Source organism: Pempheris klunzingeri, chromosome 15 (genome assembly GCF_042242105.1).
Source record: "Pempheris klunzingeri isolate RE-2024b chromosome 15, fPemKlu1.hap1, whole genome shotgun sequence".
Lineage (NCBI taxonomy): Eukaryota > Metazoa > Chordata > Actinopteri > Acropomatiformes > Pempheridae > Pempheris > Pempheris klunzingeri.
The window spans coordinates 12,226,711-12,294,857 of NC_092026.1; the positions used below are offsets into that span (position 1 = coordinate 12,226,711).

Below are 68,147 nucleotides of genomic sequence, written 5' to 3' on the forward strand. Positions count from 1 at the left end.
GAGGAGATCGAGAGTGTCTTTGGCCTTTATTTTGGCACTCTTGGCATCCAGCCTATACTCCAACCAACTGTTGACCACAGCGGGTTCAAAAGCATATGTGATCATTCGGTACGGTACAGACTGACAAGTTGATCGAGCAGGTCAACACCACCCATTGCTTCATTGTACAACTTGACCACCCCTGGACGGGTCACATTCAAAAATTTGGCCTGCTTTTTGTCCCACCGTTGGACTTCAATATATATAAATATATAAACTATAAATAAACTGTCAAAGTTTAGCTATGAAATGCTCACAGATATTCCATGACTTTGCATAGTGACACTAAATAATGTGACACTGACACTGTTGGCTAACATCACCCAACTCCTGATGTCCATTGGAATGGACACTGAACTTTAAAAAAATCCTGTACTTTGCAGTTATGAAATATATTCAGAATAACATAAGATATCATCACTTTGAATTGTTTGGATTATGCTGAGTGCAAATTGATTAGGCTACAATCATCATAAATGCATATTTATAAGCAAAAAAAGGTGCTTACTCCTCATCCTGTCAAGCTTCAGAGCCATGCTTGTCTTGTCTGATGTCTGCAGCTCTCTCAGATCAAATTACCAGTCATAACTTCATTGTGACTGGATAATCAGGAACCAATCAGCAAGAAAGCACTATTCAAATGACGAAATCTCAGATATTTATGGTCTAGACCCATAAATATGTCATGTCCATTCCAGTGGACGCAGGGTCTGAAGTAAAGGAATTCTGATTCTGATTCTGATTCTGATAATATTGACTGTGATGCTCGCTGATTAACACACTTTATTTTGTTTAATTTGTCCAAAAACCGAATCATGACGACGACGACTCACCACTTTAGGGCAGAGTTAAGTGCCAGACAACTTCTGGGACTGGGACTATTTCCAGCAATATATCTGGAACCGATAACTTCCTGGATTATCTGCTAGTTGCCGGGAAACTGAGGGCCAAGAAATAGTCTAGCAAATAACCCCCTAAAATGTGTTGTTGAATATTCATATTTGTATAGGTTTAAAAAATAGATATAACATTAGAAATAGATATAACGTTAATTTGTGAGCTTTACAGGTGCTGGTGGGCAGATTGTATTACCTTTGGACAGAACCAGACAAGCTGCCTGTTTCCAGTATTTATGCTAAGCTAAGCTAAGCTAAATGGCCTCTGGTGGTTTAGCCCTTTATTAATGACATCAGTCGTTTCATTTAACAAAATCTATGAAACGCACATAAGATTGCTGCTTTAAAATTCTGCCGGTGGATGTTTCTCTTAAGCAATTTGACAATACTACCAATTGTCTGGCTCCCATTTCCTCTTCACCTAATGTTGTTTTGAGTTTATGCTTCTTTCCTTTCAAACAGGAAAGACTCCAGCTGATGTGATAAGGAAATTTCTTATATGAAAATCAAGCTCACATTCAGAAACAACAAATGACACATGACAAAGGAAGCCAAAGACTCTTCCTTTGCTCAGACCTGCAATTACACAACAACTAACTACAAATCATTGTCACCACCTGTTGTACCTTCAAAAAAAAACAATGCAGCTGTTGATTGGAGATGCTGATGCTGATTTGGTTGCAGTGTAATTTTAACATGCAGGACACAGACAGAAACAGACCTGGACAATTTTGCATTTCTGAATACTTTTTTGTAGACATCCTTGTTGCTAAATTGGAGATGGTGGTCTCACAGAACAATACCTGCAAGTGCTTAATGATTTAGAAAATCACAGAAATATCTAGCCCGACATCACTCTGTATACATCCTATTGACATGACAAACGCTCTAATGCATTCAAGCAACAAAAAAACAACAACACAAAAACAACAAACCAAACAAAAAAACGCAATTACGTCAAGAAAAAACTATTTCCTTAGGCTTCTAGATTCAGAAGTGGACCCCCCACATATTAACTAGCTAGCTTTCAAAGTAAAAAGAACCTCCAGCTGTGTGGCTGATCGAAGAGGTTTACCTTCTGCATTAGCCATTCAGAATTGAATTGGGTTTTAGCAACCAAAAATAGTTCCACATGGTGAATGTTTTAATTTAAGGCGATTTAATTATGTTTAGTCTCAGTATGTTAAAACGTCATTACTTTTTTTCATATGTAGGCCAGATGACTAGAGGATATGTGTTTGTGAATGGGGAATGCTTGTTGTGTTGAATCGGTTTTACTGTCTGCAATTTTACTGTTTTGGTTCAGTCTCATGGTTCTCTCCAGTGTAATTCCCTGACATGGCAGGCTGCTGCTTTCAGTAAAAAAAAAAAAAAAAAAGTTCTAAAATCCAACCTTCACAGAGCAGACATATATTAACATCTCACTGTGTGAGCGAGTGGAGCCTTTAGCTGCTAAAGAGCCAGATATTTCCCTTCAGACTGAGACCAAAACATACCTTCATCAGGTGGCCATGAAACATGATTCCAAGTGAATGATAACTTTAGAGCTGACAAAGTTGTTGTGCTGCTCTCAAGTGGCCAAAAGAAGAAAAAAACTTTTTGGTGCTGGTCAGAAATCTTTTAGGGCAACCGTTACACACAATTACTGCTCACTATGTTCATCATATAAGTTAAAATCTCAGTTTTTGTATCAATTAATCCTCATACATATAATACTTGAATATCAAATTGAATGTAGTTATCCTTTTTAATGAAAGTGAAAAGCACTTATTAAAAGCTAACACATCAAATACCTGTGGCGCGAGTCTTTTGTGACATTTCCTGTGAAATCACCTTTCATTTCCATGCTAAATGTCACCCGAGGTTAAGGCTCGCACCAGCTGAAAGACTCATATGGTCATCACTCTCCAAACATGCAGAGTAATGAACACAACATGCATGTCAGTTTACAAGCAGTAAGCTGTAAACTCTGTATGCAGTTCCGGTCAATCATATGAATCACCTCATATCAGACTGTACACAGTGAGTAAAGGCCGGTCATTGTCATAAACAGGACAGCCACATGACAGCGCCGCTGTCTGATGCACGACTGTCCCTCAGCCGCCCTACATCCTCACCCGAACTAATGATGACCTTTGATTCCCAAAAGATGTCAGGAGATGAGAGAAGAAACGCAAACGCACCCAATTACTTCAGGGTGAAGAGGACTGGAACGTGTGAGCACGTCATGCTGCTGGAGTGAATGGTGAGGAGCTCCAGGAAAGACAGAGCTCAGTATAATTAGGATTCAAGAGCCCATTGTCAAAGATAATTAAAGCTGACAGCCACTGTGGAGTGGAGAGGAAGAGAGCAAAAAAACACCTTCAAACTACATGCTTCACTTTAACACACTTTCTAGGTAGTCTTCCAACCTCTACACCTCACTCACACACACACACACACACACACACACGCACACACGCGTAACCTGCAGTAGCATCCATCATCCCAGCTTGATCGGAAACTGCATACTAGGCAATAAAATAGTTGACAGATTAATAGCGACAATGAAGGCAGTGGTGTAGTCTTTTGAGCCTGAAATCAAGCTGAACAACATCATTATTTGAGGTGACAGTTTCAGCAGTGTGCAGACAGCTGGCCATCCCACAGATGGGTGTGAAGTCTGAGGAGCAGCATCACTCCTCTTTAATGAGAATTAAACCTTGAATTGGTTAAAGCACCTTTGACTGCCGGATCCCTCTTTTGCAAACAGGCTTGTAAAAATATCCATATTTTCATCTGTAAACTGGTTTAATTGCACCGTGCCTACCAGTGGCTACGTTTTACTGATCAGCATCCACTCACATCACAAGTGGCATTACATGATAATGGGGCATTCAATTTCCCTTAAGTTTCCATTATTTTTTATTCAGTCAGTTGGTGTAAAGCTGCACTGATCAATATTAAGATATCAACAGTGGATCAAATGACTCCGAGCAGTGTGAAAGATGCTGCGTTCACTGACAAACCCACAGAGAATCATCACGGTTTCCCCTCAGCTCTACAGAACTTTATGCTGCTACTTGTTGTTTTGTTTTAGAGCTTGCAGCTGTTAAGTTTTGGTTCACTCTTGCCACTCTCATCGATCTCAACACACGTGACAGCTCTTTCCGAAATAAGGAGAGACAATAAAGACAGTTGCATTTATTTTGATTCTACAAAATCACCACTGAATCATCACGCAAACTTTTTCTGCATATTCTCCCTGTCACGTACTGCCTGCAGGAATGGAATATTATAAACAGTCGTAAATATACTCACAATTTAAACAGCATCACTTTGTCTTCAATTGTACCTTTTCTTCAGCTTGGTGTTACTACAATCTCTCATATTCACAAATACAGAGACTTACAGTAAATACTGTACATACTTCAAAGTTGAAACCACACACAAGGCGAAATCATATTTTTTCTACCAAGCTGATGTAAATCTATGAATTAATTCCTCCAAAATCACCCTTTTTGATTGACTTATATACGTTCTGTAAAAGTCCAAATGAAATAACTGTGCTGTAGAGGCTGAAGTGCATCATCATAGAGACCACCAGAGCCGACGTAAGAAAGGCACTTATTAAGATAAAATCTGATTGGCTGAGTTCTTTCTTATTGTGGTTGTTGGCTCCTTCCGTTGTAGGAAGGGAGAGTTGTGGGAATTTAAGAATACTGTTGTATGAATTTCTGGTGGAACTCCTTGACTTTGTTCAGCAGGATCTTCAGCTTCTCAATCGGCGGCAAGATGGTCATTCTGGAGGGGCGGGGGGGGGCAAGAAAAGATTAACTGTGATGTAGCAACAGCAGACATCTTGGTAAATGGTTAGTATGGATTTCACAAGAAGAATCATGATAGAAAGTAAGTAAATAACCAGAGAGCAAACAAAATGTACACTGAGAAAAGACAATCATTTTCTTCCTTTAACTTGGGAACAAACTTGCGATACAAAACATTGTTGGCTTCATTCAACTGTTATCAGATCAGACATTTGGCTCTCTACGTCAGTGTTCCTCATGCCGTCATTCAGACAAGACAGTTTTGGAAAGAGACAACATTCACACGATATTTGTGAGGAGCAGAAGGAGCAGAGAGAGAGAGAGAGGAATGAGATTGTTAATTAATGACAGTCGTGAGCACGAGGGACACTTCCTTCACTCCTTCCAATGAATCCATGGATATCGTCTCCCCATCAATTTAATCATTTAACGTTGCAAGAGATCAAACTCTGCTGCCTGTATTACAATATCCGACATGAACAGGCTTTAGTGTTTCGCTGGTATTCATTTATTCATCCATGCAGTTGACATAAATGAAAATTTAAAATATACACAGAGACTGTTGGGTAGGTTATTATTGTAAGGGTGATGTCTGAAAAGGGGTTTTAATGTCAAACTAACACTTTATTTTACAAAAAAGCAATGAGCAATGACTAGTACATTAATTAATTAGCCAGTTGTTGGAAAATTAATTAGCGTTAACGTATTTAATGTAATTAATTAACGTTTTATGTAATTTTTTTAAAGCAAAAATGCCACCAGTTCAACTGAATATCTGAATACCTTTGGGTTTTGTACCATTTTTTCTACTTTCTGACGTTTTAAAAATCTAAAATAATAACTCGTTTGATTGACCAGTAACCTGCAGATTAAGCAATAATGAAAATAATTGTTAGTTGCAGCTCTAATAGAAAGATTAGATAGAGATTTATTTTACAAAGTAATCTGTACCTGAAGTGGTAGGTTCCATCCTTCTGGCCAAAGCCGCTTCCAGGTACGAGGCAGATCCCCGTCTCTTCCAGCATCTTCATGCAATAAAACATGTCTGGCTGCTGACCTTTGTCCTAATGGAGAGGAAAAGAAACATTACAGCACCATTTAAGGCTTAATACTGTGGTGGAATGGGACTATTTCAAGTAGTAAGTATTGGATCAGGGATTTAGTGCTGTAGGCTTTATTGTAACACAACATAGTGATTCAGAATACTCTTCTATTCTATATAGTATATAGTATTGTCTTCTATTAAAAGTCCACCCTATTCTGCCTTTGATTCATGACTTGAATAAACTAAAACATATTTTCAATTTGTATACATTCAAAAATGTCCCCCCTTAGTTCATGTGTTTATGCCATTTCAGCTTCCGATGCCCTTCAGAGTTGTACATGGCTTTGAGTAAGGACAAGAAGTATAAATATAACTGAAGGTCGATGTACAGAAAACAAAAAGAGGTGAGCACAAACATGAGGTAAACTAAATCTGCAGTATGTCCACTTCTGGCTGGATTAACAGCCTTTGTAAAACCTTTTAAAATCCTTTTGAAGTGTCGCAGCCTTAGAAGTAGCCGAGCACGGAGATCAAAAACAAGCTCAATGGACAGCACAGCGGCTCTGTTTAAACCGCCAATAGCTAAAGAAGCTCTGTCTGTACATGTTGTTTTCGGGGGAAAGCACAGCGAGAGAGAAAAAAAAAAAAAAAGCAATGCTACAACTGTGTGGCATCGGTGAGATGGTGAGTGGAGTCACAGGGATTGATCAGGTGTCAGTAGGTCAGCTTTACTCTGACCTTATCCTCTGTAAGGCTAATCAGATCGGCTCATCAACCCTCCCTGAAATTCCTAGTGAGCAGTCAACCTCGGGACAGAATTGAAAACACAAGCTATTGGAAATCATTTGTTCTCTTTAGCAAACAGGGAGGTGGAGGCACAGTGTACTGAACCTGGTTTAAGAGTTATTCAATCCGCCACAGTGTAGAGTATGAGATGCTGCTCTTATGTTTTCTGCAAGCATATTTAATGCTAGCTAGTGAACTAGAGCACAGGTGGACTGAGAGCTGTTGAGGCCTTGCAAGAAAATAAGTAAAATAATAAAAGCAAACCAAAGTAATAGATTTGCGATTAAGTAAAAAATCTTATATAACTGTATGAGCTATTTTATTCTTTTATGCTGCTCCTGGTCAATGACATTCCCTTGAAACGACAACACAACTTGAATCACTGAAACATTTATGAAAGACAGTTAAGGACTGACCGTGGCCTCCTTGATGGCCTTTTCAGGAATAGTTATGCAAGGGAAAGAGTACATAGCACCCTGCACAGGGTTGCAGCTGATGCCTTCCACAGTATTGAGAACCTGCTCTGTCAGCTCGGCCTTCTCTGCTAAGGCACTTAAGGTGGCTGTGCGCTCCTGAGTTTGGGAGAGAGAGCAGAAAATGCAGAATAGAGAGGACAGAGAGACAAGAAAGTAAACCAAAGAGAAGAAACATCCGCAACAATATTTGTGATGGCTGGGTTTGACTGTACTAGAATCATTCATATAATGTAGCAATATCCTGTATTATCAAGCTAAATGAGATCTGGAGAGGGTTATGTTGCTGTGCCATCAGATCATCCCGTGCCTTTTTCTGTTAGCTGGAGACGATGTGAGTTTTCTGCTTGAATTTCTCCAGACTTCTGTGAGCTCCACGAGACAGACGAATGGTCATGCCAGATATTGTACAGTAAGCGTAAATAGAGATTATATGAATGCCACGAGGTGAGTTTTAAATGGGCTTTCATAAGTACCTTATGCAACTATATAAAAAACGTTCCAAAGCACCTCTGCACTTGGTGTAACTCACGATAGAACATGACAAGTATCTACGATACATCACAATTTCATGAAAAAACAAACCCCAGCAACGACAACCTTCTTTTCCATAAAACAGGAATATAATGGGAGATAACAGGATATACTGCATGTTCACTGTCTCACAAAATCTTCGGTTTCACAGATATTTGAGGTAAAACAGTGTGCAACAAAGTGCATATAGCTGAGGCCATTTTAACACAGCTCAAGTACAAGCGATAGAAAGCGAAGCAGCCATAAAAAGCCTGAACTCTCTGAAGGCAGCAGAGTTCCACAGTTTATATCTCACCTGAAATATCATCTAACTTCAGATGTTGTCATTGTGTTAAAATTAGTTTATGAGTAATATCACAACAGCCAAAGAAAAAAAAAAATGAGGGTAAAATCCATGATCAAATGCAGGACACTGATAGCATATTTTAAAGATTATGTATAATGATCTGGTGTCAATAAGGGATAGAGATAATATTCAACAAGAGAGCATGTTGCAGTGTATTGGTGTATTGATTTATTTGTCCCTTCATTACTGCAAATAAATGGGGGTTGTGGAACGTAGACTCAGTACCTTGATAAAGTTTTCAAATGACGGCTCCCCAGGCTGCGGAGGGTTGACCACCAGGTCCATTAGGGCCTGTCCGGGGACAGGAGGACACAGACGGACAGAGACCAGCTTGGTCAGCTGGGCCTTTACCTCATTATCCATGTTGATGATCTCCATGTAGCCTCCACGGAAGCCACATCTAAGAGGGAGAGCAAACTTTAGGGTGCACAGGAATTGTGTGATAAAAGAAAATAAGGACAGAGAGAGAACAAACACAAAAAACTAGTTGGAAACAATATTTTTACAAGTAAAATGACTTACTCTCCCATGTAACATTTGGAAGTGGAGTGGAAAGACGCCAGCTCCACTGTATTTGAATACTCTGGCCCCATGTCAAACAGAACCTTCTTAAAAGAGTGGAACTGGCAACCATCAGCATACACGTTATCCTGGTACACCTGGGAGATGAAGGCAGACTGACAGATGTCAGAGGGCACAGAAACAAATGAAGCGGGTAGATGTTCAGAGATGCAGAGACCGTACCTCATCAGCCATGAGGAAGAGACGTTCCTTTGCTGCAAATCGGATTACATCCTCAATGCACTGTCTGCTCTGAACCTGACCTGTGAACGAGAGGGATGCTCATTATGGAGGAAGGGCTGAAATAGTCAATAGGTAGGCAGTTATATCCATTTGCTGCCATCTGGTGGCTCTTCTTTGAGCAGTGTATCAAACGTGTGGCTCTAGAACTACAAAGGTGGAGACTAAATGATTTGTGCGCCTCAGGCAGAAATGATAATGCTACTCTTATGGACCTAGTGGTTTAGGATGCCTATCATATAACCGCTTCAGTTTGATTGCAGCCAATATTGTTTTCATACCCTCCTTCCTGTCTGTATCTCTGTAAACTGTCTAAAGATGGCTCCCAAGTATTCTAGTAAAATATGTATGTTAAAAAAAATCCTGACTCAAGGTTCACTTACTGGAATTTTATAGGCAATCGATCACAACTTGCTGTCTTCTTCAGCAGATGGAGTTTGGCACTCTAACGACAATAACTGAGTTATCTCCATGTCAACTGTGCAAACTCCATCCACTGAGGAAGGAAGCAAGATAAGCTGAAAGCCAGAAAAAAATCCAGTAAGAGGACCTCTTTCTTACTTATGATTTTTTTGTCACACAATTGTTTTCCAGTTAAATTAGACTTTAACTCTCAGCTGCTAAATAATTAAAAATGAAGAGAATGTTCTGTACAGTTAACACTGCAAATAGGCCTGAAGCCTAATTCGTTACTTTCTTTGTTAAATCAAAGTTAAAGTCCTTTTTTATGTTCTTCAGACTATGCCCTAAAGCTGATACAACTTGATTATCTAGAGTGCTGAACGACCACTTTGACCAAAACAAAATGAAGGCAGCTTTACCGGTAGGGTTTCCAGGGTTGATGATGCACAGAGCTCGAGGGTTGCAGTGCCGCCGGGCCTCATCCAGGGAGCGCTGCAGCTCACTGATGTCCAGACTCCAGCACTTTTCTTCATTAAGGTAATAGTTGATCTGCACGGCGCCCAGTTCGGCCAGTGCAGCCGAGTACAGGGGATACTGAGGTATGGAGATCATGACGCCTGTACGGGTCTCACCCTCGCCGCACACCAGCAGCTTCAGCATGGTCTAAAAGTGCAGGACAGGGAGGAGGAGAAAGATATGTCAGCTCAACAGTTTTACCTTCATCAAGTAATCACATTTTAAATGTGTATATACACAGTAACTTTGTCTGCATGACACTTTATAGGCATACAAATTTAAGTAAGAGGTCGGAAAAGGAAACTTGTGAAATTCTCCTGCTCTGAATTTCAAATTTGCTGCTCTGCATCTGTATTTTAGCATGAAACCGTCATCACAGCATACAGTAGATTTTCTTTTAACATGATGCTATCAGTATGATGAGGCCATATGATCCAATTCAGTAGGTTGCCCCTCAAGGGTATCTTCCAGGAAATGTTAGCTTTCTAGCTTTAAGCAGTCTTTTCTCAAATCTTTGCTTTTCTTCTTGGACAGCTGCATCTCGTTGAAATGAAACGAAAGGAAAAATCACTCTTAAAGTCACAGACAGATAGCTCACAGACAGCCCATGGCAAGTACCTGTGAGAGGGTAACACCGTCTCACAGTCAGCTTCTAAAAAGGGTGATGAGCCAAAATGTTTGGGCATCAGTGATCTTAGAGACTCATCTGAGCGTGCTGATCTTTAATAGATGCTAACTGTTTATTTTCCTGCTTTTTGCAGACTATGTGATGTGTCCTTGAAAAGAAATGTAGTGATGAGGAGTTCACTCCAAAATGCATCTGTTTTGTCAGTTCTATGTTTTTAATAAATTCATAGCAAAATGATCAAGACATCAGGGAACTATGAGTTCATTAGTATAGGTGCACTACAATTTATTCTTCATTTCTTTAGGAGAAAACAAACATACATGACTAATACTGCAACAGAGTCAAAGTCATTGTAACAGATGTGAGGTGATTTGTACCACAATGCCGTCGCTGGCCCCTGTGGTGAGGTAAATGTTGTCTGGGTCGCAGGGCACGCCACCATCCCTTCGCTCAATGTAGCGGGCCACATCCTGACGCACAGAGTCTATGCCCTGACTGGCACTGTAGGAACCTGAAGGAGATTCATGTGGAGACAAATACAAATTGCTATTACAAATTAAAGCTTTAGCTCAACAAAGCACCACCAGAAAGAATACTTTAACACACAAGGCAGTTAATAATGAAGAGGCTGAAGGTGATAATTAGCAACTGGGGTTTTTCAAAGCTTATTGTGTTTGAGCTAAAAACCAACACACTCATACACACCCATACTGTTCCCTCCACAGGACTGCAGAATGCGGCGTGCTCTATTTTTTGCATCCTCTGGGAATGTGCTGTCATTCAGCAGTTCAGGGTAGGAGCAGAGTGCCAAGACCTTGGAACAAAGGTAGAAAAGGGAGATACGGCCATTATGAAATTATAGGGATTACCGCAAAAATCAGGAATTACAATTTAGTTAAAGAGGAAGAAATCAGTTTCAGACACTGAGTCAGGATGAGGATGTGCTAAATTTAGAAGAGAGGTTGGGGGAGGTGCTTACGAACAGACCTGTCGGAAGAAAGTGATTGGCTGCTGGCCCATTGCATGTGCATCACCAATGTTGGCCTTAATGACCTCAGCGAAAGGCTTCTTCATTCCCTGCAGAGCATAAACACAACATGCAGACATGATGAAGACTGGAAAAAGGCAGAGCAGAGCATTTTCTCACCTTGTAGACAAGAAGTAATGTCATTATCCTCTGTGAAATTTACATTGACTGCCCTTTAACAAACCTGACTCAACTGTCAAAGAGAAAGGGGTTGATGGAGAACTCCCACTGCGCTAAAACGCTTGTGACAAACACACATACATAACTTCTCCATAAACATTTGAGCCAAAAGAGGCTGAGAGACTAGCAGCTGCTGGTTTGGTGATTTATCCAAAAAAACTTAATGGGATGGATTTTATTGGCTGTTGGTTGAACTGAACCAGTAAATTTCCAACAGTGATGTGAAATCAAAATATCTATATAGTCATATAATATGCTGCTACATGCAGGACTAAAGTAAAGTACCTCCAAACAGGAAGATTAGATTTTGCTGATGAGAATTTAGACTTCATAACTACATGAACCGATACAGGTACAGGTACATCACATCTAATTTTAACTTCAATCTTCTCCAATTTAGGTCAATTCTGATCTAATTTATTCAGTGAGTAACAGTTTGTGACAGGATAGTGCCATTTAAAATGTGCCCTGTGGTGTTTTTGATCACTAGAAGCGCTGTGGAGCAACATCTTAAAGCATGAGTCCCCGTTTGGTTAGTATTTCATGAAGGATGCAGATGACCACGCATGTGTAGCAAGGCGCCAGTAAAGGCAAGCGACAAAAAGACTGCTGGCAGCAAACATGGCTGTAAACAAAGGAGATTTCAAACTTGACAGACAATGCATTTTAAGCAAAAGTACATTGATTCTACATTGAGAATTTAATTAATAAGCGAGCTGACACTGCAGCACTGTAGCAGGGACAGAGAACATTAAGCAAAAACTGTTTAGTGTATTTGCCACTGCCTTGTTGTAGATAGTATGTGCAAACATCGGAACAAAGTCCCAGTCTGTGCAAACTACCTTATCGTGCAGACACCATTAACCTTTTGACACAGAGACACATATTGCACAAGGACGTTTAACCTCACAAAAATAATTACAGGAATATATTGCAAAAGCAAAAGCATTACTTTGCTGTCTTCCAAGGCTATTGATATAATGTCTCTGAAAGATGATCTCTTGAGCAGCTGAGATCACTGACACAGGGCAAGCAGCAATGCACACACACGCACACAGTTAACACCAGATGTTAGGATCAGCATGACGCTGCAGAGAAACCACCAGTGGAACCTCCCACTGACACACTGCGGAAATCAAAACAGGCCGTTTGTTTGATTTGCCTGATCCAGTTCAGATTTTAGGAGGCTCTCTCTGGCTGTCTCATTGGTCACATATTAGAGGCGTCTCTCTGTCTGGACCAATAACATTACAGCGGGGGAATAACTCCCCTAGGTCAAAGGTACCGCCTATTCATGATGAGGCTCTTTTGGAAATTCACTGACCTCTGCTCCTGAGAACCAACTCAAATGTCCCGTGCTTTTTGTCCTCTGTTGTTGGAAGGTCCAACAAAAGTTGAATCTATGCTCTGGACGTAAATTTTACTCAGGCAGTATTTCTTTACTTCCGAGGCTTCATAAAGGAAACGTTTCTTTAATGCCGCAAAATATTGCGACTTAACAGCATACCGCAAAGTTCAGATAATAAACAATGTTAAAAAGAGTTCACTTTGCATAATGTATTCAGATCACTGCGTTAGAAATGCAAACTCACCATGGATTCTACAATTGAAAACATCTTTAGAGGTTTACATGTTGCTTATCGTCGTGTTGCAGGACGACTAAAGAATTTGTTTGTGGCCTATCGCCACAGCAACTCTCTCAAAAAGTCCGCATTCTTAGTCAAACAGTAAGCTGCTCATTAGGACAAACAAAGACCACAATGTAATAACTGTATGTAAAGCCTTTATCTGTGCACTTGTTTGCTGGAACAGGAAGTTGGATCAAAGTTTGACTGGTTTCTATTCTCTGTCTGGAAAAAGCTGTGAACAGGTAGCACAGGCTTAGTGTTAGGGGAAATGACCAGAACAAGGCCGTACTTGTGCTGTGAACGAAGATTTAAGTTACAGAAAAAACAGGCGTGTCGGATATTTGAGAAGGGCTATCAGAGTTTGTGTTCGTTTGTGTGTATTTAATTCAGGGCCACTGCGACCTTTTTCCCAAAGTAATCCAACCCCATCCGAACCGCAGTTTTAAAGGGAGGTGTTCGTAAAATGAGGGGGAAATGTGTTTTAATGAAAGCGCAGCAGTTAAAAGCTTCTAAAAACTGCAGAATAAGATAAGGATAATGTAGATGAAGTAGATGATAATTTGGGGTACATTCTTGTCGTCTGGCCGGGTGCTGTGCTATTGAAAAGACTGGCAGTGGGACAATCTGTGCTCCTCCTGTCCTACTTGAAATTAATTGAATAAAAAGTTCATTAGCAGCTGTGAGAGGTACAATGATTATTTTGTTTCTCCCTTGAAAATGCTCCAATCCCTCAATATCCCGACTGGGTTTTAGCAGCTGAATGCACCTGCCATTTCTTCTGCTTTTTGAACATCTACATATCAATTCGATAACGCCTGATCAAACTCTTGTACAGCCAAGAAGAAAATAAATATACAATAAAGAGAGGGGATAAGCTGCGGATAAGCATCGGTCAAAGCAAACAGAACATTAAATCTATGGTCGCAGTAAGACATCTGGTTAAAAGGTTACCGCTGTCATTACAGTCCCTGCCGGCCAATGCTGCAGTGCCGTTCACCTGTGCAAGAGCCTGTTCACTTACTCATCCTTTCCTGAGCAAAGCACTCAAGAGAGGACAGTTTTCACACCAGACTGCACTTGGTACACTAACAGCTGGTTGCCACATCACCATAAACTGTGTAAAAGGAAGAGATCTGACGGAGCTTTTTTTTTTTTCTTTAAAAAACCCCCCCCAAAAAAACAGATATGCAGAAATGGAAAATTAAGCCAATAAGCTGTAAAAGACCTTTAATGTCTTGGGAGAAATACAGAATCAATTAATACTATGGAAATGCTGAATGTTCCAACTAATTTCTAGAATTGTGAGAGTACTGTTCAGTCTTTGCTTAAAATGAATGATACAATAGAGGGCAGCCCAGCCAATGTGGAAACTCTGGACATTATGGCTTGCAGGTCACGTTAGGCAACATATATGTGCATCACTAGTAGGTCAGGCAGTGAGACACAGATATAAATAGGACATAAACAGTCTAAAGAGGAGTCTGTTCTTCTTTAGACTGTGGACTTACACCTCTAACTGCAGATCTCTCCATAAGTAACTGGGGTTTAGAAACAACAAGACCGGGCTTCAAGACAGGAAATATCTGGATCGTGCCAATCAGCCCATTTTCTAACATGCTGAACTCAGAAATTAGTGACCATCTGTTGGACTTTGATTGGAGGGACGTGTAAGCAGAACAGCAAGTGATAATGTTCGACAATGTTCAGATGAGCACATAAACAGGAATGGAAACCTGCTTATCTGCAATTTACACACTCCGTCTTCGGCAGCATGCAGAGTCTGCTTTCAACTGAATCAAATCTAACACATGATGTGTTTTAAAGATTAATTAACATCAAAGTTTCATGAGATTCAAATGAGTATTTGCCAGATATGAACACTAAATTTCCCAGTCTTGTTTCAAACACAGTGACAGTAAAATCCCTCTAAAACATTTCAAACCTCTTAGAGTGCTAAATTTCTTCTAATACAAAATATGCTGGGCAAACTGTCTGCAAAAAGCTGCACAGCTGTTTGCCACAGTCTGACCTACACAATATGGCTGTAAACACACTGGTGAGATGCACAAATGAGAGGAAAGAAGAAATGAGAACTGTTTGTACTAAAGTATGATCCACAGAGGACCAGGTTTGCAGTACAGACCTCAGAGAGCTCCCTCTCCAGCTCCACAGCCCGCTGCACGATGGGGCCCCGCACGGCGTACTCCACCTTCTTCACCGTGGGGTTCATGGTGTCGATGGTGAGCACTTTGGCCCGGGACGACTCTCCATTCTCGGACATTTTCTCTTTGGGGAGCCCGCGTCGCGTCGCACTCATAGTCGATAAAGCTCTGCCGGGAGAGAGGGAGGACAGAGGGGGAGAGGTCAGTGAGCGCACCCTGGGACCACCGCCGCTGCGACCCGCTGACAGCTCGTTTCGCCCCCGGCTTAGAAGCCGCAGGTTTTTGGGTGACAGCAGCTTCATCCGTGTGGCCGACATGTTACACGGCCTTCTTTTAACAAGCTGGCTGGATTTTAAACGCGTCTGCGGTGCACAGAGACGCGCAGCACACCGGTTGCTTCACTCGAGGGAAGTGAAATAAAAAAAAGTTGTGCAAGTGGAGCCGCCGCGATCCTAAAAATGACTAAGCGCTCAGACCTTTGGACCTTCGGGAGGTGAAAGCTGGGGCTTCGATTAAAGTGTGGCTAAACCCCCAGGATGTCTCTAAGGGCCCACGGCACTGGCTGAGCTTTTCACTGTGACATTTTTTTTAAGGGGTTTGTTTTCTGCACACATGGCTACACCACAGCCAAAGAGTCCCGTCCCTCCCCTTCCCCCCACCGTGTGCACCGTTATCCCACCCCCTCTGCTCCCTGATCCACACACCGTGAGGCTGTCACTCAGGTTCGGTTCTGACTGCAGACGTGGCTCGGACTGATATGAGCCAAAGGATCGGCTGCAGCTTCCAATAGTGTGCCGACCACCCTGCGCCGAACTGCGCTGTATCAGCGCTCCTTTCGGTTTGGGAGGAGACTTTGCATTTTACTTGGTGATTAAAATAATTTTGAATGCTCCTCCTATCTCGGCTGGATCCCGAGCTAAATCTCCTGGGGTGGTTTAGTGCAAATTCCTCTATAGCAACCTGAGCAATCAGAGTAATCTGGAAAAAAAAAATGCTAGAATCACATTAAAAAATCCGCACATACTGAAAAGTGGTCTGCAATTTTCTAATGATCAGTGCAGTTATAGACGGCACAAAACATTGCAATTATCATGACACAAAGAATTCGTTCAAAAACAGTGCGTGTTTTGTCAGTACTATTATTATAGCACCGTGAGGAGAAGAATATAAACAGCCCTTACACAAAGCTTTTTTTTTGTTTTTGCATAATAAGCATGAGTTATAGAGCAGAATTAATGAGTTTTTCCTTAAAGTTGACTTCACTTGTATACTTCGTGATTTCCACTGTCAGTGCCTCATGGCTGTCAAGAAAATACCTGAGATATGAAAAGTTTTCCTTTGGGAGAAAATCCAAAAACTGATGTTAAATCCAAGTGGTTTATAGGTCTCATTTGCAAGTGTTCAACCAGTAGACTGCAAACATTAGTGGAAGGAAAAATGTGAATAAATCACTCAATGATACAAAGACCCAAAGAAAATATTCAACTATATTTAGGATTAAAACCAACACAGACAAACAATTAATTTCATAATTTTTGAAGCAAAATGATTTGTGTCAAAACAAACAGCAGGCACTTATTTATCCCAGTGTAACATTTTCACATTATTCTCTAATACATGTTGGAATACAGTGCAATCCAAGTGATATTAGTTTTCTGTGAGTCCAACCAGCTTTCATTACTGTCGGAGACTGCCTTAAGCTAGTGAAGTTGTGCAACATTGAGATATCTTTTGAATTCAAAACAAAGCCCAAAGCAGGTTACTTTTGTGTAACTTTTTCAATTGTTTTCATCAGTATTACATTATGGACCAGTAGTTTTTAGCAAAAATACCCAGTGAAACCATTAACAATCAGTTATCTTTTACTGCACATCTTTTACTAGTGGTTTGTTAATCATTGTCTTTACAATAAATGGACAGATGGAAGCTTATTGCTATGCCTCTAGTCTAGACCTTTAGTCAACCTGTAATTCTACATATTTGCAGTCATCAATAATAGGCGACCTGTAAATTAATATATTACTATGTAGGTCAAAGGTGGTGGGTTTACTAAAAATGAAGATGTAACTAAAATGTTCAGTTAAAACCCAGTTGCTGCAACTAAATCAGACAGCGTTTGTGTGGCCACCGTACGCAGTGCAAAAGTAGGCACTGACAGTGGGATGAGCAGGAAGAGCTGGTGCTGTGGTGTCTGAAGTCCATAGCTTTTGCACTCCTCTGTAACTAAATAGCACTGTAGTGGCTGGTGGGAGAATCCGAGAATGAAGTCTTCAGTGTTGCCTCTCTGAGCCCTCTCCTCTGGGGAGACACACAAAGGCTCCTCCTGGGTGAAGTAGCGTGTCGTGCTGAAGATGTAGAAGAGCTTCAGCAGCTCCCAGCAGCGGGCCTTGGAGGGTAAAGGAGGGTCACCGAGCGGATGATTAGCAGAAGTCCGCACACAGGAGACTGAGCGACGTGTTTCACGGTTGATGAGAAGAAGTGCCAGCACATCAGGGCGAAGGGATACAGATCCTGGTAAGCAGCGCTCTCCAACAGCCAGGCAATCTCTCAGGGTCTCCACCAGGGGTGTCCAGAAACGTCCCACCAGTCCACTCTCTGCTCTGTGCAGGGAAGGGGTTGGGCCGCATAGCACGCACACATCTGCCCCAGGGAGCAGCTGGAAGCGGAGCAGGCGGTGGGCCACAGTGGGGCTGCCCTGTGGAAGGAAAACTGGGTAGTCACAAGAGGCTGATCCAGAGGCTGAGAGGGACCGCATCAAAGCAGAGAGAAGCACAACTTCCTGCGGTGCTAGGCGCCACCACTTCTCAGTTGCTGCAGCTATCCGCCCATGGACGATGAGGCAGCCAAATTCACTGTCTGCAGCCTGAGCGAAGCCATCCACAGCCTGCTGAAGGATAGTGGGGTTTGGGGGCAGCAGCGAATCAGCACAGTGTGTCAGGTTACCCAGGATGCCCTCTTGCCTCTCCTCCAACAGCTGATCGATAAGGCTGAAGCAGGACCGCAAGTCCCTCTTCAGCCTCTCAACATTCCTGACATTGGCCAGCTCATCCTGCCCCAACACCAGCACCATGCAGTTCCACACATTCTCCAGGAGGCGTTGTAAACGGACCTCCTCGTCCTCTTTGCTGCTGCCTGCACCGCCATGACCACCTCCACTCACAGCGATGAGCATCACACTGTCCTGGAAAACTCTCCACACCACCTTTCCCCCGCCTTCAGTCTCACAGCAGGACAACACCACTCCCTGACCACCCCCGAACATGTGAACACCGTTCAGGGAGCCGATAATGGAGAAGGGCAGCTGTTTCGACGCCCCTCTTGTGAAAAGAGGAACCCCACTGCTGGCTGTGAGGCAGAGGAGCTGTGTTGACCCATCCTGGAGCATCATCATGGGCTTAAGCTAGCTGTGGTTCACTCAACAGGGTCAGTTTTTTTGCAGCAGGTTACTGAGCTAGCCACCTAACATTAATCTGACTGTATAATGGCAATCACAAAGTCAAACACCCATCATCTAAGTTAACGGTTAAAGCTAGTGTTAACATTAGCGTTACATCAGCCATTAGCACCATGTAGCGTTAAACCGTTTTCCTGTAGCTGGCTGGTAAAGACAACGACAAGACAAGAGACATCAAGCAGCAACCCCATCTATCATGGCTAGACTTTACACATATCCACTCCGCTTTGGTTAGCTAACAGTATTTAACATGCTAGGTTAACAAAAGTAGTTACCGTCGTTTCCACAGTAACGCCGTCCCATAATTCATTCTTCAACCCGGTGAGGGCGGTCTCATTGGACTGGTCGAGCTGCAGTTGTTATTTACGAGCTCCTATGTAGCCGCTTTAGGAGCGGGACAGAAACACTGACCTGGGTTCAGCCCTGGGAGTTCATAGAAGCGCTGTTCACACGGAGCTGAGCCGCCATTAACTTCTCGCGAGAGCAGAGCACATCTCGTCTATATTCTATTGAATAAGTTCATCATACATAGAAAATGTATGCAAAAGAACCATCATTTATACATAGGATAAGATAAAATAAGATATTTCTTTATTAGTCCCACGAAAATCCCAAGGGACATCCACAATGTCACAGCAGACATGAGGAGATATAAAAAAATATAATAAGCTATAGTAGAGGAAGTATAAACAAATAGAAACAATATAGTATACACATAGGAGATATTACAAAGTATTGCACATGATATGATTCCTAAATTCAAGAAGTGTAATTACTGAACTTACAGATAAAATGCTCTCACAGCACCATACAGATGCATGGAGCAAAATTTTTTACTGACTTATTTGTGCAACATTGAGATATCTTTTGAATTCAAAACAAAGCCCAAAGCAGGTTACTTTTGTGTAACTTTTTCAATTGTTTTCATCAGTATTACATAATTGACCAGTAGTTTTTTAGCAAAAATACCCAGTGAAACCATTAATAATCAGTTATTTTTTACTGCACATCTTTTACTAGTGGTTTGTTAATCATTGTCTTTACAATAAATGGACAGATGGAAGCTTATTGCTATGCCTCTAGTCTAGACCTTTAGTCAACCTGTAATTCTACATATTTGCAGTCATCAATAATAGGCGACCTGTAAATTAATATATTACTATGTAGGTCAAAGGTGGTGGGTTTACTAAAAATTAAGATGTAACTAAAATGTTCAGTTAAAACCCAGTTACTGCAACTAAATCAGACAGCGTTTGTGTGGCCACCGTACGCAGTGCAAAAGTAGGCACTGACAGTGGGATGAGCAGGAAGAGCTGGTGCTGTGGTGTCTGAAGTCCATAGCTTTTGCACTCCTCTGTAACTAAATAGCACTGTAGTGGCTGGTGGGAGAATCCGAGGATGAAGTCTTCAGTGTTGCCTCTCTGAGCCCTCTCCTCTGGGGAGACACACAAAGGCTCCTCCTGGGTGAAGTAGCGCGTCGTGCTGAAGATGTAGATATTTGTAATATGGAAATGTATGTGTATATCTATCCTTCAACCTTTTGATGTAAGCCTTGGAGATCAGTTTGTATTACTCGTTTTTATGCTATATAAATAGTCTTTAATAATAACGATTACTATTATTATTTTTTTTAGCAGTTTCAATGGTCAATCAGAATAGAGAACTACGAGGTATTTCTGCTTTTTCTTATTAAAAAGTAGAAATACTTGTTTCCCCACCGGCAACAACCTAATTTGCGGAATAAAGCTGGACCCAAAAATGTTCTTGCTGGTGGTTAGTTTTGTTCTGAAATATAAAGCGTGCAACACTGTCAGAGCTAACTTCTTTTTATTCTGTTTAGTGATCTAAATATCAGCTGCTTCTATTATTTTCTCTAGACTGCATTAAAATAAAAATATTTGCAAAATGAGAAAACCATAGACAATGGCAAAGAAAACAACAGAAAATGGCAATCAAAACACATTGGAGTAGTAAAGATTTTTTTATTCATTAAATACAAAAAAGTCCAGAACAGTGATGACTAAAATAGAATAGAAAAGGCACAATAATTTACTCGAAAATCATACTGTGCCATGAAAAATAAAACTGTCTCCTTTCTTATATTGTGGCTGAAAATAGATGGTCATTTTCCTGACATGTTTCCAATGTGTTCTACACTCAAGAGATCCCGTGGCAGTATAATGGCTTGGCATGAGGAGCAGTGTTGAGGTCAACTTTTCCCTGTAGCATCAATATGAAGGCCTGCAGAACAAGAAAAATACACACACAGGACATGGATTAAGCCGAGGACTTGAAAAGTCAAGCATTTCTGAAGCATTGTCATTGTGTATTTTCAAGCTTCTCCAGCACCTTAGAGCTGAGGTACATTATACTCAAATCAATTAGGTTCTCACCAAACCTATATGATTTCTTTATCTAAAACGCAAACTATTTATTCACATAGTGATTTATTATATCAATACGATTCGAATTTCAAGCCGTTTCAAGCATTTATTATTTATTATTCAAATTCCAGGCACTTTTCAAACCTTTAGATTAGATTAGATTAGATTCAACTTTATTGTCATTACATCTGTACAGTACAAGGCAATGAAATGCAGTTTGGCATCTAACCAGAAGTGCAATTTGTAGAAAAAGTGCAGAAATATATATAAGGTATGTACAGAATATGCAGAATTACAGAATTACAGGTGCTATATACAGAGTAGTGCTATGAACATGTGTGCTAGTAACTACGATATAAATATAAATATAATATACGGATTAGACTGAGAGTGGAATGTACATATAATACAGGTGTATACAGATTGAGGTGATATACATATTACCTAGATTTAAATACTACTTTTCAAACCTTTAAATGACGACATTAAAATCCAAGCATTTACAAGGCAAATGCTGTACTCACTACATATGGACAGCAGAGAAGTACATTATGCTGGAGTGGTCTGAGACGTTTCTATGGATTTTTACATGTTTTTTGCCCACTGTGATGTGACTGGACAGCGACCTTTAGTTTACCAAAGTAAAGGTTTACATTACAGTAAATTTTGTTTCATTTCACTGGAAACACTTAATCTGAAGAGGCACTAAAGGGAATACATCTCACTCAAAAAATACTAAACTAAATAACCAGTACTTCATTCCATTCCTGTCTAAAGTGTAAATATCCTATGGTGTAAATATTTATTTCATTTCATCACAACCATATATTTATATTTATATTTATATTTATTTTTGCTATTTTTGTCTTTTCTATTGCTTTGTTTTTTTCACTCTCCCTGTTTATATTGTTGCTGCTGTAACAAGAAAATTTCCCCCTATGGGGGATCAAATAAAGGAAGTCTCAAAGTCTCAAAGTCTTCACCTCCTCTTCAGACCTTTGCTTTAAGCCTCTGAGAGATCACACATAGTGCTTGTGCTGTCTGTACAGTATGTACGAGGGTGTGTGCCTGTATGTTTCAACAGGGTGGGGGACTGACCAATGAATTCAGTGGTTTCACAAGAAGGAGCAGACCTTCTGCGGCCTGAAAGGATTGGTGCTGGAGGACACACCGGTGAGCAGAGGGTCCTGCAGGGCGTTCTGCATGCAAAACTGCTGGAGGTCTGCCGCTGCCTGGGAGACCTGGTGACAACAGAGGAACCAAGATGTTTAATGTTTTTGTTTTTTTTTTCAAACAAAAGGGGGGAAAAAGGTGTTAAACGGGGACTTCAACCATTTTAGACTGTTCACTCCGGCCTGATAACATCATCAAGAAAAGTGGTGCTGAACTGCATTGTGGTAATTGTAGTACTAATACAAATAGAAAGCAAAGACATCTCGGCCTCTGCTGCTTTCATATTGACCACTTTTAAAATACTTCATTTGTGAGTCACCTTAGTTTATGGAAATACTAAAGTACTGCTGAAATCTAGTTATGATCAAATATTTAAATAATCTCGACAAACGTAACACCCACATTATTTTTCAAATCTAATAACTTGGTTTAACTGGTACCGAAAGCTGTCTTGTTAGTTTGCCTCGTAACTTTACTGTAAAAAGTCAAATTGTTAGTTAAGTCTCAAGCAAGTTTGACTTTATGGTAAATTAAGCTAGGTTACAACCCGGGTCTTGATCGTTAATCTATAGTTAATAGATAGTTGCTAGCTGCTACTAGCTAGTTAAACCTCGACATTATCTCTTTTTTGTCCAATGTTGAGCGATTAATCCCACCAGTTTATCGCACTAAACCTTACTTAACTTAATACTTCCCCTTCGGTCCAAACAACGCCCTGTTGAGCCTGCGGACTAGCGGCTAACTTCGTGTAGCGCTGCTAGCCTCTGGCACCAGCTAGCTTCGTTAGCGGATCTGGGTTAACGGTGGAGGGTTCTGCCCCACAGTCATTTAGCAGAAAAAAAAGAAAACACAATAAGCACATCAAATACCTTCACTCTGTTTATGCTCGCCTCGAAGCGGAGCTGCTGTACGACTTTTTTCATGGCTACAAGATTGGAGGATCCCGACATTGTCGATGTGTTTTATTGAGAAAAAATAAACGCCGACTGGGTGGTGGGTGGGAGTCCGGGCTGGATGCTGAGACAAAAGCAAAGATGATCACATCCGGATTCCGGTTGTTCACACTTGTGACTGTGACTCCCATTCAAACACACTAGTGGGCGCCAAATTAAAGGCAGAATCAAACCTCTCATTAAAAATAATCTTTATTGTGCCGGCAGAGCGGGTGATCATCAGTTTCATGTCAATATAACATACGCTCCATTAAAATCATACTCATAATTTAATACATGTAGAATATGTAAACAATCAACTAAAACTTAAGTGTTCAATATATATCAACAAAGAGAAAACGAGATTTGACTTAAATATGTTCAAATCACCACTTGGTCGATACCCCTCCTTTGAATATAGCTTAAAATGTGATTTGTCAGTGTTGACTTGTTTGTAAAGAAATGAAATGAACAATGGCAGAATCATTAAAGTGCTTTCTTGTTTGACCAGCTTTGGTGAATAGTCTGTGCATGTCCATAACATTGTTTGTCCACTGCGAATTCACCGAAAAAAAAAAAAAAAGGCACTGGAGATTCAAGTGAGGCTGTTGTCATCTTCACCCAAAGAGAAGATACTCAAGTCTCCACACCGAAGTCTGTTTTTTGACTTGAAGCGAGGGTCGCCATCTTCCATGGTGCTGGAGTCTTGCCAGCACCCCCGATTTGAATGTTTGGAAGAACTGAAAAGAAAAGCCAAACAAACAAAATAGGTGTAAATAGGTGTGACATGGGACCAACACAGCCAGCACAAACACAGAAGAACTGCACAAATTAAGTCACAGCACTGCAAACATGCCTTGGAAACACCTTCAGCAGATACAGGCAATAGTAACTGAGTGACTTAATAATACCTGCTGTCTGGTATCAGGCGGAGTGTGCGGTACAGTTCGGTTGTGGATGGCACAGTAGAACTTTGTGTAGGTTTGGGAGTGGAAAACGTGGTGTACGTTGAGGATTTGGCCAGTGGAGCGTTAATGGAAGATATTCTCATCTCTGGCTCACTTCCTGAAATGGAGGGGATAATAATAAAAAAAAAAAAGTCCAGCATTAATAGAAAACTGCCATTATTAGTCTGTATGGATCCAGGGTTAAATGACACCGACTCACTGATTGATAAGGCACTTTGACCGTCAGACGAGGAACATCTCCTACGGTCTGTAAAGGGAGTCATGTTCAAAAACTGATTCTTGAGCCAAGCAGCACGGTCCTCCTGAAAGGCCTTTTTCTGTGGAATACAAAAAGATGAAAAAATAATGTAATGCATTTACAATATCCACAATATGATTGAATAGCACTGTGGTACTACATTGGAAAACTGGAGTACCTCTCGCCCCAGGCGAATGGCAGCCTCTGTGAAGTTCTTTCTCTCCCTCTCAAAGTTTCTTTTCTGCTCCTCAAAGAGCCTCCATTCCTCTTTGAGGCGCTCCTTCTCCTCAAGTGTGTAGCAGTCATTAAGGAGAGCTGCTGTCTCGTCATCAAATGATGTGTTGAGTTGTTGCTGCACGGGCAGAAACGGACACACCCTTTTATCACTTTAGACCAAATTATTCTGTAGATTGTCCACATGTGGACATTGTGACATTTAATAATGTGCAACAGACAAGGGCTTATTTATCTGAACTGCAATTTCATCCCTTAATTTGCATTGGTTATGAGAAGCCTTTTCTATTGGTATTTAACCACACAGGCCTACTGACCATCTTTACTCTGACAAAACAGGCAGAGGCTTACCTGGAGGAGCTGCTGCTGTGCATGAATGAACTCTTTGCACTGCTGCACTTCACGCCTCATTCTCTCCATCTCATCCTCATGGGTTTCCCTTGGTATCACCTCCTTATTGGACTCCAGCTGATTCTGCACTTGCGAGGCTTGGCAAACAAATACATCAACGGTTCATTATCTCAATTTCTTTCCAGGCAAACTGTATAACTAAATGCCTTAGAGAACAGTTATACATTTTTCCCAGAACCCACTATTTTACTAACTTCACATCAAGTTGCCTGTCAAAGAAAAACTGTTTGATGTATAACTTTATGTATAAAACTAGCACCACTGGAGCTGCAGCTGCAGCTATGTGACGATGTATGCGTATACCTTGGCTGTCTAACTTCTCCATGTGGCTCCTCAGTTTCCTCCACTGCAGGCGAATGCTGTTGGTGAGCTGCTCCCTAGCATGCTCACAGGATTGGTCCAGAGTTTCCCTGCTAGAGTCAGCCACCTTCTCCTCCCCGTCCGAATCAGCCTGACCAAAAACAGCGGAGGGTAAAGCCTGAGGAATGACTCTACACAAAGCCCTGCATCATTATGGACATTTATACTTGAGGGCTGGTGTGTCTGTCACTTGACAATCAAACTGCCAAAATGACAGCAGTGGGGTTTATATGCCACTGTGAAACAGAGTTTCTTCCGTTTACTTCATGCAATTCAAACAATGGCAACTAGGACTGAGTTCAAATTGGAGCTAATAAACCTTTCAACATACATGCTCATTTCTCCCCCAACATGCTCACAAGTCCATCTATTGTCCATTGGCAGAGCTTCAATAGGAACTACGCAATAAATTAATTTCTTTGTGCTATACACAAAATGAGTGATTTTTCCAATGAAACACCTATTAAGTATAAAAACTGATTTTGCTAGTCAAACTTCATTTGTACCTGTCATTTGGATTTGAAAGTGTGGTTTAGCCAAATGTTCAGGCCACTCCCCAATGTGATGAAATAGGCTGTGAGACTGAGATCTATAACGCGTGTTCTTTTTAGTGCAGTAGTACCGTGAGAAAATATAATGACACAATACCTGCTCATGACTGTCATCAGCAGTGGCTCCTCTGCAAGAGGGCTGCCGTGGACTCAGGATATGCATCATCTCCTTCTTCATCTGCTGGAGGACTTTCTTAAGCTCAGCGTTCTCCAGCATCAAGGACCTCTGACTTGCCTCGTAGTCACTGAGCAAGGACTTGTACATCTCACCCTCGTGACTGCAGAGAGCAATACACAGATAGTGTTATCCAAGTGATGGTTGCACACTGTATAAACATGGTAAACAAGTGACTAGATGGCTTTCATGATACCTTGCTGTCGCTTTAACAGTCTTCCAGTGGCTCCTTTTTCCATCTGACCGTCCAAGGCAATTCAGTACATCAATAGCTAGTTAGGGAAAAACAGGTGGCCAAAATGTAATTAACTTGTTCTGAAATACCCAGAATAGAGAGCAATGTATATACATTTTTGCAGAAGTCTAGCATATTTACCTAGTTTCTTATCCTTTCTGTCGACCAGTAGCTGGCTGAGGCGCTCCTTGAGCTTTGCAGCTTCTCTCTCTTTCCTCTTGGCATCGTGATTGTACTGAGAGGCGCGGCTGGCAATGACGCTCTGGAGCTTCTGAACCTGTCCAAGATGATCGAATTATCACTTTGGAAGGTTCATGCGTGTAGTTGCACATTTTGTAACACAAAAAAAAAAAAAAATGAATGCACATTATAAAGTGAAATTATACCTCGTCTTTTTCTGTTTTCAAGCAGCTCTGCAAAGTCTTTATTTTGAGTTGTAGCTGCCTCTCTGTCTCATGTAGACCCGATTTCTCCCTTATGGACAGTTCCAGCTGATCCTGGAAAGAAAAACACATCACCTCTTATCATGAGCACAGTGAGATGGTGACATTTGCACATTACTTTAGGGTTAAAGCTACAATAGAGATTCCTGAGCAAACGCACATCCTAAAACTGGTATGTGTATCTGTGGATTTAATTTGACAGACTGTTAATACACCAACAATATCCACACATGTATTTGGGGCCATGTATTCATCATCATCATCAATTATCTATTGAGAAGTTGAATATATCTAGTAAACTAAAAACCCACTGTACTACTCCATCATCTAAAATGAATGAGATACAAATAACCTTGATTTAATCACTGGTAAGTTTAAATAGAAGACTTATGTTTAGCCTAGTAAGCAGATACAACTGTAGAGATGAGGGAACATGGCAACCCTCTGTTCAAAATAGCACAAAGTAGTGAGACCTCTGAGCACAGTACTTGTAAGGTTTGTCCTTATTAGGCTTCTGTAGTACACTAGTCATATTTTATTCTTTTTGGAGCAGATGGTTTCCTTTCTGCCTCCTAGTGGTCAGAAATACAGCTAAAATACTAACTACACCTCATAGACATAGAGTCTGTGGGTACTTTGTGGGAGCTGGATCCAATCATACGTGCCTTTAGTCTGGAGTTGTTCATCTGCATGTGTTCCAAAGAGCTTGATTTCTTCAGCTGTTCCTTCTCGAGCTCCTCTAAAGTGCACATACTGCGTCTATGAATCTGGAGCACCTCATACATGGCATTCAGAGCTGGCACAGTCTTCATGCTTGCTCCCCCTGGTGAGCTGGCCTCGATACATGTGGAGGAGAGGCCCAGTGAGGCAAGCTCCTGTGAAAGAAAGAGGACTGCTTCAGTGACCCAACTACGTCAAGTGCAAATAACATATTGCAATTGTGTGCATTTAGCAGGGGCACTTTTTTCCAGAATTACCATCAAACCTAAGGTGAAGGTTGTAACTAGATTAACCTGATTTAGCATTTATTGTAAACACAGTATCTAAAGCAGGGCATTTCCATACCTGATTGATGTATGAGATGCACTGAGGAATGTTATCCTCTGTGCAAAAGGCACTAATCACACTGTAGGAGCTTCTGGACAGGGGCAAAGAGGAGTACATTGACACGAAGTTGTTCTGTCTCGAGGGGGACATTGTCACATGCGATATGCTGGAGATCTCATAGTTTCCTAAAAACCGAGAACAGTGAAGGAAATTATGGCGATTGTAGGAGCATTTACATCCACTGTACGTTCTCATTCTGGGAGGCTTGAATTAGGTTGCTGCTCCAAAATAGGACAAAAATATGGGCCACCTCTAGCAGATCCCAGAAAAAAAAAAGCAAAGATGACGTGCTTTCTATTCTTGAAACACTCTACCACACATAGCCAATTAGGAGAAATATTTACCCATAGATGTCCCTATTGGCACAGTCGTCCACCACTCTCCCATATCACCGACACATCAGGACATCAGGACGTGAGGTCATGAGTTTTCACCCGGGAGGTGGATTAGCAGTCAGGCGGTGGATCAGAGGCTCCCAGTGGAATTGAGCCCTGCAATGGAGCATCAAGCCATGAGATAGACCAGCAATAGATAATCTGGGCTGCTGCTTCACCCACACAGGATTAAACGTCAGATGTGTGCCAGTGAGGGTTATGTAGTTTGGGGTTTAAGAGGGTCCTCCTATTGGCCACTGGCAACTAAATCGCATAGTAGTGAGAGGATCTCAGCCCCAAGCCAAAAGATTTAAACAGATATTAAAAAAAAAAGGAGAGAAACATTATGGACACCATGCACTTAACCTGAGAGTGCATGTGTGTTTTTAGACCTTGACATGCTCTGGTCAAACAGGCTGGACCAGATATCCAGCTAAACTTGCCACTCCCACAACTTTACAACGCACTGAAATGTTCCCACTTGTGTTCAGGGACTGTCAGACATATTGTGTGGATGAACAAAAGGGCGAAAGCTCGCAGTCGTGTCCAGTAATGCGACAGTAAAAGCTTGAGAGCATCGTGTTGGTGAGGACTATAAGTCATCACAGGTGCCCGTTTTTCTCTGACTGCCAAGTCAATGTGCATCTCAGCAAACTCTCTCCTAATGTTCTTATCTAACAAACCAGAAAACACACAACTTTTATCTGAAGTTACAGCCACTGAGGCGGAGATAAAGTCAAGTGTGGTTTGGCTTAATTTAGTAGTTTTACCTTAACGTTAAATGATAGAAAAGAGGTCTTCTTACTTTAAGAGTTACTGTTAAATGACCTCACCGGGTAACGTTTGACAGGTTAGCTAACGTTAGCTTGTTTGCTAACCTGCAGTTGGTTAAAGACGTGTTTTTATTACAAGTTTATAGTGAAATAATATATAAACTTTAGTAATGAGTAGTATGCTAGTACGGTTCAGCTAACATTAGGTAACCCAGCACAATATCCCAATTTGTAGGGATGAACTCGATGCTAAGACGCTGCGTAGGAATGTACTAACTGCTATCGTTGTTGTTGCTAACCTGCATACTAACCAGCTGTGTGCTAAGTTAAATGCACTCACGGGTGAAGTGGGTCAACTCAATCCGATAGTTGCCAAGTTGCGCCGACGTTGGCAAAACAACCAAAATGCTTCTTTATCGACAACACCAGCACCTGCCGTGCCGAGCTCAGTCGCCTCCCTGTCCGCGGCAAAAACAGGTAAAAAACAACAACAACCAAAACCTCACCCAGGTTGTGTTTAGCCTGAGCTCAGTGGAGCAGAGATGTCCCGGCGGTGTGTGTGAGCTCAGCCTGCTGCAGGAGCTGTCTGTGTTTTTTTTTGAAGTCTATTCCTCCGCTGGCTTCACACCAAACACCATTGTTATTGGAGGCGGCGTTGTTTAGCAACCAGTATCTGAGCCGTGCATTGGATATGAACGCGGACGATTATGCAAATGAGAAACGCCGTCAGGTGTCACAGACGGAGCTCTGCGACGGTGCAACGTCAGTCCTCACTATCATCTCCCTCCTGTGTACACGTAGCACCCACGTTACTTGTATTTACATCATACACAATGAATTTCTTTACTGCTTATAACTGGAGCAGGCTGTGGTAGAATAAATGTGCCACGCATACTTTGTAGAGACATTGTTTATTTTCTTTTTTCGCAATATTTGGTGAAAATTGTTGGAGATAAAGACAAATGCATAATAAATATGGAATGTGAGCAGAATGAGTCAAAGTTGGCAAAAAAAGTTGATACATTTGGTAAGTGGTGCAAAAAACACAGTATAACCAGTCCTTATAGTCTTTATAGTTCATACTGAAATACTGAATATATGCTCAGTAGAACAACTGATTTCAGCAAATTGTATTGTAATTTAGTGGCTTTTAATGGGTATAAAAACTAGTATATTTAAGGTAAGTTAGATGTTAATATCAGTCTTTACTTTTACTTTTTAAAGTGCTGGAAATTTAAGCAGCTATTGTGTAGTCGGGAGGAAATTAATCATTTAATCTCAGAGAAATCTTTCTTGTAGGGAAAAGTTACCACCATGCCTGAATGCATCACTAAACTGAGGAGGAAGTGGTTGTTAGTGCATCTTGAAATTACTTTCATCAGACTGTTACACTGCAACACAGAAAGCTTTGCATTTTACAGAAGTGTTCAGCAAGTCAAGTAAAAAGTTTGAAAAACTGTACTTGAGTAAGAAGATATTCTATCAATATCATTCTTGTGACTCTTCAGTATAACTGAATGCTCCATGCAGACAGTTTGGACTCTTTGCGGCCTTATTCAGTCTCCATGCCAGCTCTTTGTCAACACCTTGCGAAGGTCAAAGCCACATCTTCTGAATTCATCCAACGCAGCAGCATGGCGAGAGGCAGCAGGAAGCTGGCTCTTCATCAGTCTGGTATCTTCCAGACTCAGGCTGGTCCCTGCACTCTGCTATAAAGGCCTGGAGCTGGGACACTGGCACCTTGTCTTGCTGGTGATGCTGGGAAAGAACCATTGAATAGTGTTAAGGCACTAAAGTGCAAGGATGAATTAAAAAAAATCTAATCTGTGAGGGCAGGTGGCTCTGACTGACCTTAATGGTCTCGTGGGTATCAGTAATGAGGGCGATGAAGAGGCTGAGCACCATGTAGATGAAGAGGGAGATGAAGGAGTAGAGGTAAAGCCTGCTGAATAGCCACACCATGTAGCTCTTGTCTCTCAGCTTCAGGAAGGTGGCGTACATGTCGTCTCCGTTGATGAGAGAGAAGAGGCACTCTGTCACTTTGTCTAGTGTTCGGAACTGGAAAGAAGAAATGTTTCGATTGGGAAGTTTATGTATTTCAGTGTTGACAGAACAGACCAGCACTCGAGATTGATTTATTGTGATTCTAATTTTCATACTTTGTCGTGGTAAGGCCCGAGGACGATCCAGCCACAGAAACAGTACCCGAGGTAGATCATGGCCGCACAGCAGCAGAATCGGATCACATTTGGGAATGCCGCCCGTAGGGTTAAGATTAAGATCTAAAAAGGAACTAAAGGCTTTCAGTTCCACTGGATATGCATTTGCCGGGTTTGGGTTGCCTGATGCATTGTGCAAAAACAAAAAGCAGTGGAAGCTCTTACATTGTATTTCTTGAAGAAGCCGAGGTACCGAATCACTCCGACCCAGACCAGCATTGTTGCTGTTCCCAGCAAAATGCTGCAGACATCATAGTTTGTCAAGTACTGGAAGAGGAAAGAGAGTACAAATAGATAAACTGGACATCAAATTCATTGATCAAAAAAATCAAAAAGTTATTTTTCATATATCATGCTCCAGAGGTGAGATGTCCAGGTTTCCCTTTACCCTTTTCAGCCCTAAACCCTGAAGCTCAATGAAAAACAAACCTTTGTCTGGATTCCAATTTTGAGTGCTGACCCAGCGATGGTCAAGGTGTCACTCACGATGATAAGGATGTACCAGCCATTCACAAACTCCATGCGGTCTGACCAGGTCACTATTTTATTGTAGTAGGCATGGAAGAATATGTTGAACTCCTGCACGAGACAACCTCAGGTCATTTAAACCACATCAATTATAAATAAATACACAACAAACCAGACTCAATGGCGTCTGGATTTCCAAATAAAATGATGACACATTTTTACTTATTACCTTGAGATTTGCACTTTTTATTTGATGAGGAGGTGCTAACACATATCATCTGATCTGTATAAAGCTGATCCATCAATAACACTGAGGTTATGAGTCCCCCCAATGCAATTGTCTCAAAAAACATTTGATTACATTGATTTAACATATTTTAACTATTCAGATAACTTTTCTGTTGTTATTTTTTCTCAACATAAAATAAACGCTGTTTTCCACACTGAAAACAGAATCCTTTATTTATTCTTCATTTATGTAATCATTGTTGGCTTACAACTAGTCAAATTTAAATGCAGTGGGTTTAAAGATTTTGAACTTTGCAATGTAATCTCCCTCCAGGTCGACGGGCCCCACAAACTCCCAGAAAAGACACAGAGGACGTGACCTCAGATGCTGGTTTATATATTAATGTGCTGAGCTGATTATATCAGTCAATTATTATGCACTGGATGACCCAATGGCTTAGCTGTAATAGTAGCTAAATGAATGGATCCTGCACATTTATCAGTGGTGATGGAAATAGTTCTTTTACTTACAAACTGGAGCTGGATGCCATTGATGACAGAACGCATGCAGAGGACGAGAGAGATGAAGCAGGCGAGGATGACCACAGAATCAAAAGACAGGAGGAGGTAATTGCTCTTACCAGCTGGAAACCAGAGCCACAGATTGTTTTTGTTTGTTATTGAGACATGTAATCCTGCTCATACAGGTGTCATGGTTGCATAATGTCACCGTGCCCCCTGCTGGCCTTTGCGGCAGTTATCAGTGAGGTTCTTAAAAAATCAACGGCTGGGATTTTGGGTCCAACTTACGAGTGCCGTCCACGTTCCAGTCTCTGCATTCATAGATTCTTACGTCGTTCTCAACGTGAATCTTTAAATTTCCACTGTGTGCACGATTGTCAAACATTATCTGCACATAAACAAAGAAAGATTTAGTGTGTGGCAGGTTAAAGCCTTGCCACAAATCATTTATCAGCATTTATGCTTTCATCTGTGACAATATCATATAAGAGCTCAGATGAGGGTGTGGCATTAGTCACCAACCCTGATCTGGAAGTCATAACAGTCTGGTAGCTCGTGGTGGCGCACAGTCTGCAGATTGATGGTTTTCAGGTTAAGGTAGATGGTTATTGATAGCAGCCTGGACACAAAGACATATATTAAGATATATATATATATATCATCACCTGGCATGAAAACAATATTTTTCAGTTTAGTCACCTTTTGAAATCTAAAGAGAAGTTCATGTGTGTCGCCACACTGCTGTTGTCAAACGACTGCACTGGAAATATGGGTATACAGTCTGTGGGGAGGAAATAAAGGCAAAGAGTTAAAAAGCAGTTAGATCAGTTAGCCATTATATAGTTAAGCTGAGGAATTAAGCATTCATTCCTCGGACAATATTATGCTGTTAACAGTATGAACTTCCTCTTTTCATGGAGTCACAAGTAAATCGACATAATGATAGTGACAAGTGATTTTCCACCCATCCCATGAATCAGCTTCCATAAATATCTCTTGCACGAAAGATTAGACAGTATGGCAACCCAAGGCAGCCTTTTGGACTTAAATATACAAGTTCAGCATCTACTTATGAGTCTATTTGATGATTAAATTAATTTTCTTTATGTCTTTATAGATTTATTTTGTGCTTTAGTACCTTTATATATATGTGGATCAATGTCAAAGGTCTCGTTTTCAGGATCGATGCTGCTGTTTCTGTAAAACTCTTGACAGACAGCCAGAGGAGTGTACTTTCCATCAGACCTCTCGTATGCAAGATTCCCCACTGTCAGGTTTTGGAGATTAATGTACTGAAAAATAATATATAAAGAACGGTAAAACACATTTGTTTCATGCAATAAAATTAAACATTTTCCACCATAAAATCCCAGATATCACAGCAACCTGTTGTCTTAGATCTAAAAATGGCAGTACCCTGCTGATAATGTAGTAGATGTGATCATACACATCTTCCTTTGTGTACAGTGAGTAGCTTCCCAGCCGGTGATCCTTATACCCTTTTAGAAACAGATGCCTGAATGTCATCAGATTTTCTTCTTTGAAGGTGACCATCATTTCGTTGCTCAGGCCGAAAGAGACTAACTGGGGGGAAAAACATAGATTTGAGACAAATACATTCATGCCTGATGACAAAAAACAGGAGCCAAAGAATTTGGTGTAGTACCTGGACTGTGATGATTGCAATTTTCAATATTTGTAACATCAGTTTCCATGGTTTGCGACCCCTGGCTTTGTATTTCTCACACGGGTTCATGAAGAAGTACTTGAGCCTCCGTCTGAAGTCCTCCACCACCTTCGACTCCAGGCTCTGAGAGGCAGTGCTCCATCTGCAGTGGCCGTTGAGCCTCCTCTCCTCTGACCTTGCAGCAATCAGCGGCTCAGAGTCGTCCATCATACTGAAGTAAGTTCACTGAATATACATCAGAAATGTTTTGCAGATTAGGTCAGGGTTCAACCATTCCAGTCATTCTGATGTTTATCAAACTGGTTCTCCTGCATGTGCTCACTGCCGTCATCCCCTCTCTGTCTCTGTGAGATGTTACTCTGGAGATCATGCTAATAAGCCAAAAATAAGCCACAACGCTCTATAAACACACATAAAAAATGTTTTCCAGCATCAGTTAGCCATTTTTAACTCACCCATAGCTTACTGCCTGCAACTGTGAGCATATCACTGACTTCAACTACTTATCCTGCAAATGACTTAATATATCACACCATGAAAATCTTTGCAGAAAAATCACATCACAAGTGTAAGAATGCACCAACGTCGATATTATTGATGTGCAATTATATTTTTACAGCCCCTTGCTGGAATATTTCCATATATCAATACAGTATATATTAGAAGGACTAAAAGCTCCCAATCTTGAGGAAAAAATTCATATATCTAATAATAACAATAATAAAAAGTGTTTTACCTGCTTACCAGTGTGCCACAGGGTGACTAGTCTAACACTTGGCTCCTCTGCTGTCTATGGATGTTATGATCAGACAGTACAGTCACCCTCCAGCCTTCACCACAATGACTGTCACTCATCTGCGTCATTTCAAGCTTTTCCAGTTCTTCCAAAACAGAAGTAGAGCTCCCAGTTCCAGAATCTCTGCGCATACAGACACTGATGCTGCCTGCGATCTGTCAGAGAAGTCACTTGAATTTGCCTTTATGAATTAATATCTTGTTGCATGAGCTGACAGGAGTGTAAGATACTGTTTAGCAAAGAGAGTACTACTAGAAAGAAGATGAAGTACGCGTTTTATCTTAAAGCACCACACATTCACCAGCAAAGAAAGGAAACAAGTTGAACTGATATAGAAAACCTTTAGTATGCAAAAGATTATCATACGACCAGTGAATTAATTAACAAGAGGGAAATTGTTTGTATTTCACAATATGTTTTCAAGACTTCTGTAGTGACGAAGATGTAAAGCAACTTCTTTTTAACTTAATGCTGCATAGATTATCATTTCAAGTTGAATGGCAGCGTCTTATGAGATCAGACTAACACACGTACACACATTCCAGTTTATGAAACTTTTCTAACAGCACCTCAACTGCAGCTGCCATGTTTTCACACTTTATCAGGAAAATCACACATTTGGTAACAGAAGAGGAGCAGAAAAGGTTGAGAGTGGATGAGTCACATTTTCTTAGCTCGTGATGGGAGTTTCGAGTTTCCATCCACCGAAATGTGTTTGAAGCACAAGAACTGAAAACTATTAAGCACAGAAAGCTGGCACTGAATGTTTGATTGAACTCTAATTCTTATTTACTTATTCATTGATTGGACGGTTTCTGTCTAAATCATCATTTTGTCTATCTTAATTGCATCTTATTTAGGCAAATTTCTTGTACACCAGCTTATATTTAAACATTCATCATTTGAGAAGTGTGGCTTCTTTTGTTTTATTAAAAAAGGGGTTTGTAGAAACACATGTATATATTCTAGAAAGTAAAGGCAATATTTTTGCTTCATCTTAAAAACTAAGGCACCAGTTTGAAATACTTTTAAACAAAACCCCAGTCTCTCTTGTAAAAAAGCTGAATGTATTAGATTTATTATAGCAGAAGTAGTAATATTTCACCAACTGCCTAATCACAGGCAAAAGCGAAACCAAAATGAGTGCGAGACAACAATAAGAGTTGGTATCTTAGTGGCCGACGATTCTGCTGGTTCGTCCCTTTATCTGCATGAGAACTGTCTTGAGATGTGAAATTAAAAGATGCTCCTTTGTGACGTTGGGGTGAGCGAGCGCGACCGGAGGGGCTGGAAGTTTGGGTCCCCTCCGGTGCTGGTGCACCCCGGCGCTCCGGCATCTATGTTGGAGGGGGATTCGACCATCACCTCGTCGGGCAGCGGAGGAGCTCCTGGATCACCGGGCCTCGGGAGGCTGGAGGAGGCTGTGGAGGAAGCTGTGGTGATGCTGGCACCAGCCCCAGAGGGCAAGCCTCCACCTATCTGTAACGACGGCAGATTTAGGGAGCCTGCTACGTCTGAAATGGAGGGGCTTCGCTCTCCGTCTGGGTGGAAGAGCAGGGTGGAGTTGTTTGAAAACGTTGTGGGGAGGTTGCTGGGAGGGCTGAGGGTATGGTCTGATGGGGAGCTGGAAGCCGCTGCTGTGGAGTGACAGATGAAGGGGGGGGGGAAAGTGGAAAGTGAGTTCAATTAAAGCATCGAGAACATGTTAACAGATTTGCAACACAACAGATGTTATTGTGACTTGTCCTATTAACCTCTGAGCGATTCGATCTTCTCGTTTTTGGCCCTTTGCACCTCATCTGTGATCTTGGTGATGATGAAGTTCTGTGAGCGCAACTCCCTTATGGAGTCGGTCAAGGCGTCCAGGCCCCGGGGGTTCTCGGCCAGTATGTCCAACATATGGGCCGTCCTCTTGGTCTGTGTGGTCCTGCAGCTGATTTCCTCCGCGTCGTCTCGCGTCAGGATCCTGCGAGAGCGCAGGTAGTCCAGGTGGCGTTCGGCCCTGATCTTCTCGCAGAGGTAGTGCCGCAGCCTGTTCAGCACCTGGAGATCCACAGCAGCCATGTAGGAGGGGCACAAAGACAAAAAAATTAAAACAAAAAAAAAAAAAGAGTGAGCAAGAACAGGGGGTCTGGGGAGGGTTTTTCACCCAAATTACAGCAGGTGAAAGTCACAGACATCTACAGCAGGTGGTCACTTGTATATCCTGGTCTGGTTCTGCTCTCCAGGGCACATAACTTTCTCTGTTATAGCCTTAACAAAAAAAGTGCACTCAATCTCCAGCCTATGTGTTCAATATGAGCTGCTGTAAAGTCCTACAGAGGACTGCATGGTGCCACTGTGGGCTCAGAGAGGGTGTGGTGGGGTATTTCCTCCTTTAACGCCACACAAAGTGCAAATGAAATGTCAGCAGTGCGATAAACCTGTGCGTGTCTTCCCACACAGTTTCTATCTTTTTTTTTTTTTTATCTGGGTGCGTGACTTGGGTGAATTATCGTACTCACGTCTTTTTTAATCTCTGCCATTTCATCTTCAGTGAGATGAGGAGCCTCCATCCGTCTCACTAAGTCAAAATCCAGGTGTTCCGGGTAGCGACCGACGGCTCAGATAACGTTATTAATACAGTAACAACGAGACAAACTTCATCGATAAATCAACTTTACGCCTCGAGCAGCACGAATCTTCACTAATTGTCGCTAAAAGGTGGCGTATTCGGTGTCCATTCAAGTTTTTGTGGCTCAAAAAATCCCCGGACTTCCTGATTGTGTCGGAGTTTACGTCGACAAGAGAAGAAGAAAAAAGCAAGTTTCGCAGCTCTTTCATGTGGTTAAATATCTGTGGAAAAAAATCATAAAAACCCTGAAATTAAGATAAAAACGTCTCTCACAACAGCAGACTGTGCCACCGTTGGCCAACTTTCCTCTTGTTTATCAGTGTTAATTGTTTTTAGTGATAGTAGTCAATGTTTCTCATACAGGTGAAGTGCTATTCCGACCCAGTCCAGTGGGTGGCGCTGTCGGATCTCCTCACAGTTACCACACAGTTTTTTTTTTTTCTTTTACAGTAAACCTCATTACACACGTGCAGTGGCGACTAACCGCATTATAATAAAATAAGTATGATTTTAATGTATGTTCCATTTAATGTTACCTGTACATCTACTCAAGATGTTCAAGAACTCATCTGTGCAATAATCAGCATGTTATCTGCATCTTTTTTTACATCTTATTTTTAATCTTATTTATTGTATATATTCTGTAAATACCGAGTTTATTGTGTGTCCTATATTTCCCTTTTGTGTTTCTCTTTATTAGAGAATTTTTTCACACAAACAGTGGTGGTATTATTATATTACTTGATCATGATTATTAATGCATTCATGTGTACATCGCTTTAATGTTACCTTTAATGGTGGGGCAGTTTATTTATACACCGCTGGGTAGCAGTATATATCATAGTTTATTAGCTAATATCTATTTCTATAGATAGTGTGCTGACCTTCAACCTGAGCAGAGGTCCAATTAACCAGAGTAAGTGAAAACACGTGTGTAGAAGAAGAGGAAATGCGTAAAAATACTTATTTAAGCAGAGTTTTACATGATTATAAACTGTATATTTTATTTATGAATCATAATTACTAATGCATTAAGAAGTAGGAGGCATTTTGATATGGCAGCTTGTTGAGGAGGTGGATCTGATTTTAACTTCTTTATCCAAAGTTTTACAAAGTAGCTGTAACTCTGAGTAAAACTCAAACTTGAGCGAATGTGCTTTCCTCTACTGTTTGAGTGTCACCTAAATTACACTGATTTTATGCAGTTCTGCCTCAGTATTTCACAGTAAACCACGATTTAAAATGCATTGTGATTTGTCAGCTACCGCGATGAACGAGTCCTAATGTTGTTTTAACGTTTTAAAGCAGTTGCAGTGGTTCACCGTACCCTGTTATTGTGGATCAGCAGGGAAAGTGTGAGTCAAAGCGTAGAGAGAACAAGGTGTCCTCATGACTGCATAGTGAACTATGGTGCATGAGAAGAACCAAAACAACACTCCAGTAAACATGAAGTAAATTGCAAAATGGCAAAACGCATGCAGGACTTTTACTTCCCTCTAATCACGATATGCCACAGAGTGTTTGAGGACGGGGGCTTCCTGAGGAGATTGTTGTTATGCTTGTTTTGTCATGTTCTGCAGTGTAATATGTACTGTGTAGCTGGAAAACACCGTCCCCAAGCACTGAGCTATGCTAAGTGTAAATCAGGGCACGGCCTTCTGTTGCTTGCTCGAGGGTTTGTCCGTGTAATGATAATGATTTGAAATAGAGGGGATATACAGGCTCCCATGACGACGTGGCTGCTGTTGCATCTCAGCAATTTCTGGAGGAGAAATTGGCGCGGAAAGACGCCCTTTAAATGTCAGGTGTTAGAAGGTCAAACCTTGTGTGCATCAGCCTCTTTACTCGAGCAAAAAACATTTACTAAATGGCGAGAAAGCATCCAAAGACACTGACAACACAAGGCCACTTTTCGACAGAAAAGGATCACGATGATTCACATCATTAATGTCAAACAGCGGAGAGCAGCAGCCTGGAAATAATGTCGAATCAGCTGTTAGAGAATCAGATGAACCCAGTGTACCGATTCATGAGTGGCTCCAACAGTGAACGAGACACAAAGGCAGGGAAAGTCATTCATAGGAATGATGTAACGAACTGGATTTGCAATCATAACTGCACAGCCCCCACAGACAACCCCGTCTGTGCTACAGCGTATGACCCGCTCTCACATGGCAGCCGGAACAGACTTGTCTCAGACCCACTGTGGTTTGACACTGGGGAGGTATTTCTGCTTTTCCACTCTCTGTTGCCAATCTTTACGCCACACAGAATCTGAATCCCACATTGTGTTTTTATTTCCTCCATTTCGCATTCATATCTTAGCATGAATGTATGCGGTATCACAGCATTTTTACGCTTTTCCTCTTTTCTCCATCCATCTTTCACATTTAACTGCCCTCCACGTCCCATTTAATGTCATCATCAGATGACAGGGACATGAAATGAACCAAACTATGGGGTGATTTCATTTCAGTTGGATGCGGCACAATATCAATTATCGTGACTAGAAGTTATGCAATGAGATATTTGAGTTTAAAACCCCCTATGGACAAACTTCTGCTTTGCTAAAGTGCCATCAAACACGCCACCAAGTCTCAGCCCAGTCACCCTGACCTCTGACGTACAGAAGGAGGAATGGGACGTGGGTGTTTGCTGGAACAGAAAGAGCAGGTTTGGTGTATAACATCATCAAACAGGTCAGTTTAACATCCATCTGTGCTCCTTTCCAAGTTCTCCAGCTGCCTGTTATATATCTGATGTTCCTCTTACCTAACATGGTTCTGCAAATTCTTTATATTACAACTTCGGAGGGAAAAGTTTCCACTCCAAACCACAACAGTCAGCAATTTCCAGGCATCGGTACGCCGTGCTCGCTCGCTCTTCATCTGCCTGAGCTGGCACTGATTCCAGCTGGCCCTTGTAACTTCAGTTAGATAAGAAGGAGGCTGTGCCAGTCTGCCCTGCTCTGCCTCTTGTTCTCACAGGTTATAATGAAAGGAAAGGCATTTTTTCCCCTGATATCTTCCATTGTTCTTTGATGTGGGTAGAAGAGGATGCTTTTTATCCTGGCAGCCATTTCAAAGAAACCTTCAATATTCATCCTGAGAGGAATGTTGCTCCAGGCATTTCTCAAGTTTTCTTTTTTTTTTTTCTTTCTTCTTCTTTTTTTTTGTTGTTGGTGTGTTTCTCATTCTGGACGCTCTGATTCAGACTGAACAAAGGATTCCTGGGGTTGAAGCATTCTAAGAGGCTCTCTCCTCTCCTTTTTTGAAATATTGAAGTCAAACAAACTGTAATCCTCCCACACCCTCGTAGGCGACGGACAGGAATTTCATCTGTGACTTTTAACACCTGTAAGGTTAGAAAATACAAACATCAATCACAGACAACGTGAAACAGTCTAAACACACGCTTCATCCGACATAGAAATTCAGTTGGTCATAGAAATATGTGGCTTTTCTTCAATATTTATGTCAGGACTTGTGGTGCCCTGATGTTGAATCCATTGTGGGGCTGCAGTCACACGCATGCAGCTGATGATGAAATATTACAGGTATCAGGTATAAAAATAACTTAATGTGATATTACTTTACCAGATTTTTTTCCCCTTTAATTAAAGTAAAGTCTCGCTGAGATTAAGAAAGACCTGGACAAGAATAAGGCATAAAAACATTGTTATATAACACAATAAACTTAAGACATAAACAGAATAAGACAACTTTCACAAACCACACAGAACACATGTAATGTCCTGTTAAGCTCTTCAAATAAATTCAAAGTAATTTTAGAACAAACATTTATGATAAATAATGCATAAATGTATTCAGCTGCAAACAATGTAATGCATTGTTTGCATGACATTGTATTGTAGAAACTCATTAACTGATTTCCACTTCATGGTTATAGAAGAGATATAAAAAGTGGTAATTACGTGATTAAATTGGAGAGAAAGCCCTGAAAGAACTGAAGTTAGACGGGGTGGTTCTTGGCTTGCTGAGTGCGAGGGGAGGAGGGGGGGAGCTCCTTTTGGGCTTATGGGAGGACGCGTGGAAAAGCATTCCTCTCATAGTTTTGGGACACTTCTTCAGCCCGCGTATACGTCAGATCTGCTCGGAGTGTATAAAAGGAGATGGGGTCTCCAAAAGAGGGAGAGCAGGCACTCGTGAACTCGCTGCCAGGTCTGCTGTTTGATAGAGAGAAAGTTGTTTTTTTCTTCTACTCAGGAAACATAACCTCTGAAGATGTGGAAAGTCTTTGTCATTTTGAGCCTCTGCGTTACACTGGTGAGGATGTAATCTCTGTTCGTTCACAGATGGGTCGTTTAATTAAGGGATTATAAAAGGACTGATAAGAAATGTCTGATGTCATGTTTTATCTCAGGTCTCAGCCTCATGCCCGGTGGACTGCTGGTGTCCTCCTGAGCCCCCCAGTTGTCCAGCAGGAGTCAGTCTCATGCTGGACGGCTGTGGATGCTGTAAAGTTTGTGCACGGCAGCTCTTTGAAGACTGCAGCAAGACACAGCCATGTGACCACACAAAGGGTCTGGAGTGCAACTTTGGAGGGAGATATGGCTCTGATAAGGGCATCTGTCGAGGTACCACGACTCCTGTTCTGCTCTCTCTCTCTCTGTTCTTTATGAATTTACTCACTTTTTCCTATTTACTCCTCTCATTTTAAACCTCACTACTGTCTCTGTTTCTTTAAAACAGCCGTATCAGGTGATGGAAGAACGTGCGAGTACAACAACAAGATTTACCAGAACGGGGAAATCTTCCGTCCAAATTGCAAACACCAGTGCACTTGCATGGACGGTGCTGTTGGATGTGTCTCCCTCTGCCCGCACGAGCTCACGCTGCCTAAGCTGGGCTGTGCCAGGCCCAGGCGGGTCAAGGTACCGGGGCTGTGCTGTGAACAACTCGTCTGCCCTCAGGAAGCAAAGATAGAGAGCTCCGTGGAGAAGAAACACAGGAAAAAAGACAGACCGTCTGAAGATGACCTTACTGACAGGAATGAGTTAGCTCCTGCGTGGAGAGGAGAGTCAAAGTCTTTGCCTGGTGAGCAGTTTTACACAATATCTTTCAGGTGATATTGTTAAAGTGTCTAAGAAGGGTGTGTATGTGGAATTACAAACATAGCAACAAGTGCATAAGATGTCTTCATTGCAGTTTCCTTTAAACTCTTCTAAAGCTTGATTCTTTCCTTTGTGCAGCTTTCAGGAGTCAGCCAGTGGGCCACCTCTTGGTCAGAGGAGTTGAATGCGTGTCTCAAACTTCAGCTTGGTCACCCTGCTCCAAATCCTGTGGGACTGGGACGTCCACTAGGGTGACCAATAGCAACACCCAGTGCAAACTGGTGAAAGAGACTCGGATCTGTGAAGTACGCCCATGCAACCAACTAACCTCTTCCAGGGTGAAGGTACATTCCTCACTTTTAATGCTTTGTTTTTTGTTTTTTTTTTAGGATTGATTTTGATTATTTCATTATATGGCAGTCTGTAATCTTTGAGAGCTCTCATTTGACACGTGCTTTTCGATGTCTTTCTCACAGAACGGTCAGAAATGTAACCGCATAGAAAAGGCCAGCCGTCCAGTTAAACTGACCCACGCAGGCTGCAGTAGCCTGAAGAAGTTCCAGCCGAGGTACTGCGGGTCCTGCTCGGATGGGCGGTGCTGCAGGCCTCACCGGACCCAGACGTCATCTGTCCGCTTCCAATGCAGAGATGGAGAGATCATCAGCAGGATGGTGATGGTGATTGAGTCTTGCAAGTGCAACCTAGGCTGCTCCGACAACAACGAAAGGACAGCTGCCCCCCACAGACTTTTTAATGATATCCATAAACTCAAAGTGTAAAGTTCTCAATTTAAGAAGTCCCTTTAAGTGTTGACTTTTGGAAAGACGCACTGTGAGGTCGCAGACATCTGTAGGATGAATTTCTCGAACTATATTGTTCATGATTTTGCTTCATAACATTGGAGCCTTATGCTTTGCTTCTTTTTGAAGCTGCTTTTTTACATTGTGGAAATTCATGTTTTTCTTGTTAAACCAACATGTCCGTTTGACTTTTATTTTATACACATACGTTTGCATATTTAAGCCTCTCTTGACAAGACATGTCACATGACAACATGGAAATGACGTAAAAAAAAAAAAGATGGCAGCTACTAAATCAGTCATATGTTGGCGTGTTGCTTTTGATTTATTTATTAGGGTTAACGTCTCATGCTTCACTTAATGTATTGTTAGATTTAACAATGGGATATTGTACTATAATGTTGGTTTGACAGCCTGTTCGCTACACTCACTTGTCTATGTTAAATGTTGGAATATGACTGAAGGCTGGGAATATACTGTACTGTATGTAAGTTGGCCAATTAACTGCCAAATTGTTAATTTTGTTTTAATTTTTCACAAATAAAAAAACATAAAACAATACAGTTTTCAAACTATTTTATTTTTTCGAAAAAAAGGCGAAAAATTTTAAAGTATGGAGCTTGCCATAATCTGACACAATTGTCTCAAGGGGGTCTCATGCAACAATTTTCAGTAGGAAATGAGCTAAACTGATTGAATTGCATCTGGCTGACCCACTTCTGAGAGGACCTACATGCCACTGAATAGTTTAGGGAATGAGTGTAATGTAAACCTCCAAGTGGTTTTCCTGCTGTTGGACAGATGCGAGGTGCAAGCTGCAGATCTCTGTTGTGATAAAATGTTAAACGGTAACAGAGAATAATCTAAACTTTCCACAGAGGGATGTTTCATGCAGAACAGAGGACAAATCTGAAATTCCTTGTTGCTGATAACAAAGGCAACACAGCGCCAATTTCACCCCTTTCCCTTCTAAAGTAAGAATAATAAAGCTGCAAGCCTGTGTTATGCAGCTCATCCACTCAGTGTGTGACCCTCAGAAATTCTTTTTAATATATGCAACAGTGGAGCCTCTGTTCGCTTTGACAATTGGCCCAACAGACAACAAGACAAATGGGTCATCCAATTTATTTGAGTCTAATAAGCTCAGGGTGTGTCCATCTGAATCGTGATACCAACCAAACTGCCAGAAGTCAGATATAAGCTTATTTTCCAGCAAACAGCAGAGAAAAGCAAATTCCCAAAGTGTGATCAACACAATTACGTAAATGGGCAAGACCAAGAGAACGAGAACAAGAGCAAAGGAAAAACAGGGATACTGACGCAAGCAGAGATGAAATGGTTCCATCCCCTGACGGAGAGCACAATAGAGCTTTGTCTCTGAGAACTTGAGAGGAGCACTGCTCACTCGGGGGACTACATCCACTGCAAGAACACACCAGAGCCTGGACGCTGCACTCATGGTAGTTTATTACCATGGATACAGCAGCACAACAACGAGATCCAAGAACAGTGCAACACAAACATATTCAGCTGTGCAGCTTTTAGGTGAATCATGTTGCAGCAGATACCTGTGTTCTCTGTGTAAAAAAACCTCCACCAGCAACAGAGTTTAAGGTGGTTTGGAAACATCCCAGTGTTCTCAGTAATTATGTTTGCAACCCTAAAGGCATTAGCTCCACAGCCGACAGCTTAACTATTGATTTTCAGCATCATTCATCTCATTCCAGCTGAGGTTCAGAACATAAAACACATTCAGTATACACATCACACATTCTCTATGATCACCACAAAAACAGACAACAAAGTCAGTGTATTTCATGTTTAAATGAAGCACAGTGGCAAAAGAGGTTTATTTTACCACAGGTCAACACAGAAGGACGTATGCAACTATGATATTTGATTTTCAAGTACTTCTTGTATTGGTATAACAACTGCTTTCATAGACAGATTTATGTACAGCATCAAAATGTAGCAAAAAACAAGTTTGAGTTGGAGCCAGTTGCACACAGAGAAACCAAGTTTTAAACTTGTGATACACATTAAACATTTCAAGTAGCAGAGAGCTCATGTAGTAGTGACTAAAGTAAGACTGATGGCCAAACGCACAATGCATCGTGGGTGAAATGTGACACTCGACAGAAGTGAGAAGATGGCTAACATAACGCTTCCACCTAGTGGCACATTACTTTTCTCCAGTTGGAAACCCTATTTAGTCAAGGAAATACCAATAAGTTGTTTAAAAATGCCTATAAGTTATCTGACCAATAGTCCATTACACAAATGTGTTCAATTAAATCAGAGAAAAATTGTTGGCAATTCATTTTTAACAGATTGGTTGTTTTCTTCAAGCCTTCACAACAAACTCATGATTTGAAACATTAAGGTGTTGAACAGCTAATTGAGCGTCTGTCAACAATTCACATCTCAATATCAAACAAGTAGGTCTCAACTCAAACTCAGAGGGGTTTGTGACTTCTTTTAGAAACTTTAAATGAGTCGATCCGTAATGTTAATGTCTGTTTTCACCAGATAAGTCTCTGATCAACAATCAACAATCTAAACCTTAGACTGATCCTTGTTCTGTGGGAATAAGAGACAGCAGCACCAAAGATTCACAGTCAACAATTTGCATTCATGTGAAAATCATATAAAGTCTCTTGGGACGTGAGCTAAAAATAAGTATCAAAACTTCTCATAAGAACAGCAGATTTCCCCCAAACCTGGAGAGCAAATGTCCCAGTCAGCTAAAATGCAGAAGTAGATATCCAAAAATAAGCTTTCACTTCCTCCAAAAAAGACATATAAAGTCTTGCCTGAATTCCCGTTTTTTAAATAAATATTACAGTACCCAAAAAATAAATACAAATACTAAAATGTAAACAGATCATTTCAGAAAATGCGATGTTTGCAGTCCCTCATCAAACATCGTCTTATAGGAGTTTTTGAGAAAGTCAACGTAGTTTTGAATGCTTTGCTTGTGGCTCTCTGATTGGTCCAGACTGAGCTGCAGGTCCTTCAGACGCACCTCAAACTGTTTCTCTGCCTGCAGATTTGATGGACAGAAAATACAGACGGACAGACGTTTACTCCACATCAACGCGTCTCAGGTTGCATCAAAGCTGAATTCGGTACAACCTGAGCATGTTCCAGTTGCTTTATAAGCTCAAGGAAAGCACGACACTCACGGTGAGCTTATTCTGGCGAAGAAGCCTCAGCTCATTATCCCTTCTGCTTTTCTCCGCTTCCAGCTCCAGGATTTTGGTCTGAAAGGCCTCTTGTCTGGAAACAGCCTGTTCTTTTACCTTGTTTACCTGGACAAATGGGAAACCTTTAAATTATCTGACAAAGTGAAGCGCATCGCTCCGCTGGAAACGCCTGTCATATCAAAGGCTGCAGGATTAGAATAGCAAGCACACAAAATAGAAACCGATTCAGGAAATCAATGTAGGGGCTTGTTTGTTCTGCACTGTATCAATAATGCATGACACACATCATAACATGAATATTTTTTACATTATTAATTTAAAGCTTAAAACTGTGAGGTAGAGAGTGGTAAAACAACAAAATTAGAATTTGCATTGTTGTTTACAATCTTCAAAATCTCCTACATCAGAGCATACTGACAAATATAAAAAGAGATGATGAAATAGGAAAAAACAACATTTGGATGTGAGTTTTAACTAGAACTCAAATCTCTTTCATTGCTCACTTCTTCCTCATTGATCTGTCTCTGAGATGTACCTGTTGTTTGACGTCGGCTAAAGCTGCCTCCAGCTGCCGGCTGAGGGCCTCGCAGTCTGAGGAGCGCTGATCCAGCTGCCGGTTACTGTAGCTGAGAGCTTCCTCCTGAGCTGCGAGCCTCCGAACCAGATCCAGATTCTCCTGCTGCAGCTTGTCCATCTTCCTATAAACACACAGACACATGTGCTATGTGTGCAAAAAAAAAAACAAAAAAAAAAACATCCCTGCATTCTTGAGAAGAGAGAGTGTCTTACTTTTGGAGAGACTTCACTTTCTCTTGTAGTTGTAAATTAGCCTCATCAATGGACTCTTTCATCTCCACAGATGATCTCAGCAGTTTTGTTTGACTCTCCATCTGTGTGTGTAAAACGTAAAATTCAGAATCACCTGAACTGGTCACAATTGGATGGAGCGGATCACATGCAATGCTGGATTTAAAGAACAGCCCATTTAACGCTACTTGCCACAATCTAACAAACACAAAATGGGCAGTTATCAAGATGCCAGTTGATCTTTACGATCAGAAACGCGTGGATGATTGAGGAGGAATCACACAGCACAACACACTCACTAATGGGTACATATGTAAGGATGGTTGCAACCTTTTTTTCCACTGCAATCAGTCTTTTTTTTTTTTATCACAAACACCAAAACCAACTCACAGCAGGACCACAAAACAAAACACGGCAACGGATACATGAGGTTTTACTACCACCTAGTGGTCAGATGTAGGAAAATGGCTACATTTCACATTCTCTGACCGGCACAGGTCACGTTGCACACCTGAACCTGCAGTTGCCTAATGGACTCTGACTTTTCTGAGCACTTCCTCTCCGAGCGTCGCAGGTTCTCCTGGCACTCAAAGAAACTCTGCTCAGCTGCGCTCAGTAACTCAGGGTAAGACCTGAGTTCCTCCACACGCTCCTGCAGCTCCTGCCTCACCTGGGCTCCACAGGACGGCAGAAGCAGTGAGGTGATGGAACAGACAAAATATTAGCCCAAAGATTCACCACAGCTTTGAAGGAGATGCTCAAAGATATGTGTTATCATCTTTAGACTGAGCCTCGGCAGATCCAGGCACAGCAAAATGTTACGCAGCTGACAAAGCAAAAGAAACATCTAACATCTCATCTCTGACTGGCCTTTCAATAGCAGGAGAAATAGTGGTGCAGAGCTGAACGCAGCAGTAAATTTAATTCATTCGTTTTCTTGTTGTATGCACAGATAAAAATTCTTGTTTTGCCCTTTCACCTTCAATGCTGTTTCAGGATTAGGAAATAGAAAGATAAATAGCAAAGGAAAAAGGAGATAAAGTAACAGTAACTGTACAGTATACACACTGAAGATTAAAAAATAAATAAATTCAAGAAATGCACGACAGTACTGTTAACAGAACAAAAAATAAAGAAATTAGTCACCTAAAATAATATGTATATTGTTAAATACATTATCGTTATTGATTATGATTTGTGCACATATAGGATATATGGAGAGGCAGGAGGTTACCTTCTCAACTTCTGTGTCTTTTCCATCTCGTGTCCTCTCCGCCTCTTTTAAAAGATTTGCATATTTCCTCTTCAGGTCGTCTATTTCAGCCTGAAGCTCTGCAACCTACAAAAACACCCAGAACGGTATAATTAAAGCTGCTGTGTCCTTCACTACAACTGGAAACTGAATCACTCATCCAGCTATCTCAACAGGCCACATTATGTGTTCCTGTTGGCATTGTGAAAATGGTACGGATATACAGCAATTAGCCTTTATCTAATTATAATTATTATAATCATCCATTCGTTTTTTTGTTGTTTTGAAAGAGGAAGAATTACACAAAGGATAAAATCAACTGTTAAAATTGTTAACAGAGTCAGAACACCACAAAACATGGCTGATTTATGGCACAGGAAGAAAGGATGAAAGGATTAACAGTTTAAAGCACAACAGTTTGTAGCCTTTAATCCTTTCTTCCCCTGAGGAAAACAGAATCATACACACTTGGAAAAACAATCAAATAGAAAACTCTGTTGAGGGAAGCCTAATCTCCCTGTTTAGCGCTCTACAAATAAATAAAAGAAAAAAACTAAAGAGTAAAATGAATGAACAGATGTGAACCTGATAGAGGCTCTGTTCGGCTTGATGCTTCCTCTCCTGGGACTCAACCTTCTCTTCTACCAGGGCAGACTCACAATCATCCAGCTGCTGCTCCAACTGAGCAACAGATGCCTGCGATCACACAGGAATCGCAATCATTTTAGTAATAGAAATGAAAATCAGAGAGAGAGAGAGAGAGAGGATGCTGCTTTCTTAAGGATATGATTGACGTGCACAACCATGAGAGGCCAGACAGAATTGACAGTTTTTCATCTGTCGGCTGCCTGTTGATTACTAAATGACTGTACGGATAGTATATGGACCGCATGTTTATGCAGCAAGTGTTTTCATATCTTTTACAGTGGTGATTCTCCCGTTCAAGCCGTTTGTCAACTTGTACCTTGAGTGCTGCATTACTGATGCTGAGGTCTCCGTTTTCAGAAATGAGCTTTTCAACGCGTTGCATCACAATTTCATTGGCTGCGTTGAGTTCATCTTTCTCCTTCCGCAGCCTCGCTGTCATGTCTACAATTTGACTTCATTAAAAATCCATCAGTAAAAATCGGCTTGCCACATGTGTATTGAGTTCTAACACAAAAACAGGGTTGAGTGCGGAAAAGAGAACCGACCAACCTTTTCAACAACTCTACGTGACATACGAGTTTGTTTTTCTCATCAATCATCTCCTCCTTTTGCTGTTTCCTGGAGTCTCTTTCTACACGGGCTTTGGCCAGCTGAGCGTCCTGTTTGCCAACCAAGACAAGAAAGTCAAAACAACACCTTGAATGATGTAACCGCGAACAGTAAAGACACCATTTTGCAAACCAACAATCACAGCTATTTCGACACACCTTTTCCTTCAGTTGCGTATAACATTTCTCAATAGCAGCTTCAAATCTCTCAGCTCTCAGCTTCTGTGCTCGGGTGGCTTTCTTGAGAGATTCTTTGTCCTGTGCTGCCTTCTCAGTCAAAGAAGTGATGGAGCCTTTCAGATCACCAATCTCCATCTTTTGCTCGGTCAGGGTTCTCCCCAATGTCTGGAAAAGACAATATACCTTTAACGCTGTGCTGGAGCATCATTCATTCTCTTTAAAGCAGTTCGTCTATGGAGTAGTTTGTACCCGTAGCTGTGCAGTCAGACGATTGTTTTCGGCTTCCTTGTTACGCAGCTGCCCCTGCAGGTGAGCACGAGTCGCCTCCACAGACTTGGTCACGTGAACTGCACTCTTAATGTTCTCCTGTGAAGACCATTACAGATAGATGCTTTCAAAGGCTATTTTTAGACTCACATCTATATGATGACCTCTGCTGTGCTGACCTGCTCTTCTCTCCGCAGATCCATCAGCTCCTCAAATCTTCTTTCCATCTCACTCAAATCTCTTTTTAGATGCTTTAGGAGAAAATGACAGCAATCATTACATCATCTGAGCCTCTTCTTTGTAAATGTTAGAGTTCTTATTCGATAAAAGTGCATTCAGTCTCACACAGATGATGCCTTTCTGCCATATCTTTCAGTTACTACATTTGTTTACTACTAAATGTGGCTATTTTGGGTGCACAGTCTTTACATTAATTGGCCAACTGTTACCAATTGAACCATTCAAGCCAGTCCACATTACACAAGATTAACCCAGATTAACCTTTTTCATAGATTAAATCTTCAGCCAGGTTGCCACATCTTAAGCACAAAGCGCAATTCGCTAACACTTAGATTACATTATTTCCTTTGATTCACTGCCTAAATGTAATGAAACACTCACCGCATTTTCACTCTCAGCCTGTGTGATCTTATTCATTAAGATGTCAATTTGGTGGTCCGTGTCAAGTCGATCAATCTATATGAAAAGACACAAGTTATTTCAAACAAGCTAAAAGGAAAATGAAAAACACAAGTTCAAACACTTCCAAGAGGCATTTATGTCGGTGTTTCATTTGCTACTATGAATTTAAAGTTACTATAGCGCCACAACTGCTAATCTAGACCCGCTGATTATTCAGAGCAACGTACCAAGTATTCATTACCAACCTCTGCATCTTGGAGCTGTTTCAGTTTCTGTCGAACAGACTTATTGATTCGTCTGAACTCTTCCAACTTCTCCAGCAAAAGTCCTCTCTGCCTTGCAATTCGGCGCTTCTCAATAGCAGAACGTTTTGAATCCTGCATTGTAAGAGAAAAAGAAGTTAGAAAAATGGGTCATGACTGTCAAAATGATGCTTATTTTAGGACAAAGGGTGTTGGATTCCCACATTTCAACCCAACTTCATGCATGCAAAATTACAACAAACACACAGCAAATTCATCCTCCATGGCATCTTTAAAAGACACAAGTTGTATGGCAGCGGAGTTGGCAGCTGCTTCTGCATCTGTCAGTATTTTCAGGAAGTGGCTTTTTCCACCCCCGTGGTCTCCGTGACTAAAAAAAAAAAAAAACAGGGAGGAAATGCTTGAAATCAGTTATGCTGTTGCAGATTTAGACTATGCCCAACATGTGCATGCATCATAGGACTTCACCGATTGATGTCAGCCTCTGGGGTCCTTGTGTGGAGACTGCTGCGTACTCTGCTTCTTCTCCCTTGCTCATGAGAACAAGCCAGATCCCCACAGCTCAGAGTGGCATCCTCCTTTGTAGAGCTGAAACCAAGGGAGGGACTTTGGAGCTCATCCTCTGGAGACATACCTCTTACTACTGAGAAAAAACAACATGCAGTATAAGTTAGTGTTAACAGTGGAGGGCAAAGCACACTAATATGACTTCTACAGTTAGCTAAAGGACAGTAAGGCAAGGTTGTCAGGCAAGCTAAGGTTACTCCATAGCAACACACAGTTAAGTGACTTTACGTTGAGTTTACGTTACGCCAAAGACAGCAATAATTACTGCTAATTCTGCCAGCAAGCAAAACAACTGATTCTCGCCATTAGGTGTAAAACATAGCAATTTCTTTCAAAACAGTGCCTCTAAAAATGTGAACAAGACTTACGCTTTCGCTTGGTGTCCGTTGTGAACAACGCTACTCAAAACTAAGGAGCCCCCCTCAAAAAAGTCGAACCGGATTGGTTAACTCTGAAGCAACGTAATTACACCGCCGTATTTTCTCGATGCTGATTTGTTCCCCAGGGGAAGAGGGCGGGACTACGTTTGATTAAAGCTACGCACAGCCAATGAAAAGACACTGGTTGAAACCATAGAAACGAAAAGGAAGTTTACTGCCACAGCGTCTCAAACTATCCTCGGGTGACACCAAGTTACGAAGATTATTAGCTAATATTGAGTGCATTTCACGACGTTACACTCAAAGGCCAACACAGCGCTATTCGGATATTTACTCAGATTTAATCTGAATGTTATTTAACGTGTTTTATGGTGGCGTAGTTTAGCATTCCCCGAGCTTCTTCAGTCGAGATTAGCTTGACAGCTAGCAAATGTTCTGCTTCTGTTGAGTGGAAATGTTCAAAGCAAAAATACTCCTTATTGGTCCCAGTGAGGTACGTAAATACCTATTATTATTATTGTCAAATGTCGGTAGGTAACTAGCTGGATAAATGTTTAAGAGTGAAAGCGTAATACTGCCTTTATGTACGGACGTGTTCTCATAGCCCCATCAGTGTTCAGGTCTCTGTACGAGGCTCAAAAACTAGCATGATTTGTCTGTGCTAAAAACAACAAACACAAAAATATCTGAAGTGTACGCATGCATCACAAACCAGAGCACCTGGGTTAAGTTTACAAAGGTGGCTATCTTAGTGGTGGAAGTAACTAAGCGCATTATATGGCAACAGTGTTTCCATGTTAATGCTACTTTACATTTTAACGTAGCTACATTTCAGGGGAAAATATTGCACTTTTCATTCCACTACATCTATATGATAGCTATAGTTATTGCTAGTGAGTTTGCGGGTTCATATTTTACATAAAACATATATAAGTTCATGATACATTATAAATTATACAAACAAATAGTTTGTAAATGCATTTAAATTAAGTCCATCTCGACTAGTTACAACAATGAACTGCTGCTTACAAGTCAAGGCTTTTAATAATCATGATCTAATATTACAATATACAATGAAAGATGTAATTCTGCCTGAATTGTGATTATTTTAATGTTTGATACTTAAAGCACATTACCTCCATACCTGTACTTAGGTAAAACTATTGTGATGCCTGGCTATAAAGAGTTCAGTCCAATGACAATCCACTGTTAAGGAAAGGTGGTAAAACCTTTTTCACAGCGCACAATTGTGACTTGCCTTGAAAGGAAAAGCACGAGTTTAACTTAATACATTAATGATGGCTTTTAATGACGTAAAAATGGCTGCCATAAGCAATGTCAGATTACCACAGTGCGAGAAAAAAAATCTCCTTTCAAAATGTAGATTAAGCCACTGTGCTCCTTTTTCACAGTGGACAGTTTGACCTGTCACAGCAGGGAAAAACACACGTGTAACTGATAACATAAACAATGACGCCTTAACATGTAAGTGTTCCATGTTCAGAATGCATCCGTTAGTTATTAATAACACCTGTGCTTTTCCAGCTATGACAAGTCAAACTGTCTGCTGTGAAAAAGGCCTTTTAGCAGTAAAATTTACTTGCATATTGATAGTAAAAAGTAAAATAGGCCCTTTACTGTGATTATGTACTGATGATAGTATTGTGCTTCTTGCATTCTAACAGATATAACTACTCTAAAAAAAATAAACGGTCTATTTTTCAGAGTGGGAAAACGGTTCTTGCAAACTTTCTCTCAGACACAGCAGAAAATGTGGGAGGTGAATACACACCTACTCAAGGAGTAAGGTACAAACCCTGTGTCAACATTACTGCTTTCCACACAGTAGTTTACCCAAACTCATTAAATCCAAGGGAAACGGCACCCAACAGAATATTTGGAGTGTCATATTAAGTTTAGTGGAAAATTATTTTCTCCATGATTAGGTTATTAAAACAATACTAAATCTAATTTGCCTGGAGAGATATTCTAAAAACAAAATGCAACTGTTTTCTATTCCAAGGATTTTGGAGTTTGAATCACAACCTGAAGGCAACTCGACATGCGAGGTTGAACTTTGGGACTGTTCAGGAGATTTTAAGTAAGTTAAATACCAAACATATTTACAATGAACGTCTTAGATATGACAGTCACAGCTTGTGATGTTTAAGGAAAGTTCTGCAACTTGCCATAACTGGTTTTTGGTGTATAATGCAGCAGATATACAATATAATCTCTTCTTACAGATTTGAATCATGCTGGCCGGCACTCTTGAAGGACTCCAGCGGTGTTGTGATCATTTTTAATCCTGATGTTCCAAGTCACCTCAAAGAAATAGAGACGTGGCATTCGATGTTCATCTCCACTCAAGGTTTGCAGGACAACCAGTGTCTACTCGTTGCTCACCACAAGCCTGGCAGCGGGGTAGAAGACAGACGGCTGCCTTTAGGTACCTTCCACTGCAGGCCTCCCAAAGCTGTTTTAAGAGTTATTCATTATTACTGGCTAACGTGTTCATTCTTTTTGACAGCTTCACATCTGAGCAAACTGCCAATTTGTCACTCCAACCTGGAGGAAGAACCGGAGGATGTGAGGCAAGCTTTCTGCAGATATTTGGGAAATGTTGTAAACGCAATGTCAGAGAGTCGAGAGCGAGAGGAGATGTCCATCATTACATAGCAGCAAAATGTATAAAACATGCAGCTTAGTTAACAAACAGTTTGTTGGCATCGGCAAATGTCCCAAAACCCTTTACAAACTTTTTCCCAGTTTGTTTTTGGTTTCTTGCATTTTTTTGTAAATCTTTGTGAATAAAATATGACCCAACTCCCTCTCCAAATTAATACTCAAGAGACACGGAATATATTTTGACTATAGTCATCTGTTTATTTGAAAAGTTAGAGTATGTTTTTGAGAATGTGACAAGTAGAAGCGCAAAAGGGGAAAGAGTAGGACAATTATTAGACATCGTATCCAACAATGCCTCCTTTGCCGATGCACTCTCCAATGAAGAACCACATGAGCACCTCAGTGGTCACGAGTCCATTTCTCAAGGCATCCTGCAAAACAAAAAAAAACATTAAAATTTCATTCACAGCTTGAATGGTAGAATTAAAGACAGAGTTTAGATAGTTTGTACTTAAGAGGCCCAACATTGTAACATGAAGTGCAAGCCCCTCTCATGCATAGAATTACCTGCTACCAGTCACAGATCACACACACTTATCTTTTCATGCATCCAGGACAGTTTATGCATTTCATTGCATGTGTCACGTATGAAGTTTGTATAATTGTTCACTTTTGAAAATGGCTGACGTCATTGCATAACTATCCTGTTTCCTCAACTGCACAACTGGTGCATACAACACACAGAGGTCTGGACATCTGAGCCAAGGGGTTAACCATGTACTGTATCTGGTGTGCACAGTTTCAGTCACATCCAGATGTAATGATGGCCTTCTGTAAAATAGCTCTGTTGGTATAAATGTGATGTGCATTTGCCATTTCATCATTTGACTGAACAAATCAGGAATAATACCAACATCTGCATTTTGGAGTAATGAGTCCAGTCATTTCCATTTGAAGAAAAATCCAAAATTAAAACCTCCACCTGAGGTTACATGTTCAGACAGCTTGCACCAACAGTTTAAAACGTCCACTATCAATTTCATAGTCATATCATACAGAGGAAAGCAGTGAATCGGCAAGTGCGTGGCATCTCAGCTTAGTGTATGGCTTTAATGATTCTGGGCCTAAATGAATGGACTCACCTTTACTGTGGTCTGCCCAACGCGTCCTGACTTGTAGCTCTTGATGAGGCCCGATGCAGCCTCTATGGCTTTGGGGATCTCAGCTGGGGACGGTGGGACGAGCTCCACCCGGGCATAGTACCAAAAGGTCGCTAGCCGGGGTTTGGAGTAACCGATGACGGCTGCAAGTGATAAAAAACGAACCTTTTTAGGAATAGCATTAGCTTACGGAGCAGCAAAGCCAGTAGCCAGTAGCCAGTTCGCCTTTCTCGAACAACTTCACCTCTCTAAAACCTGCTGCAGTGATTGACTCGTATGTTGACACCTAATCTCACCGTACCAGAGGTCACACTGAAGCTGTGCAGGTGCTAACCAGGTGAAACATCGTGACCTCGGTTAGCGGGTGCTAACTGAGGTTTATTAACCAATACTTCAGGCACACATGTACAGTCTATGGTTTAAAACTAACAAGGGCGAATATACTCACCACCAACTGCTGTTGGCACTTTTGCAACGAATTTCTGAATTGTCTGAGCCATGAGGAAGAACTTCCAGGACTCTGACAGGACAGGAACTAAGAGAAGTGACGTACGACGGCTTCCGGGTCGTTGATTTCAAAATAAGAGGAGTTAGGAAGGATGGGAATTAGTGAGGAATATATTGTATTTTCAAAATAATAGGGCTTAAAAGGGCTTTAATGTAGCCTCGCAGAAGCCGAAACACAAACAAAAGAGGCAAACCACTGCAAATGTATTTTTATTGCATCTTCATGCAAAGAGGCAATTCAAATAGTTTTTTTGTTGTTTTTTTTTTTTTAAACTATTAAACCAACACAAATACAATAAAAGTGCAGTAGGGAATCAATCAATCAAAGGCAGAGGAAAACAATAAGCTTTTTAAATTGGATTTAACAAATCTCCTTCAAAATGGGTTATTATGGGATCTGTATTTGTGTGTATGTGCATTGTGTGAGAGAGAGAAAAGAGGAAAACGTAGAGTAATGTACAGTACGTCCATGTGTGCACGTATCACATGCATGACTGAATTATTAGTCACTTTCCTCTGACTCACCCTGCAGCCCACATACAACAAAAATTGGAACAATGTACAAACAAGAAAGCAGGTTAGGCCTGCATTTCCCAGGCAAACACCAACTAATGGTGCCAGCCGCTTAGTTTACACCTTTAAACTAAAGTGGTGTTAATTTACTCTACAGATATCTTAAACCCGTGAGAAAACACTGTAATCAGTTCCTCCTATAGTATAATAAAAATACTTCAAATTTTGACTTAAACAATTTGCAGATAGCTGTGAGTGTTAAGAAGTAATTTAAGAAGTTCTTTAATAACTTCCCAAGAGTTTCTCTCCTCATTTTCCAAATCCCTGCAGACTACAAGGCAGCAACAGGACTGAAAGCAGCTTGCCTGCTGTAGTGGACGTGGGCTCTAATTAGATTTTCAAAGTACAAATCACTAGAGGGTGCTCTCTAATAGGTTACAATACCAAATAGAGATTGAGAGAGATACAGAAAAGGAAACTTTGCTTGTAACATGATGCTGCATGCGTTTCATTGTAAAGCACACTGAGTGTACCTAATGAAATATACTAATTTAAAATCAGAATCATAAATTGATTCCTTCATCTTCTGTGTCCATAGTGCCAGTAGAGGCTTTGCTGGATTCATAGTATAAGATGAGATTTATTTTTGCTTTATTTGTTTTATTGCCTTCTCATTATTATACTTTGCATTATTTTCATGAATGTAGATAGGGAACTACATGGAGTGATATAATGTGAGTGATGTATCACATCGTACGTTGGGTAGAGTTGTCCCACAGTTGAGTCGGACATTTAAAAAGAAAAAGTGACTGAGTTACACAGAAGAAGCTGTCCCTGTGCCCTTACTTTACCCACGACCCGATTGCATGTTTACTTCAGAAATTTAAGTTAACACTAGCAGAAGACAACATTACAATAGTTACAAGCTCACGTTGCACAGACAACCACTGTTGGAACCCACAGATGTTTATTTTGAGCTCAACTCGAATAGCCAAGGTTTCCAAAAACACCAAATATGTCAATCTGAATTATGGGGAAAGGTCATCAAAAGAAAAGAGAGGTAAAAAAAAGGTTAAGCTAAACTTTGAAGAAGCTATTCAAGACACACTGTAGGTTATATATTCTGAAACATAATTAATTGCCCACCAGCAGTGGAAGTCACTGCAACAAGAAAGTAAAACCACAATTTAGCCTATACTCTATTCATTTGAGTTTTTCCTAGCTCTAGCTACATAGTTAAAGCTAACCTATGGAGTTTTGGATCTCTAGTAGTGCTATGGGTGTGGGTCCGAAGGATGCATATGCAGGTGCAGGCTCAAGAGGGTGATGCCATGTCTGCCAGAGATTTGCCACCATCCCATTGTACAAAGAAACATACATACAACAGCAGAGAAGACTTCAAGCTAGTAAATATGAATTTAAACAATGCAGGATTTCAAATTTTCAAAAAATGTGCAATTTCGTTTGTCTTCAAGAAAACTCCACAGGTCAACTTTAAAGCACAGACATGAGAGTGGTTGATCTTCCCATCTAACTCTCAGGGAGAAAGAATTTCCCAAAGTTTCCCAAAGTTGAACGAGGTAAGAGGAGAATACATTTGGCAACAAAATAAAACAGCAATGAATATCTAGTTGCTGGCTTTCAGCTGGCATATTTAACTAACTGAAATGTGCTTCGGGGTTCAGAACTTTATTTCTTTAATGACTAAAAAAGATAAGAAACCAATTTTAAATAGAGACTCTGTGCCCTTCAGATATTCCTGCGAACATACAGCACACTGTTCATTCAATGGTGATGTGTTAGCTCCACACATTGAGACTGTGTGAGTCATAGAAACAGACTGAGACAGATAGAAATATACATAGACAGACAGGAAGACAAAAACAGACAGGAAAGGCTGCAGTGGCTGAGTAAATGTTGCCTTTCATGGTCTAAAAGTGCTAGTTCATGCAGATGAGATTAAAACAAATTACATCACTGCCTCAGCCTTGGCATGCAACACATTTGGTGATAGAGCCGCAGTATGGGCCGGTAATCAATCTTAGGCCTCCAGGACATGAAGACAGATAAGGACATCATCAGTTCTGTGTGTGGATCTGCAGTAGAAGTATCAAGTTGTTTGCCAAAACTGGGGCGATGAAGTCATTTGTTTTAATTTCACACGTAACATACTTCAGAGTTTGTGCTAAACTGGTTCTTTCATTTCATTTTTCTTTCTGCTCAGTTTCTGCTTCAGCCACACTCCCTCCTCCCCCGCTCTCTGCTTTGCTTTGCTCCCTGTCTCCAGCCTCCTGCCCACTCCTCCCAGGCCATGTGCTCCACTCTAACTCAAAGACATTCTCAACGTCTTGACCAGATGCCCTCATGCTTTCCCTCCTTTGTGTTGATTGCCAAGGCTGACTGGCCCCATTCATTTATATCTCACCTGTTCCCGCCTCTCTCATCTGCTCTACAGCTGCCTGATCTTCTCCGCCCACCTCCTCACCTGCATCTCTTCACTCACCCTCATCAGCCACTCGCTATATAAACTGGTCAACTTTCACTGTTCTCTGCCAGATTGTTTATCGTTACCATGTGCCTTAAGAAACAGGTTGTAGTTCACAACTTGACAAGAGAAAAAGAAATGGCACAGTACCTCTTGTCGGTATTGATACTGTATGATGATGCAAGACGCAGTGCATCATCCACAAACAGACATCGCACTCTAATACCAGCCAGACACATTCGATTGATCAGTCAATATCACATAGAGTGAAGGGAACACAACTGATCCTTGTTAGTCTAAGCAGCGTAAAGGGGCCAATTATGGCAGGGACCCAGCACCTTGTTCTTTATGCAGGGTTGAGTGTTTGCAGCAGTTATGTGTCCGTTAATGTCAGATCACAGAGGTAATGTGTGATATGAACCTCACATAAGTTTTGATCTACAGCCGGGAATATGCTAGCCCGAGGCGGTCACGCTCTCCAAGACAGATGACACGTTATAACGCTGTCGCTAGTGGGACAATTGTTAACCAAATTTATTCATGAGATGTATTTTTTACAAGATCATGTACATGACCTCTATTGTCAGGCAGTTTATACTCTGCCAGAGCAGGTTTACATAACTGCAGATAGTAGCTAATATGCTAAAATAGTCTCCTGTGTTTTGGACTTCCCTCAAAGGTCAGCACTGTCGTCCTTCACTAAAGGTTTTCTCTTCATTTGCTGTTGAAGGTGGTGTTGTTCCATTACAGTTTATTGGACTAAAGGGTCCAACACATGCAACATACAGTATCCTCTACTCACTGCTATTCCTTTTGGCCCAAATGGAGAAGACAGCCTCCCTTTCCAAACACTCTGCACAGATAAATATTTTATCAGATTATCTGTTGAGACAGTTTACCCAAGATACCATATCTTCTTAGACTTTTCTCCCCTAAAGCCTTCTTTCCCAAAAGGTGAAACAAGAATTACTTCCATTAAGGACTACACACCTGTGTATCCTCTTCTTTCTTTCTTTTTTTTAAAATTTTTATTTCAAGTGCAGCTAATCCATTCTGTTTATTAATGTACATATACACTCTCCTGTTAGGCTCATGGAGGCAGTCAAAAATATTTTCTCTGGAAGTTTACATTTTTTAACGCTCATCATGATACTCTGAAGCTGTATGTCTTGTCTGCCTGACGGACGATCCGTTGCCTGGCAGGTGAAGATCAGAAGCATTAGATTGGATTTCAGTCATTGGGAATTTATTTTCTCTATGGCAGCAGAACACAGATGAATGGGAGAAATGCACTAGATGTTCGTATAACTTGTTTGCCTGTCAACAGTCCAGAAATGTGGCTGTAGGATGGCTTTGGGGGGGAACATTGTGCTGCACTCCTTGTAACTTGCCTTAGGTCATATCAGCCACAAGCACACTTCTGAAGCCACAAGCAAGCTTTTGAAGTATCCCCTTGCGAAGGACTCATTCTCAAGCGCACCCTGCTTCCCTTCACCATCCTTGCAGAACTGCTTCTTGTTTGTGTTTACGTGCACATCCTGAACTGATATATTGTCTTTGCTCAGATTTTATGTGTTTGGTACTGCCAGCAAGTTATGACTTTTGCTGATCCTGCTGTATGTTTCTGTTTCTGTTTTACGGCCCACTCGCTGATCTGCTAATGATCATGGCGTCTGCTTAGTTATGCTGTCATGCTGCTGTCAACAGCCTATGTACTGTATGTGCATTAGTACTAATTATGAATTACTTTCTTGTAAGTGACAGAGCTCAAAGCTTTTCTTTGGGTACGTGGAATGTGTTGTTTTCATGCTATTGATTTAGATACTGAATTATGAACCCTCATTATGTATTCTTATGTGAAGCACATGGCTTATAATGATTTTTGCAGTATATTTTCCTCCTGGGTGGCTCAGTATAAACCAGGTCCACCGTTGAGGGTAATGACATATACTGGTTTTAGCTGTTGGCTCGCACATAACCCATTCACATAATAACTTCTCTGTGATATCAGCTATCTTTAAATAGTATTTCTTCAGTTCTACAAACACCTGTAGGCTGAGTCTGAATTCCCCTGCGTTAAAAAAAATGGATCACCATCTCCTCAATTTCTACTGTGCTGACCTTGGTGTTTGCTTGAGGCAGTGATGAAGTCAGAGTCTATAGCAATTCTGTTCACATTGTGTTCTCACATAAATCTTTTCCTATAAGCGTTACAACAAATCAAGTTGATTGTGTAAAGGTCAGAGTCTCTGCGCCCAGCAAATGGAGCTAAGAAAAAAGCTCTTCACACACAGAGACCCCCTCAGGTCCAAGAGCACAGTCATAATCTCTCTCTGAGTTTTCTAAAGCAAACTTTACACACTGGAACCAATTAATTCTTTGTTTATCTCATCTCTCATCCAAGCTGACTAAGAACACCCATAATAGGAATGCCAGAAATGGCCAGATCTCAACTTTAAACCTGATTCATTCTGAATTGCCTATTTCAAGGTTTTTCAGTTTCCCATTAACTGGCAACTGTAGACCCTCTTATCATGGATAACAGAGCTTCTGAGGTTTTGATCCAAACCCAGCGATTGCTTCAATAGACATTGTGATGTTAAAAGAGTAGCCTCAGTCTCATCAGGTCTGTCCAGATCTAGTCCATGTTTGTTAAATTCAAAAACAGCCATCTCATATTTTACAGCTGTCTTTGTCTATGTATGATTTAATTACAAATGAGAGATGGTTTCTCAATCTGAATGTAATATGTGGACGTCAACTCTAGTTATCGAAATATGAGACATCATGCTGGGTTTGGCTTTGCTGCTGTCACAAACAAGCTTGATACGCCGAAATAATTTATTTTCATATTGAACACAGATGCATATACGCGCACACACATGCACATGTTTACTAAAGTCACTTTTGGGGTGTTTACACAGACTTACATTCATTTCCACCCTAACTCTAAACAAAGGCTTCACCCTAAAATAAGATCTGATGATTTACTTCATGGGGACTTGCATTTTATGATGAATAATAATAAAATTTTGTTATGCAACCCTTTTCAAAAGAAAGTTAGAAAGTGTTTTATATAGTTGAACCAGGATTGGTTGCAACATTGCAGGATTAAGGCAAATAAAATCAGGCAATTAAAATAATAATAAACCCCCATAATTATAATAATAAACCTAATGTGCTCATGAAGTGATCAATAGAAACTTAAAATCACTTGGACTGGCAAGAGAGGCTAAAACAGGGCCGATATGATCTTGTCTTCTAATATTTGTACCAGGTGAAGGTATAGGATTATTTTTTGGCTCAACGCTGAATAGGATTATTACGATAATCTATCCGAGATTAAATAAAAGCACGATGACCTTCTTGAGATCAGGCAGAGGGAGAAAACACCTGATCTTTGAGATTCTCAGTTGATAAAAACATGATTCAGAATTTTGATTTTAAAGGTCACCGACAAATACCACAGCCAGGTTTCTGGCTGCAGGCTTGATGTCCGAGGACAGGGGTTCAGGATTTTGTTCACAAAAGGAAGGCAAGTCCCCTGACAGCTAAAAACAGATTTATGTCCCCACAACAGGAGTAACACACACACACACACACACACACACAAACACACACAGAGCTGTTGCTGTGGTTTCTGTCAGAGATGGAAGATGATGTGTTGTCACGCAAGCTTTTTTCTCCTTCAGTATAACTGAACAGATGTGTTTCTACTGTCTTATGAGCATGAAAAACTCCTGCTGGTGGCACATTAATGTGATTTCAGGGGGTCTGAGTGAAAATGGAGTGCACTGGATATGGCTGGCATGAATCTATTGGTTGAGCTGATACATTGTATGCATGTACTGTACCTGTGAAAAAGCGAGGATTATGTAAGTGTGTGTGTTTGCATGTGTGTGTGTGTGTGTGTGTTAATGTGGAGATTTGTGTGCTGTACAACAGGTCAGATAACAAACAGGAACATGACTCACGGCTGCCGAAGACAGAGAACGAGGTGCTAAAAATTTCGCATCCTCTTCATTTGCAGGTAAGATAACAGCCAAAGTATTATAACAAAAAAATCCCCCCCCCCCCACACACACACACAGAACTCAATATCTTTGAATTAAATCTTGGTTTCAGCAATAAACTACAGTAGGGAGATTTAATGAAGAGTATGTAGCAATAAGTGCTGTGCTGTCCAAAGAAGCTCTTATATGATGATGAGTAGTGTTAATAAAAATAATAAACTGAGCTCAAATTTCAAGTAATAAGTGCCACATCAAGGTTGATGTAAATAACCCCTCTTACTCTAAATAAAAACCTCTTGAGCTAGACTGGATGTGCGCTTAATAGAAGTGAAATATATAACCAACCACTACATATTCAATCAAGCTGAATTAAATTAAATTCAATTACAGATTTGAATTTTTCAGCTTCAGAGGTGCACAGTCTCTGACATTGACCTGCAATGACTGTCAACAGCAGAAATTTCTCATAAAGCATCAGCAGTGACATATTTCTTACTGAAGATTTCGTTTTCGAGCAAACAAATTTAAAATTTTATCCCAAATGCATTTTAGTCTTTCATTATTAAACATGCACAATGTGTGATGGGACATCAAGTGAATTATAAGCTGTAGTGGAAGAAAAACTTCAGTAAAACTACCACTAATGTAAAAATGACTTTATTCAAAATCTTACAGAACTATCTTCGGCAAAATGTACTTAAAGCATCAGAAGTAAAAGAGCTCACGCTGCCTCTGTGGTTGATGTTATTCTGCATACATTATTGGATTGTTAATACTGATGCATCAGTACATTAGCAGCATTTTACTGCTGTCATGGCATGATTAATAAAGGTGGAAAACAAAGACAAAACAATGTTTTGCTACACAAATTTGCATTTCATTTTTTTGTTTGCTCATTTCTAATGTGAAATATTGTACAATTTTACCACTTAGGCCCTTTAACTCTTATCTAAATGAAACCATGTGGGAAAGTTTAGAGGAAAAAATCTCTCTGTTGGAGCTGCTGAAGACTAATAGACATCTAAAACATGACAAAAGGCCCAATTAGACATTCTTTAGTAAGGGGTCACAAGCCAAAACAGTTGGGAACCATTTGTTTGATCTTTAATAATGTATTGCATCATACAAACATATTAATCTTATCACGTATTTTTACAATTTTACAATTTCATACAACTTTTATACAATCATGATCTGAAAGGTAACAAGTAACCACAGACATCAGATAAATGAGATGAAGAAAAAAAAAAGGCAAACAATATTTTCCTGTTATTTAATGGAATGGAATGGAAGTATAAAGTGTCAGATAACAGCTGCATGTTGCTGGAAGTGACAAAAGAAACTGAATAAAGACATGTCAAAGAATTACTCAAATGTACCCCATGACTTAAAGCATATCCAGAGGAGTCTTGCTGGAGCCTTTGAGCAGCACGATGTTGAGAGAAGAACTGGAAAAACTCTGCTCCTGTGATCTTTTTATAAAACCAAACCAACAGAAGCAGATTTCCTCCATCATGAGCTTTACAGTGAGAGGTTTAAATTCAGAGAGGATGTGTGGCTTCATTTATGTGAGGTCTGTGCTTCCCCTGCTCTGACATGTGGAGGATTTCACATGGTTGTTACTTGAAGATTGGACTTGATTGGGCTTTGTGGAAAAAGTATAACAGCCTTTTAGAGTAGTGAAGAAGTAATGAGGAAAAAAAAAAAAAACCCACAGTCCAGCTGCACTGCCACAGATACAAAAGATCAGACATGCGTTTACAGCATTACGGCAAACACTGACCACATGCATATATCTCTGGTGTCATCTTGAATGTTGAATGCACCAGATGAGGATGCTGTTTCTAGAGGGCCTAACTCCGGTTCCTGCTGAACTGAGCCAGTGCTTGTTTATCATCTAACTGTTATCAGCTCAGTAGGCACAGGAGGTTGAGCCCAGGCACCTGCACCGCCTCACTTTCACCACAAGGGGAAGCGAACGACAACAGGTATTCTGCCGCAGGAAGCCTGGACACGAGCGATACAAAAATAGTGATAATGGGTCCTTTAAAACTCAGTTCCATTTACATCTGTAGTGATATCTAGTCATGTAGGTAGTTTTTTGTCCAGGTTTTGAGGTATTACTGAATTACTGCCTCTACAGTAATGAGAAATAACCATTCAATAGTAATTCAATAGCAACATCTCTATTCATTACTAAGGCTGATCCACATAACACAATGTCACCAGTTTTCACATGTGTTATTTCTTCAATAAAAAGTCATTTCACCGTAAATTGTGCACAGCGAGGAATAACAAGGACACTATAAATGGAAAGAAATGTCGCTGGTGAATTTTTCAAAAGTAATTCATTTCATCACAGTGGAGTTGGAGGTAGAAATTCGAACGAAATATCTGCAAAGCTCGATGCCACTATGGCCGCAGTATAATTTAGTAATTTAGGTAAACTGATCATTTAATGCACTTTTTTTTTTTTCTATTTTGCAGTTTGGATTATATTGTTTCACCTGTTTTATGTGGCATTGTCACAATTGTTGTTTGTATGCAAGTCATGATAATACCTTTTATTTGTAAAGCACTTTTTCAACTAGGGACATAAATGCAGAAATAACGTATGAATTAAAGATGGGGAAAGGAAACAGGAAAAAAAAAATAATCAAAAGACATAAACAGAAATACTAAATACTAAAAGCAGACTAAGCATGTATTTGATTTATGATTCTCGTATCTAATGTCCGTGATGTGTTGCCATTCACTCAAAGATCGTGTGGTCAAGCACCATTTACAAAAGGCCCATTTGCTTTTTTCCCTACATACATGGGTAAGTGCATGTTTACCAGCACACACATGGATACACACGGAAACACAAACATGGTTACACACACAATCAGTGTTTTGCTTTCGTGACCACCCAGACAGTAAATGAGCTCAGGACTGACAATTACATTGCTACTTGTTTTCCCGATGGGACATTTCCTGTACTTCCTTCCTGTATGAGTAAGCCCTCTGAAACACAGTGTGCTCTGGTGCAGTCTGTCAGTTACACAACCAATATGCCTGTTAAACAAACAGCAGGTATATATACACATATATAGCTAAACATTGTCATTATTCAAAGTGGGAAGGGGGAATATGAACCTCAAAAACCAACAATATTTTCTATGTTCATCTCCCTGAAATGAATCCTCTTAAAATTCTGTACTGTGGGTGAATTGTTGCCACACATGATTTTATAAAAAACCTTTGATTCCATGTCGATTTCTTACAGCTGTTACAACAGAGGGCCTTAAAAGCTGGAAAGGCTTGTGAAGAGCGGAACTTAGCCACTGTGAACACAGGTTTTCACTGAACTGTTCACGGAGTGAGCTAAGTCCTGCCCCTCAGTCAAACTCTGGACAAACACATGCTGAAGGAACAAATGCTATATTAGGTGATTTAGTTTAACATTTTAGGAAGTTTTAGAAGTTTTAGAAGTTTAAAATCACTCTCATGTCCTCCCGGTAGGTATGAAGCTTCCCTGAGCAGCCACTTAGCTTAGTTTGGCAGCTTAGCAAGATAGACAATGGGGAAACTGCTCACCTGACTCCATCCAAAAGTAATAAAATCCACCTGTCAGCACCTCTAGAACATATTAATGAACATGTTCTTTTTTGTTTTGTTTCAATAGATACATAGATAGAAAAAAATAGGTGTAAACCCTGTGATCTTCCCACAATAAGACCCATTCTAATACTTTTTATGCTTTGGTTTCTGTTGGGATTAAACAAGATCCAACAAGTTTATTCTTAAGATATGGATATTGTAGTAGCCTAGACTGTATGAAAAAGTGGGCATAGCTTCCAGGTCTGAAAAGTGAAACCTTTGCTGCATTATTTCTAACGGCCAGCAGGAGGTAACTCCACTGGCCAAACAGAGGTGCGGTTGTATGGAAGTCTATGAAAAAATGAGCTATTCTCACTTGATTTATCATCTCAGTAAACATTTTACTAATGAGCTTACCTTCTCACTCGCTAGTTTCAATACAACATGATGCTCATGTTCTAAATTGTGGATCTATTTTAGAGTAAAATAACCCAATAAGCAATGTATGCTTCAAGATGGGATTACCTTGTGACTAACCAATCAGAGGTGGGGTCTTTGGGGAATTAACATTGCTTCTAGTTTTAACACCAAGATGTCGACGGCCAAAATGCCAAACTCAAGGCTACAAACTAATGTGTGACACCATGGTGGCTACGTCCACCTCTTTTATGCCGTCTAGGTGATTTAATTTTACCTTCGGCTGGAGGTGCGCTAGCTGGTTCCCCCCCTTTTCAGCCTTTATGCTGAGTTCAGCTAACTGAGTGCTTGCTGTAGCTTCTTTTAATGTTCAGATGTGAGAGTGGTAATTGACCTTCCCAGGTCAACAAGCCTGCAAACGTTTGTATTTCCCAAAATGCCGAACTACTCCTTTAAATCATAAGCTTAGAAGCCTGAATTTATGTTCCCAGTGACATATCACAAAACATTTAGAAAAGGAATTACCGCAGTGA

The 68,147-nt window shown here is 40.8% G+C and overlaps 10 protein-coding genes across 12 annotated transcripts; 2 read left to right on the plus strand and 8 right to left on the minus strand.

The window, feature by feature from the left end:
- Positions 1-4,103: 4,103 nt before the first annotated feature.
- gpt (glutamic--pyruvic transaminase) lies at positions 4,104-15,650 on the minus strand. The gene is made up of 11 exons (XM_070845315.1): positions 15,251-15,650; positions 11,260-11,349; positions 10,978-11,086; positions 10,650-10,783; positions 9,548-9,791; positions 8,670-8,749; positions 8,448-8,584; positions 8,151-8,325; positions 6,989-7,144; positions 5,693-5,805; positions 4,104-4,718 (listed from the first exon to the last, which is right to left on the minus strand). The coding sequence occupies exons 1-11, from the start codon at positions 15,584-15,586 to the stop codon at positions 4,628-4,630; spliced, it is 1,665 nt and encodes a 554-aa protein (XP_070701416.1). The 5' UTR covers positions 15,587-15,650; the 3' UTR covers positions 4,104-4,627.
- A 1,477-nt stretch (positions 15,651-17,127) lies between these two features.
- fuz (fuzzy planar cell polarity protein) lies at positions 17,128-18,660 on the minus strand. Its single transcript, XM_070845655.1, has one exon. It carries the CDS (start codon positions 18,658-18,660, stop codon positions 17,350-17,352), a length of 1,311 nt encoding a protein of 436 aa, XP_070701756.1. The 3' UTR covers positions 17,128-17,349.
- Positions 18,661-20,691: 2,031 nt separating this feature from the next.
- On the minus strand, positions 20,692-23,314 carry LOC139214073 (guanine nucleotide-binding protein G(I)/G(S)/G(O) subunit gamma-5). Its single transcript, XM_070844812.1, has 3 exons — positions 23,150-23,314; positions 22,206-22,348; positions 20,692-20,964 (listed from the first exon to the last, which is right to left on the minus strand). The coding sequence occupies exons 1-2, from the start codon at positions 23,228-23,230 to the stop codon at positions 22,223-22,225; spliced, it is 207 nt and encodes a 68-aa protein (XP_070700913.1). The 5' UTR covers positions 23,231-23,314; the 3' UTR covers positions 20,692-20,964; positions 22,206-22,222.
- A 124-nt stretch (positions 23,315-23,438) lies between these two features.
- Positions 23,439-29,680, minus strand: ssx2ipa (synovial sarcoma, X breakpoint 2 interacting protein a). Of its 2 annotated transcripts, none has more exons than XM_070844849.1 (14): positions 29,588-29,680; positions 28,279-28,425; positions 27,893-28,059; positions 27,493-27,702; positions 26,771-26,881; positions 26,526-26,661; positions 26,346-26,421; positions 26,072-26,252; positions 25,367-25,514; positions 25,004-25,140; positions 24,597-24,770; positions 24,380-24,497; positions 24,124-24,277; positions 23,439-23,952 (listed from the first exon to the last, which is right to left on the minus strand). In XM_070844849.1, exons 2-14 carry the CDS (start codon positions 28,319-28,321, stop codon positions 23,808-23,810), a joined length of 1,800 nt encoding a protein of 599 aa, XP_070700950.1. In that variant the 5' UTR covers positions 28,322-28,425; positions 29,588-29,680; the 3' UTR covers positions 23,439-23,807. The 2 variants fall into 2 exon arrangements, with proteins under 2 accessions (XP_070700950.1, XP_070700949.1); XM_070844848.1 differs by lacking the exon at positions 29,588-29,680 and adding an exon at positions 29,422-29,557.
- A 392-nt stretch (positions 29,681-30,072) lies between these two features.
- LOC139213984 (mucolipin-3-like) lies at positions 30,073-34,984 on the minus strand. The gene is given in 12 exon segments (XM_070844709.1): positions 30,073-30,839; positions 30,933-31,139; positions 31,241-31,567; positions 31,730-31,879; positions 32,528-32,640; positions 32,807-32,906; positions 33,041-33,137; positions 33,218-33,299; positions 33,657-33,810; positions 33,935-34,102; positions 34,185-34,430; positions 34,942-34,984. Coding segments are annotated over 11 exon segments (1,770 nt in total). The 5' UTR covers positions 34,416-34,430; positions 34,942-34,984; the 3' UTR covers positions 30,073-30,698.
- Positions 34,985-35,949: 965 nt separating this feature from the next.
- On the minus strand, positions 35,950-37,729 carry bcl10 (BCL10 immune signaling adaptor). Of its 2 annotated transcripts, none has more exons than XM_070844711.1 (3): positions 37,506-37,729; positions 36,756-37,044; positions 35,950-36,635 (listed from the first exon to the last, which is right to left on the minus strand). In XM_070844711.1, exons 1-3 carry the CDS (start codon positions 37,554-37,556, stop codon positions 36,238-36,240), a joined length of 738 nt encoding a protein of 245 aa, XP_070700812.1. In that variant the 5' UTR covers positions 37,557-37,729; the 3' UTR covers positions 35,950-36,237. The 2 variants fall into 2 exon arrangements, with proteins under 2 accessions (XP_070700812.1, XP_070700811.1); XM_070844710.1 differs by having other exon boundaries at positions 35,950-36,638.
- Positions 37,730-39,596: 1,867 nt separating this feature from the next.
- On the plus strand, positions 39,597-43,717 carry LOC139214144 (CCN family member 1-like). The gene is made up of 6 exons (XM_070844903.1): positions 39,597-39,839; positions 41,860-41,901; positions 41,999-42,212; positions 42,328-42,672; positions 42,828-43,033; positions 43,166-43,717. The coding sequence occupies exons 1-6, from the start codon at positions 39,597-39,599 to the stop codon at positions 43,466-43,468; spliced, it is 1,353 nt and encodes a 450-aa protein (XP_070701004.1). The 3' UTR covers positions 43,469-43,717.
- Positions 43,718-45,364: 1,647 nt separating this feature from the next.
- Positions 45,365-51,999, minus strand: LOC139214541 (outer dense fiber protein 2-like). Its single transcript, XM_070845419.1, has 15 exons — positions 51,831-51,999; positions 51,609-51,732; positions 51,345-51,476; positions 51,079-51,153; positions 50,637-50,708; positions 50,440-50,556; positions 50,170-50,355; positions 49,952-50,061; positions 49,719-49,854; positions 49,340-49,450; positions 48,737-48,841; positions 47,485-47,585; positions 47,231-47,393; positions 46,675-46,800; positions 45,365-46,532 (listed from the first exon to the last, which is right to left on the minus strand). Exons 1-15 carry the CDS (start codon positions 51,992-51,994, stop codon positions 46,374-46,376), a joined length of 1,881 nt encoding a protein of 626 aa, XP_070701520.1. The 5' UTR covers positions 51,995-51,999; the 3' UTR covers positions 45,365-46,373.
- A 578-nt stretch (positions 52,000-52,577) lies between these two features.
- ift22 (intraflagellar transport 22 homolog (Chlamydomonas)) lies at positions 52,578-55,112 on the plus strand. Its single transcript, XM_070845620.1, has 5 exons — positions 52,578-52,802; positions 54,035-54,117; positions 54,333-54,410; positions 54,556-54,758; positions 54,840-55,112. The coding sequence occupies exons 1-5, from the start codon at positions 52,764-52,766 to the stop codon at positions 54,986-54,988; spliced, it is 552 nt and encodes a 183-aa protein (XP_070701721.1). The 5' UTR covers positions 52,578-52,763; the 3' UTR covers positions 54,989-55,112.
- A 58-nt stretch (positions 55,113-55,170) lies between these two features.
- On the minus strand, positions 55,171-56,656 carry LOC139214505 (ATP synthase subunit g, mitochondrial-like). Its single transcript, XM_070845377.1, has 3 exons — positions 56,546-56,656; positions 56,080-56,240; positions 55,171-55,368 (listed from the first exon to the last, which is right to left on the minus strand). Exons 1-3 carry the CDS (start codon positions 56,595-56,597, stop codon positions 55,270-55,272), a joined length of 312 nt encoding a protein of 103 aa, XP_070701478.1. The 5' UTR covers positions 56,598-56,656; the 3' UTR covers positions 55,171-55,269.
- Between the last annotated feature and the right edge of the window lie 11,491 nt (positions 56,657-68,147).

Excerpts from the sequence above, each read along its gene's own strand:
- gpt (XM_070845315.1), bottom strand. The coding sequence starts at position 15,586 with ATGTCGGCCACACGGATGAAGCTGCTGTCACCCAAAAACCTGCGGCTT. Across the intron at positions 11,350-15,250 it reads TGGAGAGGGAGCTCTCTGAG|GGAATGAAGAAGCCTTTCGC; the intron begins GTCTGTACTGCA and ends TATGCTCTGCAG. Across the intron at positions 5,806-6,988 it reads AGGCCATCAAGGAGGCCACG|GACAAAGGTCAGCAGCCAGA; the intron begins GTCAGTCCTTAA and ends CCTCTCCATTAG.
- fuz (XM_070845655.1), bottom strand. The coding sequence starts at position 18,660 with ATGATGATGCTCCAGGATGGGTCAACACAGCTCCTCTGCCTCACAGCC.
- LOC139214073 (XM_070844812.1), bottom strand. The coding sequence starts at position 23,230 with ATGTCGGGATCCTCCAATCTTGTAGCCATGAAAAAAGTCGTACAGCAG. Across the intron at positions 22,349-23,149 it reads CGAGCATAAACAGAGTGAAG|GTCTCCCAGGCAGCGGCAGA; the intron begins GTATTTGATGTG and ends TGTTGTCACCAG.
- ssx2ipa (XM_070844849.1), bottom strand. The coding sequence starts at position 28,321 with ATGGGAGAGTGGTGGACGACTGTGCCAATAGGGACATCTATGG. Across the intron at positions 27,703-27,892 it reads GCATCTCATACATCAATCAG|GAGCTTGCCTCACTGGGCCT; the intron begins GTATGGAAATGC and ends TTTCTTTCACAG. Across the intron at positions 24,278-24,379 it reads TCAAAGTGCCTTATCAATCA|GAAGTGAGCCAGAGATGAGA; the intron begins GTGAGTCGGTGT and ends CCTCCATTTCAG.
- bcl10 (XM_070844710.1), bottom strand. The coding sequence starts at position 37,556 with ATGGAGGCTCCTCATCTCACTGAAGATGAAATGGCAGAGATTAAAAAA. Across the intron at positions 37,045-37,505 it reads TGGCAGAGATTAAAAAAGAC|GTGCTGAACAGGCTGCGGCA; the intron begins GTGAGTACGATA and ends GTGGATCTCCAG. Across the intron at positions 36,639-36,755 it reads GAAGATCGAATCGCTCAGAG|CAGCGGCTTCCAGCTCCCCA; the intron begins GTTAATAGGACA and ends GTCACTCCACAG.
- LOC139214144 (XM_070844903.1), top strand. The coding sequence starts at position 39,597 with ATGTCGAATCAGCTGTTAGAGAATCAGATGAACCCAGTGTACCGATTC. Across the intron at positions 42,213-42,327 it reads TGATAAGGGCATCTGTCGAG|CCGTATCAGGTGATGGAAGA; the intron begins GTACCACGACTC and ends TCTTTAAAACAG. Across the intron at positions 43,034-43,165 it reads TAACCTCTTCCAGGGTGAAG|AACGGTCAGAAATGTAACCG; the intron begins GTACATTCCTCA and ends TCTTTCTCACAG.
- LOC139214541 (XM_070845419.1), bottom strand. The coding sequence starts at position 51,994 with ATGTCTCCAGAGGATGAGCTCCAAAGTCCCTCCCTTGGTTTCAGCTCT. Across the intron at positions 49,855-49,951 it reads CACGTAGAGTTGTTGAAAAG|TCAAATTGTAGACATGACAG; the intron begins GTTGGTCGGTTC and ends TTTTTAATGAAG. Across the intron at positions 46,533-46,674 it reads TTCGCCAGAATAAGCTCACC|GCAGAGAAACAGTTTGAGGT; the intron begins GTGAGTGTCGTG and ends TCAAATCTGCAG.
- ift22 (XM_070845620.1), top strand. The coding sequence starts at position 52,764 with ATGTTCAAAGCAAAAATACTCCTTATTGGTCCCAGTGAG. Across the intron at positions 52,803-54,034 it reads TCCTTATTGGTCCCAGTGAG|AGTGGGAAAACGGTTCTTGC; the intron begins GTACGTAAATAC and ends TCTATTTTTCAG. Across the intron at positions 54,759-54,839 it reads AGACAGACGGCTGCCTTTAG|CTTCACATCTGAGCAAACTG; the intron begins GTACCTTCCACT and ends TCTTTTTGACAG.
- LOC139214505 (XM_070845377.1), bottom strand. The coding sequence starts at position 56,597 with ATGGCTCAGACAATTCAGAAATTCGTTGCAAAAGTGCCAACAGCAGTT. Across the intron at positions 56,241-56,545 it reads AGTGCCAACAGCAGTTGGTG|CCGTCATCGGTTACTCCAAA; the intron begins GTGAGTATATTC and ends TATCACTTGCAG. Across the intron at positions 55,369-56,079 it reads TTGGGCAGACCACAGTAAAG|GATGCCTTGAGAAATGGACT; the intron begins GTGAGTCCATTC and ends TTTGTTTTGCAG.